The sequence below is a fragment of the Pelecanus crispus genome, chromosome 9 (genome assembly GCF_030463565.1).
Source record: "Pelecanus crispus isolate bPelCri1 chromosome 9, bPelCri1.pri, whole genome shotgun sequence".
In the NCBI taxonomy this organism is placed as follows: domain Eukaryota; kingdom Metazoa; phylum Chordata; class Aves; order Pelecaniformes; family Pelecanidae; genus Pelecanus; species Pelecanus crispus.
The window spans coordinates 10,095,188-10,167,276 of NC_134651.1; positions in this window are offsets into that span (position 1 = coordinate 10,095,188).

Here is a 72,089-nt window from a genome sequence, read left to right on the forward strand (position 1 = left end):
CTGAAAACCAAAGTCACCTAGTTTATGGAACTTAGTTATGTCTTTCTTTTCTTTTTTTGGAAAATGCACAATATGCATTTCACAAATTATATAAATTCATTAATAAAAAGAATTTTCCTTAATCTCTTCTAATCTCTTAGAGTCCTATGAAATATCAGTTCAATTCCTTCAGTTGCCTATCTGTTTGTAAAGAGACTTCACTGGGCCTGATAATGTCAGAGTATTTATATCTTAACGTGTCTCGAAATGATAATTTGTTTTCTTATGAGTCACTTCAATGGGTCACTTAGTCCATCTCCAGGGAATAAACATTTTCAGCTGCCAGTGAGGTCAGCGGAAGCTGAGGCAGTCCAGTGTTAGTAGCCATGCCCTCCTGGACCGAGCCTGTTGGCACCTTCAGCTTAATAGTGATTCTGAGCGGCTTGGCAATTTGGAACCAAATCCCACTTTCACATTCAACACCTTAACGATATATAAAAGAGCTTCAAGTACATACCTGAGGGCATAAGCTGGCTCTGTGTCATTGATGCATATAGCTTATTCACAGAACCTATTTGAAAATTTTCATAATCAGTATCAGAAAGTTTGGATAAGTGTATACTCTGCAGTATCTTTACCACACAAATTTTCTGTTGCAAGCTGCCATGCTCAAGTATGCATTTCTTTTATGAATGAAGGTCTTTTGTGCATCAAGATTAAAATCCTCTGCCTCTCTGCTATGAAGGGGGGGAAAAAAATCTCTTTGAGAGTGCAGTTCATGTAAACCATTTCTTTAAAAACAGAGCCCTTAAATAGCTCCAAGTACATTTCTGTGTATGACACATAAATGTCCACTAATTGCATGAAGGGAGAACTGAGATTCCAATAGCAAATTCTGTAAAAAGTAGATATACAAAGAAAAGTGGAAGCATCTGTTTAATATATACGACATTAGAATTTAATTTTACCTCTGTGATGCTTTTGTGTAGCTGCAGTGTTACAGAGGAGCACATAAGCATAGTAGTGCAGTGTCAGCAGGTGCATGCCACCAAATTACTGCTTTTAATTTGCATATTCATCTGCTAAGAAGCATGTCATTATCATATCAAAGGGATACTAAGCAACATCTAGCTTCGAGAGATGTGGCATAGTTTCAATACGAGCAATTAATGCAAGATGAGGACTCTCTTTTTGTCATGTCTCCTAGGGCTAGCTGTAATCGGGCTTATTATTGGATACCAATAAGACTGAGGTACCAGTTGGCAGAGAATGAGAGAAGTACAGAAAAACAGAGCTGTGTGAGGCGTCTTAACTATACACTTGATAGCAAACCAATTCTTTGGTCACTTTTTAAAAACAAAAGCTGCTACTATCTGCTGAATAAGTCTGATCAAAGATAAACATTATACGTAGCATATCTTTAAAGTGAGACTAAAGAGACAAAGTTAAACCAAAATAGGCAGTATTTTCCATTAAAGGAATAAGTAAAGCTGACTTGTGAAATGTAGAATCAGGGCTCTTAGAATTCTGTGCTCTTAGAGAAACAGATTTATAAGCCTTTATTTCAAAGATCCTTGTTGCAATAGGTCACTACTCTGTGAGACAAAGGAGGTAGATGCAGATCATACATTCAAGAAGGATGGCAGGTCTCATGTCACTGTTTTGTGTGAGGCATTGTGCTTTGTCAGCTCTCCCAAATAATAGCAGGAAAGTAGATGGAGTCTTAAGTGTTGAACAAATTAGTATTCAAAAATAGTTTCCTATGGGTAAAGATCACCTTCTCTGGTGGACTGCTTTGAGAAAATATGCTAGGAAAAAAAAAATAGATTACTCTTAAGGGAATGAAGAGATGTAGCTAAGGATGTCTTGGGTCATTCTAGGGCCTGCTGTGTTCAGCATGCTGTGTCCAAATATGTAGGGAGAAATAGAGAAGCAAGGCAAGCATACAAGGACATTTCTGTCAGCGTATCCTCTGAGCTTCCACCGTTTTGCAGGGTCCTCCTAAGGCTGAGTTGACACCTGTGTTCAGCAGCTGTGGGTAAACTTTGAGAAACAGTTTATATTCTGGCAAATGGGTCTTAAAATGTGGTTGATGGAAGATTCCTTAGAGTGGAAGAGTTCTCTGACAAGTATTTCAGAGGGACAACTGTAGCCATGAACCTGGTAATAACATATCTGATTTTGTTCAAGAACATTTCAGCCATCATTTATCTCTTGTAGTTCAGCTCTTTTGAGGAACCTAAGCTCCACAGTTGTCAAAATGCGGTCAGTGCTCATCTCCACCATCTGAGAATCTGATCCATAAATGCAGAGAGTTTGAGTTTTAGTTTTGCCTGTGTACGAAGAAACCTGAACTGCACTGACCAACTTCACTTTTTCAAGGAGAGGGAATTTTTTCCCCTTTCTGTCAGTGGGCTATCATCTTCTGATACGTACCAGTTGTATAAGAAGTCCTCCTTTGCATCTTTTGGTACTTTTAACTCCATGTTTGCCACTGAGATTAATTTGCATGGATTATTTCCAATAATTTCAATAAAACTGGCATTTTACCCTCTTTAGGCACTATTGAATTGGATTCATGGCAGTTGCTGCCCCAGTCTCATGATAATAATCAGTTGTTAGTGGCAGTTAGTCATTATATTGTGAGAATGAGAAAGCAGCTGTAATGTTTAAATATCATGATTATAAGGTTAGTAGTAGTCTTTCATGATTTGTGCAATTATGTATAGGTACAATGACATGTGCTTCATGTCAGCAATATGAATACAGATAAACAAAAAGATGTGCCACGTACAGGATATAGTGGCTTTTGTTAGCTTTTCTAAACAACTTTCATTGTATTTCATAGCATAGCAGGTGTTAATAGTCATCATTTTACAAAATATCTTGGTACACTTAGAAGATAACTTCATAGTCCTTACTATCTTATTGGATTAACTGGATAATCTTAACATTGGTGTTTCCCTACATTTTGAACACTTGGGAATTGGCTGTTAGAAAAGTTTTCCCATCTGTCATATCCATAGTGGTGATTGTTGCATGATGATTCACATAATGGTTGACAATAGGAAATTAAAGGAACTTAGAATTTGTATTAAAAACCTCTGTGAGATTTTGTGTACTGTTTAAGTGTGTTTCAAGGGTTTCAAAATCTCATAGGCAAAGCTGGAACAAAAGGTTCTAAAACACTTCCAGTGTATTCGGGTTTTTATCATTATAACATTTACTGTTATGGTGGGGGAAAATAGAAACTAAAGATTTAGGTATTTTGAAATAATCATAATAATTCATCCTGAAATGACGCAAGCAAAAAGAAAATCCAGAGGCAATTTAGTGGTCTCTACTTCACTAGAGTTCACCAAGAACAATACCTCTTGCTTTCTTTTTACAAAAGAATGTGAGGGATCTCTGGGGAAAAAAGCCAAACCAAATAAAATCTCATTTTTCCCAAGCTATCTTATCCAACCACAGCTGTGGTATAAGGCCAAGCTAAAGGAAAATTCAAAGGGTCTGTTCATCTTCTAAGAGATAGACAGCTTCCAACAGAGAAATAACCTTGCAAAAATTTTTAAAGAATGAGAAGTTGCCATTGCCATCAGTCATGGCTTTGAAATAAATATTGATGCTTCATACTGAGGAGTGGAAGAGGCATTTGAAGTTATTTCACTGTGCATTTTTTCCAAAGCAAAGTTGTGTTTTGTTATAAATCCTGATTGTCTAATTTTTTCAGCAAATGACGAAAAAGCTTTTTAAAACTAAAAATAATGTTGCCCTCATGAAAATATACGGGCTTCTCACCAAGGGCTAAACTTTTTTCAAGCTTTTAGAGATGCGAATCATATACTATAGTCTTAATCTAGCTGTTTTCATTCCAGCAAAACTTTTTGTAATAGAAGGAAATTGCATTGATGGGAAAAACACATAATTTGTTTTTTCTTGTTAAAATTTGCAGTCACAATTGTCATTTTGGAGAAGGACAGCTTAATAATATACTGGATTGTTACTCTTCAGTCTTTACAGTTAAGGATTTATAAAGTGAAGTTGAATACTTAATTTTCCTTGCAGCCTCAGTTTCCTCATCGGTAAAATGAAGTTATTATATTCTCCGTTTATGTGAAGTGTTATGAGCTGTTACTGTTTAGTATAATAATAAATCACATAAATTTGAGAAGTTGCTACACTTTTATTGACATAACCTATGTGGAAATTAGGCAGCTGTAACTGATATTTTGGTCTTCAAGTGTTGACTCAAGAATGGACTCTACATTTTGTGAAATTACCCTTTTTGGTAGCACTGAAAGAAGGATATTAAAGTAGTTAGGAAAAAATACTTTTTTGAGAGATTATTGCTTATTTACTTTCTTGGGGTTTAATGCAGTAGAAACCAGTATGTCGAAAATTTTTACAAGGAAAAATGGAGATAGTGAAGAAGAATGAAAATATTGGGGTGTTTCCTTGATCTATTACGGTATATAATTTTTAATTCTGCTTATAATTTGGCATACTCTTGTCTATGACATTAAACCTCACTTTATAGCACAGGTAAATAACTCTGTATACTCAAAAACTCTCAAAGTATTTCATTAAATGGACCTAAAATGTATTACTTTATACTTAGAAGATATTCACTATATAAAGGTAAAAAAAAAATATTCAGTGTTACAGAGCAAAACAAGACAACCTCTTTCAGTCTCCTCCATTAAGGTGTGTTTGCATACATACTTTCAGTCTCGCCTCTCAGGTCACTCTTACTGGATGTAAAGAAACTGGTTTAGTTTAGATAAACTATTAATTAGGTGATACATCAGTAACATTTTCAAGTTTTTCAGTTGGATGTTTATCTTGTTATTTCTAATGTCACTGTTGCAAACAATATTACACATTAATTTCTTCCCTGAAATTAAATGGAGCATTGATATGGCTCATGCTTTTGGCAGCATTTCTCTTGAAGACTGAAAGCATGGTGCAAAATATATGTTTAATTTTAGTATAGTGTGTTTTTACTGAAACCTAAGTATAATATCAAAGTACAGTTAAAGACAGCCAGCTGTAGTGCAGGCTGTATCATGGTGTCATCCATCCTGTTTGCTGAGGAAGAGTAACAGATTATGAAATTTATCCTATGAATTGTAACAGATTATTTGTGCGCATTTTTTCTGGTGCATACTGTGATAGAAGGACTAAACTGAAGTAGCTAAACTCATTTTTCCAATGACACTTTAGACTTGGGGGTTGAAAGAGGAGAGCCCTGTCTTAAAAGGTCGGAGCCCTAACTGCTGCAATAGCCCCTGAGGATATACAGTAAAAGTTAAGCTAGCTCTGTTACTGCAGCAAATGTTCACTGGTTGTGGAGCATTTTCCCTGCAATCCTAGATCAATGTAGCTCTCTGGTGTCAGTAACGGGGTCTTATTGTTTAGGCTTATGGCTGGCTAGAGCCAGCCCATGCTTATATGCAGCCTTCTGCTCTCTTAGGGTCCAGTCCTGCCTGGCAGTGAGTACCCTCAGCTCCCTTTGACGATTTCAGTGGGAGCTGGAGGACCTCGCAGGAGGGTGCTTGATGCCTTGCAAGACCAGACACTGATAATTGAATCAGGCAAGATAGTGGTACAAGAAAATTGTTTTCTTTCCAATTTTACTCTGCTGAAGTCGGAGAAACTTTCCACAGCATGTTCATAAGTGCCCAGGGCCAGATCCTACAAGGTGGTACTGAATATTTGTGGTTCCACTTTGCTTCAGTAGCAAGTGAGGGCCCTCGGCCTGTCACTGGATTGGACCTTTTTTTATTGTACTTCATTATTTCTTACCCTGAGCAAAACTGATATTTCTCTCCAAATCTATTGAAGCAAGTATTGTTTCTTGCAGAGATCACAGATCATCTTCAGATGATGAGAACTGAACAGAAATGACACTACAGACTATGTAGTATTAGGTATTATTATTCATAAATAACATTTAACATGCATTTAAAAAGAAGCAGAATTTAAGCAAATTATAGCCCCAAATTTTTTGCAGATTTATTTAAAATAGATGGATGGTAAATGCTTTGAAATAATAATTTGCTGGTTAAAATGAAAAGGTTGATGTAAGAGTGAATTAAAACACATAATTTTAAACATGATCTTTCTAACACAAATAGAATTACTATAAATAGACGGTGGTTATATTGTTGAGTAATGCATTCAGTTATGCTAGACTAATAACTCCTCAGCTATGTATTCATCTACATTGTTTTAGTGTCAGTAAATGTTCTAATTGGCTCAGCTGTAGCTTGTGGACATAACACAATGGCTGACTATGAAAAGTACATTTTAACTTACCCGTTTTCATTTAATGTTTGGATTTTTATCCTCTATACCAGTGCTTCTAATAACTTTTTTTTTTTCATGTAACATATTATCTTTGCTAATTCTGAATGGTCAAAGCATCTGATTTTTCAGTGTCAAATGTTTTTGCATAGTCTTTCATGTATGAACTTGTCAGTTAACAACTGAGAACTTGGAGATGATGAATAAAGTTTCGTATTTTCAGTCATCTCCCTTACTGTCTTTTCTCTCTAACCAAGACTCTGCAGGTGAGACTGCATATTTTACTTCACTCCACCAATACAGGGCTCTTTTTCCTCAAGAATTAACATTTTCCTGCCAGCTGGGTCCTGCTTTCAAAAGAGATGTGAAGCCATTCTGGAACTTGAGACATGAGTGATTCCAAGGAGAAGAAACCAGAAACTGCCTCTGCTGTGATCATTACAAATCACTCATGAATGAATGCTCTGAGATACTTAACCCCTATATGACTTCATCAGTTGTTCAAGCATTAATTCTACCAGAGCACTGATGACTTTATTCACAGTTTGAGGAGAGCATATTGAAGCCCTTAGCTGAAGTGATTTAGTCAAGGCTGTATACGAGACCATGCCAGACTAGCATTAGATCCCATGACTTCCTGATTCTTACACTTAGAACTTTATAGTACTAGAAAAAAGGACTACTGACTGAACAGGCATGTGGAAGACTTGCAGCTCTCTAGGAGAGTTAGGTGAATATAATGTAATACTGACCATTTTGAGTTAATCCTGAATGCAATAGTTATATGACAAGATCTTTTTCCCTGCTGACACCATAAATGCTAGCAAAGACGTTGGCACTAGTTTTAATTTCTCTGCTGGCACCAGGTGTGGTACGTCTTGTAAAGAAAAGTCAGTCCCAGCTTGAAAGCATATTGCTATGTTTTTCCTAGGAGGGCCAGGACTGCCTGCTTCCTCATATAAACTGGAGAGTGTGAAGACTTCTGGGGACTTTTTTTTTTTCTTTTTTTGAAAATGTGGTAAACTGAATGGAAAGACTCAATAAAAGGAGCAATAAAAAATGAAGATCAGGTTGTTCTGTATAGAGAAAATTACAAGAGTGAAAGGAGTGAATCATAGTTATCATTATATGTGAACTGGGAAAATTATTTTAGGTATTGATTTATATGATTTGAGCCAATGATAACTTATTGGCTTTTGCAGCAATAGACAATCTCCTCCTTCCTCCCTCCCTCCCTCCCTTTCCAAACTCCAAAACAATGCCATCAATACTGGAGCATAGAGGCAATGGAGGAATGTTAGCTAAAGTTCTTCTAAGTGAGCCAGCAGAACAGACTGATGAGGCAGCCCTCATCTTTTAGCAGTCTGCCATATGTGGCTTAGTATTAAGATATCCCCAGATAATTCAGAGGTCATATTATCTACTCATATGATCCTAAGTTTCATGATTAACTATGAACTCTGAATATCTGCAATCCTTCCTCCATATCACTTTTGTGGTGAAAATGTGATCTGGTCCCCAGCTGATAATGTTTATCAGGATTTTTTTATGCTATCATAAGCTGAAGTTGCTTACATTTTCTTTGTGAAAGTGGACCCACTCGTTCTTTTGTGAGTGGGTCCCACACTCTTCTCCCTCCTTACTTAACAAACAAGTGGTCCGTTCCCACAGAAAATTAAAATAAAAACCCAAACCAAAAAATCCCAACCCTCTTGCATGCATTATCCACATAATTGTAACAGTGATTTATATGACAAAAACACAAGAGTTTCTAAACTTCATGGAGTCTGTTGGAAACTTGATTTTCTTTTTTTTTTTTTTTTTTTTAAATGGAGGATCCTCAGATATTATGGTGATTAGAGACAATACAAAATCCAAATACAGGTAAATAGGTAGTGGAAGGAAGGAAAAAAAGAAAAACAAAAAAAACCCCTCATATTGAAAACAAACAAAACCAAAAAAGATTAAAATGCATGCCCTCATCACTAGGCAGCCATTGTATTTTCTTCACAGCCCTTATTTCACCTTTCTCACTTTTCTTCCATCCAAGATACAATTTTATTTATAGCATAAGATACTTGATATTCAGATAGAAGTCTATCATATTTTTGGGTGCTGAAAAGAAATAACAGTACTAATGCTATAAAACTGATCAGTGCTGCTATGATGTGCAGCTGCTATTTACACATCTGAAGGAACCAGCTCTGTGGTGGATTACCTTAGCAATACCCTACCTCACCTTTAAAATGCTGTCCATATCTACGTATAGTTTCTTTGTCACCACCTTAAAACAAACCTTCCTGAAATAGTCAAGAAACTACCATCATTAGGTTCAATAAGGGAAAATACCATTATAAATATTTTTATAGCATTAATAATTATATAAAACCACCTGCTAGCATTTACATGAATTAATTTATCTGCATCTAGTCAACAGAGAATCACATCATCATAAGCAATTCCCTTTGTTGGGGTCTTCATAACTTTTTGAAAGATAAGCTGAACTATTCTAGGCACAGAATAGCATGCTGTTATCACTGTATAATGCTTCTGTAGGTGGTGTTCCTCTGATTTTACGTTTTACACTATACCAAGGGCTTTTCACTGTTGAAACTATCTTTGAGTTATTCCCATCCTTGGCTTTGAGTCCAAGTAGATTCCAGCTGGCAGTATTTGTGTTTCCTGTCTATTTGACTTGGGGTTATTGTTGAGATTACTGAAAGGAGAAACTTGAGTTCGTTCTACTGCAGTATGTAGCGGAGTTGAAAGTAAAGTCATAAACATAGTAGATGGTAGCGTCACGTACTTGCTACTATTTGGATTAAATTGGTACTTTGGAATTGGGCACTAGTGTCTGGAAATACTTTTTTTCAGCACTTGTGAAACCATAGCTTGCTTTCTGAATATTTTCTTTCATTGACAGGCAGAGAATATGAGCTACTTGGCCTTTTAGCAAAATGTGTTTCTTCCAGTATTAAGAGCTTTGGGATATATTTAGTTATTTTCTCTAATCACTTGGAATAGAATCCCATGCAAATTTCTTACAGTGTTGATGTGGCAAAGATCTGGGGCAAAAGTGGTTAACTTCTGCGTAATGAAAGCATATGGAAAAGTCACTGAACGTATGTGTATGGATGAGTAGACTCTGAAACTCCATGGACTGGAGTTCATTTGCGTTCCCTGCGGATCAGAAGTAAAGATCTACAGTCCGTCTGCCAGCGAACAAATACATTTCTTATTTTGTACTGACGTACTGTTTCTCTGATAATAGGCCTCTTAATAGCATGAATTTGTAAATCAAAACTACAGTAAATATATCAACTGTACAATACTTTCCATGTCTAAATAAACAGGGTTTTTTCACTTTCACTTTTATCTTCAGGATGTCAAGCAAGAGATTAGAAGGCAATTTTCAAACTGAAGGGGGGGAGGGGAACCATGATGTTATTCTGTAGAAGTTATTTGATTGCTCTTCATAGTCTTTTCATTACAATTGGCATTTAGAAACTCAACCACACATGCCGCTCCACACCTTTCTACATGATACTGTTTCTTCCTGTTCTCCTTATCTGTAACTGTGATGATGCACAGCTTTCTCCTATTTCTTTCTTGTGGGTTTGTGCAGTTTCTTGATGTTTGTGACAGGCCACGATAGGGGAAGCTTTTATCACTGTGGGGTTTGGAGGCCTCAGTAAATTGAAAATTGCAAATGAAATCCACTGGGCTTGAATTCATCAGCTATTATGTCAGATGACCTTTGGCAGCTGCTGATAAAAATGAGAGAATGTTAGCTCTGATCCAATTTTCAGCACTAACCATTCCTTTTCAAATCCATTCACAGTCAGGCAGCAGACACATGGGAAGTGAAAATGATAGGGTTTCAAGAGAGCTGCATTGTGTTGCAGATTAAGATTTTCTCCCCCTATTTCTAGAGGTCGGCCCCCAGGCCCCTGTCTGGTATCTACCTATTGTCCAATCAGTTTCAATATCTGCTTCAGAGGACATGTTAGCCATCCTTACAGATAAGTGCTTACAGGAGAAAATGTTGGACTTAATAGTTTTGCTTAGGAGGCATCAAGGGTCACAGTGTACCAATATTGACTGGCACATGTTAGTTTAATCTGACATTCTTAGGAATGTGACACTAGATTCTTTCGGAGTTGTTGATCTCTCTGAGATTTTTGTTCCCAGGTATAGGTTTTATAAATTTTATTTTCCTACAACTGCTTATATTCGTGAGCCACTGACATTCATAAAAAAAGTCTGCCATAGCTGGGCCCAGGTGGCCCTTACCTTATATGCCTATCTTACGGGTTGCATAAATTATGAAACCAGAGCTACATGTCAGTACGATGCTTTTTCTTGTTGGAGAAAACTGGTAAGATGCAGCCATTTTGTCCACGCTTTCGAACCATGCATAGTGGAAAATTAAACAATTAAGCTTTCAAAACAAAATTAAAGTAATAAATATATTTTTTAACTGGGATAGACATGAATTTTGCCTTCAAAGACCTTGGAGTATGTGTAGCCCCTCCCTCTGCCTTTGGCTTCCTGAAGAATGAGTGCACTCAGCACTTCCAGAAGTTGCTCATGAGCTCAAGGGCTGAACCCTACTTCAGAATGACCTGTTAAATGAACATAATGTTAATGTATGTGTCCCATTCCCTATCAGCTTTTTTTCTACCTAATTTAGTAATGGAAAAGAATGAAACTCTGGATTCTGTAACCTTGGAAAAATAATGTACATCATTACAATTTCAAAGTTTTAGAATATTACCTTCTACTGCTTAGTTCTACAGTTTTTACAGAGGCATAGCTCCTATTGAATTCTGTTTTTAGAAGGCAATAATGATATGTAGATTGGACTTGTTTGGACAAGAATTCAAAAATCAGATTCCTTGACTGATCACACTGTCATTCTTCAAAACATTGCTATTAGGTCTTCATTGGAAAAGATATTCCTAATATTCTTACCAAAATGTTTCAAAAGCACAGTGCCATCTTAAAATTATGTACATTTTATATTTAACATTTTTGCTGATTCCTTTAGCTGGAATGTGAATAAATATTCAGTGGCTCAGCTTAATAAATAAATGGATTAAGCTTAATTTAATATGATAGGGAAAAACATTCCTAAGAAACTTGATATTAATATTGCTAAAATCTAAGTGCTAATTTTTAAAATAACTCCTATTGTACTAATTTTTCTAAAGGTATAAAATAATGGGAAAATATACTTGCTTCTGTGTAACTATTAGTGGTCTGAACATTGACGAATGAGGAACAAACCCACTGTTTTAAAGATTAAACTGGAATATGCACATGCATTGATTGCATGGTCTTCAATAAATTAAGGCTAAAACTGATGTTAATATAATTACATTTTATTTATTTCTCTATATAACAGAAAATAATTTCAGTTAGTTATGAGTTTAGCTGTACCCTTTTATCATGGGCAAAATTTACAGTTGACTTAGAAAGTAATCACCTATTTTGCACTAGTACGTTGTCATATTTTACAAATCATCATCTTAAGATATGCAAATTGCATAAGAATTACTATTATCCTTAGATCTGTTCATAACTGAATATTTAGGAAATCTGCAGATCCAAACTTTTCTCCTCTTTATGTCTGTACAGATAGAGGAATAAAAAAGTCCTGTCTCAGTTTTCTTCTCCATTCACATGTATTTCTGACCTCTGCAACGGTATGACTAAACCTTTTGTAGTTTTCCCATGACAAATAAGGAATTTTCATGAAATGTTAACAAAGCTGAAGCATCTATCGGTGCTTGTTTAAAATCGTGATGTTGATTCAAGCTATATTAGAATAAGATTTTTAAAAAAATAAAATTCCTATGGAAGCAGCCTTTTATCAAGCCAGCAAGCAAAACTGGGTGGAGCTTGCTATGAAAGAAAATGCAAGGACCAGGCTAGTTAGTGGGCTGGAGAGTGCTTTAATTTCATTGGTGTTTGTGGCTTTCCCCAGGAGCTCTACGATTGGGTCTATTCACGCTGTCCCAGGAGATGGACTTTTCTTCTAGGAGTCCTAGAGTATAAGGAGCTGCTGCTGCTGCTGCTGCTGTTCATTCATTTGTTTGCTTTTAAGCATCATTATAGATTTCCTGTGACCACCTTCTTTTATGGGGAAAAAATGGAATTTGGGTAGCGGAAAATACTCAGCATAGGTGAGATTTGGCTAACTTCTTATGTATCCTTCAGCTGAACCTTGTTCCTCACATTTTTGCTTTGGTCTTTAATAAGTCAATGAATATTGCAATTGAAAACAGTTACCTGGATTTACAGCGAGAAAAAACAACTTCCTGTTATGCTCACAAAGCATATATTGGCTAAACTTGATTTAAACATAACTATGTCTACTATTCAAAACAAATGCTAAATTATGAAAGATATTAAACAACATTCTAACAAAATTTAGTATGATTCTTTGGAATTTATTCCAGAAAACAGAGAATGCAATAATGAAAGCAGTTCTTTTTTTATGAGGGTTTTTGAATCTTACTTTTCAATCTATGTTTTTTATTAAACATTCCAAGACATCTTAAAGTATTTAATATTTTATTAAATTATATGACATTTGAATTGCTGTGTTCTACTGCTTAGAAGAGAATGCTATTTTCTACCAAATTTTTACAGCTTTTATTCTGACTGTTAGGCAAATTATACTTAAACAGTATTAAAGGAACTTTCCTTTAAATCCTTTAAACCTGTTCCAGTAGTATGTTTAAACGTGGTGTTAATGATTATGACACCCTTAAGAGAGTTTCTACGAAAGTGAAAACAGTTCACAGCAAGCATCTGGTGAAACGCAGTCCAAAATATGTCTGTAACCTGTTATGTTTCTGAAATACCAAGAATACTTTGGAGGGCTTGCCTGGAGTGACAGAACAAATGGATTTCTCTTTGAATAAGCAATGGTTTCTGTGCAGAAGTTGTCCAAGGGCTGTCTAACACTTCCCTATCTATCATCTCCCTGCCCAGAGAAGTGCAAGGGCTGGCCCAGGGACCACCTTCTCTGTTATGTCCAGCTTCTTTGTGTCTTCTCTTAGCCTCCTTGTGTACCTGTACAACTAGTGGACCCAGTTTGGCTCCTAATGTTTGCAAAGCTTTTTAAGTCTCAGTGCTGAAAAGTTATATCCATCAAAGCATGCATTAGAATTTGTTTAACTTCCTGTGTTTGACATATATTAGTGATTTTTTTTAACAAATATTTAGTAATTACCTAAGTCTATTTATAATATAAGCAACGGTAGTTTGCTGATTTCTTTGGCATGTGTCCCTTTTATAGTGTGATTGTAAATGAAGTTAAAACCTGAAGCTGAACACGTATTAGGGAAACTATTTAAATTCTCCATTCTTATTCTTACTTTATTATACAACAAAGTTTTTAGGACTCCTTGGTCAAAATGAAGACCAAGTTCCCCAGTGCTACTTACTCAAGAAATGTGTGATGAGAAAGAATAGAACATTTGTCTTGCTCAGCTTACAGTTTAGTTAAGCAGAAACAGTAAGGAGTGGCAAAGAGTGGGGTTGGTGGAGAGGAGAAACAGGCATGTAAATGTGCAGGAACACATATAACCATTTTTTTTAACATTTCTGTATATATAAGCATTGTCATTCTAAGAAAGTGCTGTGGTTAGGAGAATAGGTGAAGAACGTGCTTTAAAATAGGAAAAGCCTGTATTTTTGCTGGATCTATCTTACTGATGTATTAAAAGACCTTTTTGATTTGCAATTTGATTTTGTCTTGTATGTCATCTCCTAAACATAAACACCAACTGTATGGCAGTTGAGTACTATTTTGTTTTGTTTTTCTCAGCTTCCGTTGATTCATGTATTGCTTTTCATAAAAATATTGTTTCTTAAAAATGGTAGCATAATCAATATTTGTTATGGTTAAGATAGTTTTTCAAAGTGTTAGTCATTCTCCCAGATGACTTTTTCCTGCAGTGTCCAACATGACTCATTTCTGGAAAACCCATTTTATAAACAATGCTTTTCTCATTCTGGTATTGAAAAGATAAAGTTGCATGAAGAATTATAAAAAAATAAATAAATTATCATTTGGGGAGGATTTATCATATGGAGGTTGATGTTTGTTTCCTTAGGCTGTTTACTGCTTAGGAGAAGAACTCTAGATGTGGGGATGAAAATCCAGAATAACTTCATTGAAGTCAGTGGTATTATTCCAGCGCATGCTGGTGTAACTAAGATTAGATTTTGGTCACTTACTGATTCCTGTATTTTTCACAATGTGACATATGCAGTTGCCATTTTAGTAATCATGCATACATTCACCAGGAATTTTACCAGTTCCATGTCATGTAAGCAGTCTGCTGTATTATTTCTTGCTCTAGTGTGTTTAACTGCTGACTCCATCGATGAGCGTTTCATATGTTTGTTCATGTCTTTTTTTGAATGATGCATCAATGATGACACTTACACTGAAGTTTGGAGAGCAATTAATGTTGCTGCTGTTAAAGAAAATGTATTTGCATCTCTTTAATGAAGACATCTGGGGGAAATGCTGATCCTTCTGTTTAAAAAAATCTTTCTTTGAATGTTCAACTTCGAAGGGTTATACACGACATTCCTGTACGTGCAGATGGAAAATATACAGAAAAAGACTAAAACATGCCAAAATCTTATTTTGTCTTGGGAGTGACCAGTCATTCAAAGAGACTTTGTCTCTTTACTTGAGTTAGTCAGGAGTCCTTAAATTGGACATTAATGTATGCAGAACCATCTTTTTTTATGGAAAAATCACAAAAGGGAAAAAATGCAGTTAACTTCCTAAATATTTATTCCTTTGTAGAAAGAATATTACTCTTAAGATAGAAACTAGTAGATTGTTTAAGAAGTCTAAGATGCTCAGAAGTTCAGCAGAGAAAGTAGGCAGCCATCTGACAAATATGATAGCTTGGCAAATTTTCTGCCCCAATGATATTCCCTTGGCTGCCTGTCCATAGTGTCATCATGTGTTCCTGAAATATTTACTTTCTGTGGGGTTTGGGTATATCTACCCATTCAGATTTTCGGAGATGCAAAAGGTGCATATGTACTTGAAAAAGTTGCTATTGACAATGAAGTGGACCAGCATGCTCCCACCACCCAAAGGTTTCAGCCCATAAGGAGTATCAGTAAGGTCTTGAGAACGGGCAAGCATGTACCAAAGCTGCTGTATCTTCTTCCTAATTCCTCCCTGCACAGTTCTGCGCCACAGGCACACGTAACATAGTGCAGTTCTATATGATTTTGCAAACTAAAAAACATAGTTTTCAGCATGCTGTCTTGCTGAAATTATCAAAATTGTTGGATGATCTATAATTATAATTTTCTATCTTCATCAGGTGAATTGCAAATTTTTTTCTTTTAGAGGATGCAGATGCTTTGCAAATGACTTCTGAAAAGGAATTGTACAAAGGAATCAAGTTAATATCATAGAGGTCTTATGTGTACGTGATGCTGATATGCTGGTAAATTTACATGGTTAGCAGTGTAGGAAGAAGCGCGAAAAGCCAAGATGTCCCAGAATACAGTTCAACAATCAGTAATTTTTATTTCTGTTTCAAAGTAGTAAAGACAGTGACCTGAACAAAAGAGAATGAGAGCTATGCTCGTGTTCTGATTTTATGCTGGTTGTCCTTGCCCTGTTGTGCTAGAAATAGCTATGGAAAGCAAGTAAGATTTCTAACAGATTTCTAAGATTTGTGACACCAGCCGCCTTCTCTGCCAAATGTTTTTCTTCACATTGGGGAATGAATGGAAGGAGAGCGGTTTGCAAATACTGTAGATTTGGGTCAAGATCATCTGCAGTTGACTGTAATTTTTTTGGTTAATTCTTTGTTGCTCTTGCATGATTTACAAGATAAGAAAGGATTTGCTTTTGAATTCAATATTTTTGCTTCATACACACATTCGTTTACACCTGGAATTTGATAATGTATGTTCTTCAGATCAGTGAATAATCTGCAATTCTCTTATGAAATTTGCTACTCTAAAAATTTTGGTGAACCATTGCAAAACAAAAGGATATCTGTCTTGAAGCTTATCTATGATTAATTCATAGGCTGAACAGCATGAGTTACATTGATATCGAGTTGTAATCCCAAATTCATTTTGGTTAAATTGAGTGAAATAGTTCATCAATGGCTGCTTTCCTGGTGAAATTTGCTTAGGTTTTTTTTATCTTATGCTGCTTTAAAGAATGGATGAGCATTACTTGCTAAGTCATATTTGCAACATATTAAGTGAAGAGGAATAACAAGGTTTGTAATTGACAGAGGAATGAGTAATTTCTCATCTCCTGGTCTCAGGCCTGATTAATATGCTATACTATTGTCTTTTGATAGTTTCTATTTCTATTTTTATTTCTTTTTTTAACCATTTTTCAAATTACTAATTGTTCCAAAGCACAGTAAATTAACGCTAATTGATCCCTTCACTTGGATTTTATATCCAACCTTCATTTTAAAGAATAAACTTAGGTTTCGGCATATAAAACTGGGAATGGATCCAATTTCATAAAATTACATGAAAACATAGTATTGAAGGATACAAAATCACCTTAAAAATTTGTTAACAAATTCAGCATAAATTTTGAGAATTGTATTGGCTCTCTTTTTGGTTCAATACAGTGATAATGCAGTTTTCAGATAGCTAGCAATTGCTTGTAGGAAAATGTTTATTTTAAGATATTTTCATTGTTAGATTTTTTTACTCACTGGAATTTTTTCTGTGTGTTATTATTATTTATCAGAAGAGAGCTCTACAAGGTCTCATTCTGCTATAGTCAAATGTTGTAAAAATGCATGGTGAGCCTGGCAGCTGGGAGCGTTGATGCCACACAGTGTCTCTCCATCAGTGGCATCTGGATGTGAGATTGGCCTCCTTCCTAGGCTGTTGGCTGACTGTACTGCTGCCTATTCAGATGTATGTGTACTAAAGCATAACAAATTTATACAATTTTTGCATAAAGCTTTCAAGCTATTACTTCTATTTTTTTAGGTTGCAGACTGCTACACTGAAGATTAGTCAGAAAAACAAAAGTGTTATACCTATCAAACTATTATTCACAAACTATATTTTAATCTCCATGCGTTTTTTATAAATGGATCACTCAGGACTTCCATATTTCTGGTGCGGGAATAAATTAAAACGGGCAGTGGAATGACACATGTGTAAAAAAAATTAGAGATAATGTTTTCTTAAAGTGTAGACTGGAGGTTATTCCCACCTTCTTTTCATTATTAAGGGACAAATATTAGAGGTATTTAAACTGTTATTCAAGTGGTGGCGCTTGTGGAGCTAGTACTTGTATTGTTTTCTCTCTAAGTTCCTCCACTGTCTTCATTTCAACTGTACAAGAATTACTAGGAAGTTCATGGAAAGTTGTTTCATTCCAAGATGCTATCAGGTGACCTAAATGCCATCCATTTATGAAGCCCTTTCCCACAGTTGTCTGCATGTGAAAGAAGAGCTCATGCAACAGTTTATGCTTAAAAGCAGGTTTGTAATCAATCAGGACCAAGAAATTAAAACTTTCTTTTCTGATACTGTTAGAAAACATTGAAATGGAAAAAAAAATCCAGATGGTTGATATAGAGGTACAGCTGTGTGTCCAGTAGGAGAAGCAACTGGCCAGTTCCGTGTGTTCAGGGTTTTCCATTAAACTTCCAAATGACTGGAATTTTTCATTCTGTAGGCAAGGATATATATTGTCATTTCTCTCCTGGAACTGATATAAGCAGTAATTTCTTTGCCTTTTTTCCTTCCCATGTCTTCTGATATGCTACACAATATAGGTCAATCTCTGCACATACAATATATTTAATTACATTTATATCCAGAAGTTGTTCTGAGGAAAATATTGAGCTTTATTTTTCTAACAGACCAATCTTAATGCATAGCATATTGTTAAGATCATGATGTTCTTTGAGATGAGAAGGTTGTAGCTGAATATATTGAAACCTCTTCAGTAGAATGACAGTTTTTAATTTCTAATTGGTGGACTGGGAGGTGCTTTCATGTGGACAGAGTGAAGTATTATGCATATCTGACTAACTACTTTATCTGGCCCATTAAAGGACTTGTTAGAAGAAGACAGTGACATTACCTCATGTTTAGGGTTTGAGAATGGCATTGCATTGGTGGCAAAAATCTGCGTTTACTGGTTTTTCTGAGTCTGCGTTCATGTCTTTTCACTTGCTCTGTGTAGGCTTTCTAATACGTGTCTTTTTGCGTAAGAATATATATTTTACCTAATCAGCACACCTGTAACCATGCATGAGGATAAAAAAATGTGGTTTATGCTATCCAAAGACTATCTTGATATAGCTCTAGTTGTATCTGGGAATTGATTAGATCCTACTGTGCTGAACATAGAGCAATCCCATAAATGGATAACATTCATACCCCATTATTGTATATTACAGGAATTTTGTAAGTTTAAATTAATGAGATCTAAATTGTCCTTCAGGAGAAATCCATGCATCTTTGGTGGTGGAACGAAAGAAATACTGATTTCCCATAGCAGTCAGGTATAAGTCATAACCACTGACATAAGAAATAAAACTGAGTTGACTCTTACAATTACAGGCTTTGAAAATGTATCTATATAAACATATATATATGTATATTTATACAATATTCATGGTTTTTATCTATGTAGGCTTAAATATGTATATATTTAAGTTCCTTGAAAGAATATTTGGGGGTGTTGCTATGAGCTGGACATGGAACAAACTATTTGTGATTATTCTAAATTTGTCTGCAGTTTTGAACTCTGCTAGGTCATCTTGTCAAAACACAATTTTGAGCTCTGAAATAAATGAACAGAAGAGCAACAAACCTACTGGATTAAAACACTCTTCCAGTGTTGTCAGATAATTACCAAAAAGAAAGTGCCTACACTGGAAATATCAATAACTGTAATGTGCGAGATTTGTTAAAACACGCAAACTCGCTCTCCACTGACTGTCACTAATATTTATTCGTCCAGTGACTGTTAATCACACCAAGTTTACAGTCCCGTATAGCACCTGTCACAGGTGTTGATCATTAATCAGCTATTACAGCAGTTTATTCTGCTGCTGACAACTTGCAATTTTCTACTGATTCAGCTAGTTTGTCAGGTGGGAATTATGGCATAGCACATGTGACAAAACACATCACACATTTCTCTCTCTCCCTCTCTCCTCTCTCTCTCCCCCCTTCTTTTTTTTTTTCTTTTTTTTTTTTTTTTTTCCATTTTCAGGCTTCTCTCTCTTCCTCTCTCTCCCCCTTTTTAGACAAACAATATCTGGGAACTCAGAAGTAATAAGGCGGAATGTATAATTAATTACCCAGCTTGCTCTAATTAGGGATGAATAAGTTGTGTCCCTCTCATCATCACAAATGTGGTGATGGGTAATACCAGTTTATGCTGTATTAACTGCAAATATGCAATCCTTCTGAGAGCACTTTTGTTGATGAATTTGATGAATGTGACAATAATTAGCAGAGACAGATGAGAGCTAAATTACTACTGACAATGTAATGCTATCCCGCTCGAGGGTCTGAGAACGTGGCAGGCTAACATGGCAGGGACCGGGACCTCGTTTCTAATTAATAGTCGTCTTTTTTTTTTTTTTTTTTTTTGCCAGTGGGGAAAAAAAAAGGAGGAACGGTAATTGTTTTCGTCAAAGGCTGCAGGGAGTTATCAGGGTAATAAAGTTAATTAGCAGAACAAACATCCTTTCACTGCCTTACCAGATTGAGGAAAAGAGGGTAATTCAAACTGCAGAAAGATATGACTAGATGAGATGATAAGGAGAAAAATTTTACACAGGAGGCTAACAGAGAAGAATCAATTTTTTTTCTTCATTTCTTTTGGCTTAGTCCATGGAAAGGAATTATACATTCTCTTCTTTCAGCTCATAAAGTTGCTTATGTATAAAACTTTATTGTTATGATTTCTGCAATGGATGGGAAATGAAGTTAAGGAAGATCATATTACATTGTTCATTTTTTTCAGAGCCTTCCAAATAGCAATTGTTTTGCTACATTATGTGAAATTTCCTTTTTATTAAAGTGACTTTTCCTAATATCCACTGCACTGTATTGGTCTCATAATGTTCTTCAAAAAGAAACCTGTTTTTACTTCGTCTCCAGGTCTTCAATGGACTCATTGAGTGTGGCCATTGTACTAGGTTCTGAAGTAGCTAGCTCCGAGTTTGAATTAGTTGATGGATTTCTTTGAGCAGATTTCTTTTACTATCCTCTAGTGTAAGTATGAAAAGAAAGTCCTTGTTCCTGCCAGCGTTAATGCATGTGACTAGCTTTATGCATGAGTAGTCCTATTACATTTGCTGCCATTCAGTTACTTGTACACACAGGCAGGGCCAAGGTCCAAAAGGAGAGACTCTTTCAAAAGTAGTAAAGTTGAGGTTTTTAGGTTACTCTAGATGGCAGTTCTTATTCTCATATATTTTCAGTGATGTTACCATTTCTCTTGCAAGGTTTTGGCCTACCTCCATGATATGGCTGGCATCATACTGTACTATGTTAGTACAAACTATTAATGCATATTGGGCTTCCAGCAGGTTTTGTACACCCGGAGGGATCTATAGAAGCAAAAATGTGTTCACATGATAAGGTATTGGAAAAATTAGTGCAAAATACCAAATTAGTGTGCATCAGCAGGTCTGAGATGTCTGACCACGTTACATGCTCTTGCTGTCCATGGTAAATATGAGGTCACTCAAGGCAGTCTGCTGTCCAGGGAGACATAAGCAATCTACCTTGCATTTACTGCAAAATAAAAGTGACAGTGTAAGTAGTGACTAAAGACTAGGTAATATCTTGTAAGTTTACACCCCAGGTTGCCCAAGGGTATAATGTGCTTCTGTCTGTACCTTCGGTTATAGCTATTGCATTGTCCTCTAAAACCATTGTGAAATAACTTCTGACAGAGATGCTTAGTGTCCTCCTGGCATGTGTGGTGGACTGCACTGTGGGAGGTTTGTGCAAAGACTCTCTGGGTCACAGTAAGCTGCAAGGCTCTTTCTTCCAAAGAGAAGGAGATTCTGGTCTGATATTTGGGTACATGTGATAGCCACAGCATATGCAATGCAATGAGAGCACTCTATATTTCTACTGCCAAGCAGCCTCCTCCTTCAACACAAACAGAATGACCCAGAGATTGGGACTAGGAAAACTCTTGGTGAAATTTAGTTATTTCTTGGAGTTTTCCTGTGTGACTGTATCCAAATTCCTTAGGTTGACCTTCTGAACCCCATGTAAGACTACTGAACTTAACATCAGTAAAGCTGGACTTTCAGCCTTTGTCTTTGTGGTTCTCACTCCCCTTTAATAGGTAATAATATGCCCTGAGTTTACCTACCTCTACTGAATAGAATGTAAATACACAAAGATTGTGAGGCTCTCAATAGTGGAATCATGTCACATAACTACTTACAGTAGACAAGGACATAATCCTAAGAAAGTTTCTCATGAACTTTTTTCATAACTGAAGAAGACTCAACTTCTGTTATCACTTAATGTCTCTTCTATGCCACTTAATGTCTCTTCTATGCCACTTTCTGTCTCTCAGGCTGACCTGAGCCAACCTTTTCTTAACCATTTCAGTCAGTGATTTCTTTGCCCTCTTCCCCTCTGTGCTCATGTCTCTCCTATTTTAACTCCCCTCTTCCTTTTTCTTTATTCTGGCACCTATCAGGTGGCAACTTGTGCTATGTCAACAGTGCTGGCAAATGCAATTATTGTTGTTGGAACTGCAAATCAATTTCATTTGTAATCATGTTGGTGACACTTTTTCTATATTTGTTAACAGACTTGTAAAGGAGAGATAAAATATAGAACAGAGATTAGATAATGTTTTTTTCATGGTTTGTTAAGCATGTGCTGGCTACTGCAAAGGGCTGCATATTTTAATAGGTGCAGAACTGGATACTGAGACTCCAGCAGAGTGGGTGAGGCAGTTAGTATGGAGCTGCTCAGGATCAGATGCTTTTCCACAGTCCTGTTCTTCGTTAACAGTCTGTGCAAGCAAAACTCCCTACCAGGAAGTGAAAGAAGCAAACTATGAACAAAGTATAACCAAACTGTTAAGAAAGAACTATGCGTTGTCTCCTTTAATAACTCTTCACTGTAAATGTTATTAGTTTATTAATGTAAAGGACTACAGAGTGGTGTATTCCATATGTTTGCTTTCTGTCTTCAAACTCTAAATTATCAGTGGAGAAAAACATAAAACTCCAGTGGCCATAGTATTTTACAGTCCCACAATTTAGGGCTGACACTAACATTATCTAAGTAATTTTAAATGTCCTCTTTGCAGAAGACTTTCTGCTTCTGTCAGAGAGCTCTGTTACTGCATGATCAATGCTAAAGGCGTTACTGAGTGTAGAACAAAAATACTGTAGTGAGGAGTGTGTTCACTTCATTTTTAGCTTCTTACTCAGTGGAGCTTCCTAGCCACGTAAGCACTTGACCTGAAGTCTTTCCTCTCTGTGCATACCCAATTTTAAGATCATCCAGCTGTTCTGCCTGTCTTTGAAACCCTCCACAGCATTGCTCTACACCACGCTGAAGCCTTCTGCCCATGTGCTGAGTCCTGCATGACTGTGCCTTGCCCTTTTTACCTGGTGTTGCCCAGTCACATCCAGTGGCTTCCCCATCCATTTTCCTCTTTGCCCAGTTACCAGCTTCTCATATGCAGAGTGCAGCTTCTTCTCTCCCAGTCTCTATACATGAAATATTTTTTCCTGATATTATGTGACAAGTCCCTTCCTCCTCTGCCCTTATGCTTCTTCCTCTGAAGATTAAACAGAAGAAATAAGGTTTTAATATAACATGATTATCAAAATAGTCAGCCACCATCTCAAACACTCTTAGGATACATTGTCTCTGCCTTTTCAATACTGCCATGTTTTTCTGTTATAATGACCTGGAGAAAGGGACTGTGTGCTTTTCTTTTTGAAAAGTGCCCAGAGAGCGCCGCTGTGTGTGCTAGCACGTCAGGAATAACTGAGAGAATATTTTAGCTCAGTAAGACTAATGTTTTCTTGTGGAATTTTTCATTTGAGAGTGGGAAACTGCCCTGTTATTTCATTCTTGTTTTTCCTCTCTGGCTACCACACTTGACACTAAGTCTGATTTTCTACCTGAAAAGGGATAGAAGAAGCCATCCTGCCTAAATAAGCTTGATGTTATGGGGTTCATTGGTTAGTATTTATATGCCTCGTGCCTGTACCTTTTTCACCTGGCTCATGAAGGGAGTATCTCATCATGCTTATTGATTCAGGGGTGCTTTGCAGCCATGGATGAACTGAGTTTATGTTTTCAAAAACAGGTGTATGTTTAAAATGTGAGGAAGTCAGAAGTCCTTCTAAATGTAACAATCCATGGTTTCTCAAAAGAGTCTTTAATTGGAAAAGAGGCTTTAAAAATTGGCTGAACATACTTTAATTATGAATCTTACTTTTATTAGTACTCTTGGAAGTATATTTACCATTGCTGAAATCCTGTTCTGTTGATTTTTGACTGTTTACTCCAGTGAATAGGATTTGTCCACAGTGCATGGAAGCTTGCTGTTAATCTTAACTCAGATGCACATAAGAATATAGTTAAACAAACAAAAAGAGCTCAAATTAAAATTATCATTAATGCTGAAATTATTTAAATGTTCTTTTGTGCAACTGAGGTCCTGTAGTGCTGTCTAATGAAATTACAGCCTAAAATCATTAAAAACTGCATGCAAACAAATATTTGTACACAAGGTGGTGATGTTAGCAACGAGCTTCTTTTTATTAACAACTCACAATGAATAACAACGTATTGTTTTTTCTCTGAGGTATCTTAAGCTAACTTTGGGTACTTGTATAAGGACAGATCTGAAATATCAACAAGAGAACTGTGAATTGGTCTCAAGTTATCAGTTAAAAATGTCTAGCAGGTAGAGGGATGTGATTCTGCTGCTCTGCTCTGCTCTGGTGAGACCTCACCTGGAGTACTGCATCCAGCTCTGGAGCCCTCAGCACAGGAAAGACATGGACTTGTTGGAGCAGGTCCAGAGGAGGGCCACAAAAATGATCGGAGGTGTGGAACACTTCTCCTATGGGGAAAGGCTGAGAGAGTTGTGGTTGTTCAGCCTGGAGAAGAGAAAGCTCCACGGAGATGTTATTGCAGCCTTTCAGTACTTAAAGGGGGCTTATAAGAAAGATGGGGACAAACTCTTTAGCAGTGTCTGTTGAGATAGGACAAGGGATAATGGTTTTAAACTGAAAGAGGGTAGATTTAGGCTAGATATAAGGAAGAAATTTTTTACAATGAGGGTGGTGAAACACTGGAACAGGTTGCCCAGATAAGTGGTAGATGCCCATCCCTGGAAACATTCAAGGTCAGGTTGGATGGGGCTCTGAGCAAGAGCTCAGAGTTGACTTCTAGTAGAAGATGTCCCTGCTCATTGCGGGGTGGTTGGACTAGATGACCTTTAAAGGTCCCTTCCAACCCAACCTATTCTATGATTCTGTGAAAAATAACTGTGGAGCTTAAAAAGTCTTCATCTCTTTCACAGTTTCTCATTTTCTTATGACATAATTGCACCGTAAGAATCATATAAAACTTCAAATATAATGATGGTAAAAGCAACATATATCAGAAAAGGTAGGTAATGCAACCTTTTATTAAAGGTATCTTTCATATTTTAAATATTGCTCATTCTACAACTAACTGGTTTAAAAATAGCAGCAGTTAGGACTGGCTGGGAAGAAAGGAAAGTCTTTTTAAACTGACATAGAACAAGGATAGAGCTAAAACCAAGGAAAGGGGTAATAAATAATGACAACAGATGTTTGTAAACCTTTTGCTCCTGTGTTCACTGTTTCCATGTGTTTTCTTGTCTTGATGTGCTGTCAGCCTCCTCTCACCTGGGACTAGTGATATCTTATCAAAGCCTAAGCAGTTCCTCTTCACAACAGGCAGATAATAGTGCCTTTCAATTTATCATACTAGAAGTCTAAAAGAACCATGGGAACGATTGGTCAGGTGACAGTTTGATGGACAGTTTGACAGCCCTTAAAGCATCATGGGAAATGGTTGTCACCTGATTTTTCAGAGCAACTGGGGAGATAACCTTCAGCATGACAGGAAAAACAAAAATCTGAATATTTGTGTAGGGTTTGCTAACAGCCGTAATGCTCACTTAAGTGATAATGGGGATGAATTTAGATTACTTGAAATGGAGTTATCTGAGCTGGGATCTGTTTAGCCTGTAAATGTTTTTGACATCTCTAACTGCTTTTCAGCACTTTTACTCTGAATGTGTAATTCTTCAAACAGAGGTAATGTAAGGAGTGCAGATAGATTATTTGTTTTGTATTTTGTCAAACTCTCCACGCAACATGTGTATTGTCTGCTGAATGAAATCAGAAAAACAAAACTCCTAAAAAATTTTGCTTCCTGCTTTGTACGTTGTTTTTCTGACTACCCAAAAAAAGCCAGTCCTTACTCACTGTGAAATGAATCTCTCTTCCTGGCACTATTTTAGTGTAAACCAGACAGATGTTTGCATCTGAAATCACCCTCACAATGGCCACTGCTGTGGACTCCTGCTGAGATTAACAAACAGGTCAAATATTGACCTGACAAAGACAATATCCTACTTTTAGGTCAAGACTGAGGCTATTGAAAAGGAAATATGTAAACACTGCCACCCTGGTTTTACTGCTATGTATAAATGCAAGATGCAGTTTTCAAAGTAATGTAGTTCTGGTACTTCTCGCAAACACTGAAAATAAAAAAACTTGAAAAATAAGATCACAACCATAGGTTTTGAAGGAGAAAGTGGATGGCAAAAATGGTTAAGCGTTTGTTTTCATCTCCAAAACCTGGATATATGTTGCATCTCTGATACATTAAATCAATGTAGAGGTCTCACCATTGTCCTCCAAGAGGAACAGAGGAGGTTGATGTGATGGGTGAACTCCACTTGGGAAAAACCTATAATGTGATTCAACTGATCAGTACGATCAGGAGGATATGCTTTGGAAACCATTCCTATAATTATTTTAAAACTACAGGGCTAGTTTGAGCAAGTTATGGAAGTTTCTCATCTTTTTTTAAATCATATTTTATTGCACATTACAGACTGTTTCTGTCTGATTCTCCCCCATCGATCTAACCAAGATGCCATTACATTCCTTCACTATTCTCTTTGTATTAATGATGTCCACACTGCCTTCAACCATGTTTGCAGTCTTCCACTTACCTTCTATCAGTAAGTCTTTGGTTTCAAGGTCCTGATCAACTGAGCTCTTCTTGCAGCTTTTTTCTCTTTTTGTTTTCTGTTCCCTCATCTCCGTTTTCTCCGTTGCATGAATAAATGACAAATACAACCCCTTCTGACTGCAGAGCTTTGTTCTATGTGACTTTTGGCTGGTACCCTGCCATCTTTCCACTTTCGAGTCCCTCTTTTAAAACATGATTGAACACTTTCTAGTGAAGTTTGTAAAGCACATATTTCTTCTACAAGAAGTCATAATAGCAATACTATTATTCACCCTCTCTCCCCTGCTGAGGGGCACACTATATGGACGTATATTTATGATCACTGACTGACACAGAATAACACATAAATTAAGAAAAGAAGAGGGTTTTTTCAGCATCAAATACATATTCTCTTCTTCTTGTCTTTCCAGAGGCAAATTTTAATATATTGTCAAAAGTTTTAACAAGCTGCAGACACTGTTGGAGTTCGGCCATTAGAAATTTCAAGATTTCATTCAGAACATATTTAGTATTTATAATGCTATGTAGAATCTATTCGTAGTTAAATTATAAATAAAAATGATGTTGTCCAGATAATTTAATATATTTCCTATTATAACTATAAACTATAACTAGGATTTTTCAGTAAAATGTATATATTTCATAATCTGAAGCCAGCTTATTATTGGGATTACAGTTTAAAATAATAGTTTAGGATGTGACTGTATGCAAGCATGCATAATATGACTACACACACATCCCACTCTACGCTGACTAAATATCAGTATAGCAAGGTACAAGATAATTGCATGCTGGTTGTGCCTGTGGATGTCCACAGTACTCAATGATACACTGGCTTTGGGCAGGCCACGGCAGATGGTGTGTTTGGATGTGGGTTTTTCCAGATGAAGGTAGAGAAATCTCTCTTTAGGCTTTCACAGCTTGCCATGTAAATACTATTGTTCTGGTCAGCTCTGATTTATATCCAAGGCTATGGTAAGATAAAAAAGGGCCCTTACCCTTCTGTCACAAACTCCTCTTTGTTGAACTTTCTTTTGTCAGATAGCTCATACTCTAACTCATCCTTTTTCAATACTGTGTTTAGTTTCAGAACTCAGTACTGTTTTACTCAAAATATGCTTTAATTGCAAAGTTAGTATTTCCTGAGTAAAAATTGCAGATTTACTATTTACTTCAGATTTTGTATTTTAAAGATTTAATATCATTTTTGCATATCGGTACTGAAAGAATCATCTAAGTTGGGCTTTTCTACATTGCTTTTTTTAAATAATAGCAAAATCCCCTACTGTAAATGAGTTTAACAAAATATCTCTGAGTGTATCCACAGCTTTTACAGAATACAAGTTGCAACTGAAGGTTTTTCCCTCTGCATTTTTGCAAACAAAGTGGTTGTCAGAGAACCTAATCAGTATTTGAGCTGACAAACAACCAAACAAAAAAGGTATTTAGCAGGGCCTCTGATTTCCCTAATGACAGAATATACCCATCAAGGAAACTCAGTAGCAGCTGCTCCATTGTGTTAAAGATTTGAAGATGTCTTCGTGTTGCAAAAGTTTGGAGGGTTTTCTTTACTTTCACCAGAGAATATGTAAAGAGGCATTTTTATTTCTTTTTGATGGGGGAAGAGAGAAATCAGCTGATTAGCCAACTTAGTACTGCTTTCTGTGACTGTATGTACCAAGTTCTTCAGTTTCAAAACTACATCCTGTGTGGCAATTGTGACCAGATAATTGCTGTTAAGAAACACAACTTGCTCACTGGGCTGTCACGTAACATCCATCTGGAAAAACTCCAATGCGCACCTTTCAGGAAAGAGGAGAACTCTCATCTGGTTATGAGTGACAGTTTATTTCTTGTACTTTTTGCTCACATCCCCTTTGAATATGAATTATTTTATTGTGTCTGCTTTTATAATTTAAGTCCATAACATCTGTTGCCATAATGTGATGAGGCTTCCAGGTAGTTCTAATGAAATACATATAATATTTACATGGTTGGGTGAACATTTAGATCTGTTTTCCTCTTGAGGTGGAAAATTGATCTTGTGTTGAACAAGATAGATATTGATAAGAACACCGATATTGAGCTCAACTGAAATCAATGTTCTCTCATAACTGATTACAGAATTCTGTGAGTAGCAGCTAAAGGAATTCAGTAATAAAAATGTGAAGACTTGAATCATCTGGGTAAAGAGAAAGAGTAGAGAGAAATGGTGAATTGTAAAATCAAAGTGAATTACTTGAATGAGAGAGAGAAAGCAGGATAAGCCAAAAGTAGTCAATAAAACTGAGACAGGGGAAACAAGAAGTGGTCAAGGAGAATGAAAGAGCAGATTAGAATGGCTTCAATGAAGAACAGCTGTGTTGGAAGTAATAAGAATAAAAATTCCCAGGCAAAATCTGGAAGTTTGACTGGGGCAGAGAAGCATGCTTGTCTGTCATAGCCTTCATCCTGGAATTTTACAATGGTTTAGTTATATTGACTTCATGACTTCCATGTATTATGGAGATATGGACAGAGACTCCAGAGGTCCATTTATGCCTCTCTCAAATTTGTAGTATATCTCATATCCAAAAGAATCAGTCTTCAGAGAAGTCTGGGAAAATGATGCCTGCAATGGCAGCAGCAGTTTAGTCAGAAAATGAAAGACTGAAAGGGGTTTCTGTGTTACCTCGTGTCACAAGTAACAATTTTCAGAATGTGAAATGTGTAATATGTTGGCAGAATTAGATATGCTTATATTCAATGGGTGGCAGTGGCTTGCTATATTCTGAACTTGCTCTGGAATCAGAGGGTGGATTCTTAGTTATAATCTGCGCAGCCAGGATGTCTTCAGTATTGGTTGCACTTATGAATATTTGGAGGAGAAACAGGAGAGCTGTTCACCAAATGAAGCACTTGACCACTTAGTCATAAGTGTTGATGATTCCTTTAACAGTTTTACCAGTCAAGAAGAGTGTAAGTAGGATTCATGCATCTTGGATGTGTATTGTTTAGAATATTTGGCACTTTGTGAGTGTACTGAGCTTTAGAAAGAAGTAGCAGCATTTGTTTGCTAGCATAGGATGCATCCTCACAAGAGGAGCTTTGTGAGTGTACGTATCTACCTGTTCTTTTTTGAAGTACTTCACTGCTGCTTTTCAGTGTTTGGTGTTTCACTGGTAACCTGTAGGCACTTAGCTCTATGATGAAGCATTGTCTACCACAGGCAGCTCAAAGGACTTGAATTCATAGTTTCAGTAAGAGTTGAGTTATGAAACAATGAGGCATAGGCATGTCAAAGCAGATGACTTCCTCGCCGTTTCAGTCTTTGTTTCCTATTGTTGCTGTCAATGCTTCTGCTTCTCTCTCTTCACCTGGCATACATTATGAGAAAGTAATGTATACATATGTATATATTTTATATAAATAGATATACAAGCCCCCTAAATGCTTATAAATTCTTTAGGATTTATTCTAGGGGTCCGCAGGATTGGATTGAGTTCACAGGTCTGCTTCAGTGATAGAAAATTCAGAGTGGTCTTAATGAGGTGGTCATTTCCCTAAAGCAGTGGCTACATTGTAAAGTCCTGTTTGTTTACATCTACTCAGGAAGTTAGGGTCAAAATTTAAATGAATCTACAGGTTCACCCATATCTGCTTTGTCAAATCTCAGGAAAATTATTGAAGTAATGCATTTGGGGAGTTTTACAGCTTTTGCCTTATCAACATGCCCATCAGTAAGAAAGTGTCAGTGAGTTCATTTATGAACTCATTCTTGTGCCCTGAAGTGGACACAAAATCTATATTAACTTGTTGCTAGAATGCTGAATTTAAATTAATTTGTCTTAATTGAGATACCTTTTTTGGATTTGATATTTAAAGAGAGGATTAATTCATAGCCATCTCTTACCTTATCTTGCCTGATTAATGATAGGCCCAGCAGTTTGGGGAAATGAAATGAATGGGCACAGGGGTCACTGTCATTAGCTGCATCATTTCATGTGATGCAAATTCAGGCAGGTACATCACGCAGCTAATACCGCATATAGTTCATTTAGCGAAGGCTCTCACACTAATCAGTTTTAATTTTAGTTCAAAAGGCTCATATTGCTGTCTTCAAGGCAGTGTCTTAGGTACCAGTCGTGCAGTAGACAGCAGGTGTGGTAGCTACTTTCTTTTGTGTCTTCTTGATTCTTTAGAGAGTTCTTGCAGATTTGAGGTTTGGTAGGGAAACAGGCATATTGATCACAGATGTTCCGAAGGGACAAAAGGTTATCCAGTTAGCCAAATACTGTTATGAGCTGCAACTGTGCAACCTCGTTGCAGCTATAACTGGAACTGATATGCAGGAAGGTGATTTAGTTCTTGAAGTGGGAGTGGGAGTTCTAGAAGCACAGAAATATATGGATGACAATAAAGTGATGTTAAATATATTGAATTCAGAAACTGACTATGCAAATTTCAACTGTGAATCTGTAAACACTTCAGTGACCCACCTACATTTTATTGTTTATTTTCTATTCATTTTCATATTTAGGGGCATTTCTCACTTGCTTGGCCTCTAATACTTAGTATCAGATTTTCTTGCCAAAAAAACCCAAAAAACCAAACATAATACCTGTCTTTCACCACCTTGGTGATGAAGAGGAATCCCAGAACCAGTGCAAAGCACTGCCAGAGCATGAAAAATACCCTTCTGCAGAGGTGAAAATTAGGCTCTGACACGGTTCTGGCACAAGCAGAAACTTTCAAACAATGTTGCTGTTATTATTTTGCTTATGAGGAGAAGCCTTTCCTATAAGAATAAATTGCTTATCAGACATTTAATTAAGACTTTAGTGCTTTACAAGGTAGAAATCTTCTCTACGTAGCAGAGATGGGAGCTGAAAAATGAAGTGACTTAATCAGTGCCCTGTAGTGAGTCTTCAGCAGTTCTTGGACTTGCATGCAGGAATCCTGCTTTCCAGTCTCATCTGCTTAATATCTTGCTTCTCATACTGACTGTAGCCGTAACAGTTCCACCAGCATTATCCTTGGCTTGCACCTGTTTTTCAAGGATCAGTTGTGGATGTTTCATTAGTATGTTCACATTTTATTAGCTTTCACTGCAAATGGCCCATACAAGTATTTTAATGTTCTCTTTCCTTGACTAAATAGTTTAACGCTACACCAAATTTATTAATATTATTATTATTTTGCTAATGCACTATATTGCGTATTTGATAGTAAGCAGTTTCACATCTGTGGCTGAATGATAGAAGCTAAAGCTGATATGGATTTTCTATTTTCCATCACTCCGTATCATTTGTAAACTCTTTAGTTCGGTAAAAGATCTGCTTTAAATAAATAAATGTATCCTGACTAATCCTCTTTGAATAAGTGGAAAGCATTTAATCCCATGATTCTGTAAATCCAGGGTAACTGTCAAATTGTGTGTTCATTTTTCTGTATTATCTAAATCGGTTTGTATCAGATCTTTCATTGACAACAACAGTTTGTTATTTGGATTAAACACCTCTCATGCTCTATAACCTTTCATTTAAGAGTCATTTGCATCCCTTTTTTTGGCTGCTACTTCAATCATCCGTATTTTAACAGTTCTTTAGGAATATTTGCTGCTAAATATTCACACTGTGTTTAAAATTGCTTTTTTTTTTTTTTGTCCAAATTGCTAACACTTCTTCAAGATCTGAAATTCAAACTATTTTTGTTTGTGTCACCAAGAGGCTGAATTCATTTATCAGTTTTCAATTTAAGAAAATAAAAATAGATGATTCATGAACTTCATTTCAAAATTTTTAAAAGTGGTTCATTAATTGAACAGCAGCTGGGGGGAAAAACTAATCAGCTCATTTCAACTGGAATAGCTCATTATCATTTTGTCTGATGAAATCTTTGGAGGCTGGTTTCATGGGAAATGGGTCCCCCATACAGTTGCCCCTCAACTGCCTGGAAAAAGGTCAATTGCCCCCCATACAGTAATTAAAACTCATATTAGGACATGCACTTCCATTTTTTAATTGCTAAGGATAGAAACCCTCTTGTCGCTTTTCAACATGAAGGAAATGTTTGGGTTCTTTCAGTTCTTCAGAATAGTTTCTAATGGCTCAGACTGAGCAATACTGATTTCTAAAACCAGAGTAAGTATGAGGTGCGTTGTTCAAGTAGTTGAAACACTTCTTTCTGCTGGTAAATCTCTTAATTTTGGCCACAGGGATGTAAAGGATTGCATCTCAATTTTAGCTTGCAGTATCCAGAGTCGGGCAAGACTTTAGTTTGGGAATCAAGAAGGTTTTGGAAATGGTGCATATAATTCAGGGCCATATGCTACCTCTTGAACTTTGCAGTCTTAATACAATCACTGTAGGAAAGACCTCATTTTTAAATATGTTTCCCAATAAAATAACAGAGACTCATAAATGAAAGGAAAGGTTGGAGAGTTAAGATGCCTGGATTCAGTTCCCGTGTGTTGTTTGACCTGGGACAAACTTATTTTGCCTCATTTTGAGACTGTTAAAATGAAACTTTACTACAACCAGTGCTATGTTAAAGTTAGGGCCATTATTTTTTGAAAAGTGCTTTGAAACGGCTACATGAGATGTATGAGATGTGTATAACCATAGTAGCCATAATCTTAGTATTAGGATTTTAATGATTTACCAGTGATCAACATTGCAGTAGAGTAATAAAACTCTGTAACTTTTAGAAAATAGTCTCCAACTGTTCTTTAATGTTAAAATATCCAAACATACTTTTTTATATTTCTACTAAATGAAGAAAAAAAAAATTTTTTTTTACATTATCTTGGAGACTAAATAAATTTATAAAGTAAGATATAACAAGTTATTGATTGTATGGTTTCTCAAGTCTGTCATGTATCTATGCAGTTTTTCTCTTTCAAACCGTGCACACCAGCATAACATAATTTAGCTCATGGATAACTAATAAAAAATAAAAAAAACCCAACACTACTTAGCCGAATAGTTGTTTTTATGAATTAAACTTATTGTACATCTGCTGTGACGTAATTGATGAAAGGTCTTCTACAAATTTTGTAATTAAAAATTGCAAGCACTGAAATTACTGGAAAGTACTGAAAAATAAATGTTTTGTTTGAGCTTCCACACTGGCACACATTTTCAATAAAGAAAGTAAGGCTGACTGTAAATCTGAATTCTAGTTAAGATTGTTTAAATCCAGTTAAGATATGAAAATATTTTTCTAAACTTTTTTCTCATTAAATGTTGGATTTCTTCAAAAAGAAAATCTGCATTTAGATTAAATAATTTTTTGCGAGTGATTAACTTTCTCTGGGAAAATTTATATAAAAGCAATTCCTTTCTGATCTTACTTTTCACACTGTGGGGGGAAATAGCTGCTTTAATAATCATACTGTGTATTTGTTTTTTTGTTTATAAAAGTTGCTGGTACTGCCAGCACAGGGTGAAAAACTTGAAAAAGTACTTTCTGCTTCTCAAAATTTTAATTTCACTTAATAACAACACGTTTTTCACAACAACATTTCTTTTTATTTGTGTTTTAAATTCTGAACCGATAGAGTTCAGTGGCTTATATTTTCTAGTTTCTCTCTGCCACCATGAGGGCAAAAATTTTCTTTTCCAGGACAAGTTGCTAACTTAACCTTACCTAGGAGCTGAAAAGTGGACAGTACTTAATGTGCTTCATAAATACATGCTAAAACCCTGAGATATGTTAGTAGCTTGATTAGATCAAAATCTCTGGTGAAGGTTATTGGCCTGGTTTCCAGCTGGTTTCTCAGCACTCGAGAGGAAAATCAAAGCTCTTCAGTCTTCGTTTGGAAGCATCACATAGGAAGAATGAGACCGTTTGTCCTGCGCAAATAATAAACATTAACTCAGCCCCAAACCCAAGCAGTACATACTATTTACATTTAAGATACCATCTTCTGTGTAGTAAATATCGGCTGAAGAATGATTATGGAGCACAGCATTTGGAAACTATTTAAGTCTGTCCCTTTATGTACACATGTGGTAAGTTTGCCTGATATAAGGTGGTCTTTAGCCTCTTCTGCTGCTTAGCCAGACTTACTGGATAGTGCAGGCATTTTCACAGACGTTTTAGTAATGAATCATCTGCTACGATTTTGTAAATATCTTAGTAAAATCTTGTCCTACAAACAAGTAACTTTGAGCTTTATGTATTCACTATAGGAAGAAAACTGTTATTTAACAGTGGGAAGATGAACTGGAGCTCAGGGATATTGCACAATAAATCATTAAATTTGTAGTACATGGTTCTCAAAATAAATTGTAAGGTATACTATGAGTTTAAGTAATTTGTTGCCATTGATATACAGTTTCATTGTTGCACTGCTTTGCAGCAAAGTACCTTTTTCACCTTCTTCTATAAACTCTGTAATTTGATTCTGCCCTTGTATCAGCAGCTCTAGAGGTATGTCTGTTTTCTTTAATTGTGCTCTTCAAAAGATGGCTTTGTGCTTTGAGCTTTTTCTAATAATTGTATTTTATATTAATGTTGGCGATATGAAAAACAAGCTTGAAAAGAATAGAATATAAGCAAATAAGAGTTTTTCAGTGACTTTCTTGGCATAATATGTCAGGGAGTTTAGTATGAACTTAGTTCTGCCCTTACAATTACCTCAATCATGGGTAATTCCTGACTGGGAGAGCCATGTTATAATTAGTTTCATACTTTGATACAAGTGAGTTTTACGGGCATGACTACCAAACAGTGAAAAGAACATATTTCAAAATCTTCAAGAAAGAATCATACCCAATGCTAGTGTTTGTGCAAATAAAAGCCATTGGAACTGATCTCTTTTTTTACACAGAGGAATGTGGCTAACCTCATTAATTTTTTTTTATTGCAGATTCAGTGAAAATTAGAAGCTGTATTCAAACACTGTGCTTTTCCCTATGTATTGCATTCCTTAAATATAAATTTTTCAGAATTTCAGAACATACTTAGTACAGGGATTATATATTTTGTACTATTGCCTTGGAAGCCCATAGTGACAAACTGGTAATGGTCACATGAAAGAATAGAGTGGTTTAAAATGTTCTGCTTATTCACTAAACATGTATGAATTCTGTAAAGATTTCTGTAAAGACTATAAACTTCAATGAAGACTATTTATTTTTGTTACCAATGGTTTAATACACCTCTCTCCTTTTAAATGCATGCCAAATTTTCCGTGCAAGGTATCTGTAATGTCTGCGTATAAAAAGCACAACCTCTTTTGCTTCAAATGCCATCATGAAATCCCTTCAACAATGAGTGTCTCTATTTCAAATAAGAGGTGTTCATTTAAATGCTACTGAGGTGACAGACACCTGAAGAGAAGCATATGATGAAATGATGCAAGTGTGCACAAAATCTGTGTTCTCGTGGAATTTCAGAGCAGTGTAGAGACAGAACTTTTTTCTTTCTAAATTTCTGTAATATTCTAGTTTTGCTTTCACATGGTTGTATTTTTCAATAAGCCAGTTTCAGCATTGCATTTGTCAGGAGCATCAGAGGAATCGGTGTGGCTGATGCTTGCGGGTTCAACTTTGCGTTACTGGCTCCCATTACCGGGGACTGTCCCTAAATGCGGCTCTGCAGCAGTCTGGCAGACCCCCAGCCGTGGCCCTTCCTAGTGCCACCGCAGTCACACTCTGCCTGCGAAACACCCGCAATCTGGATCTACCGAGTACAAATGGCAGATGTGGACTAGTGACTAAGACAGTGCAGTGTGATGGCTTGATTAGGTGCTCCATTGGATAAAATGGCCTGGAAGGAAATGGCCATTTTGTCCCAGGGAAGACATTCAGAAAAGACCCCTGGGCTTAAGTTATATCCGTATTTTTCATTTGTTTGCTTTGGTGGGGATTTGTGTGAATGATAACTTCTTCCCCTTCTTCTAAGCTAGTAGCTCTGTGCGGTCCCTGGTTGCTGTGGGGCCGTGGGCAGCAGGCAGTGCAGGGGCAGTGTGGAACACGCCGCGGGGGCCTCCCCGAGGCCTTGGTTGGATTCCCCAAGGAAACAATGCAATATATAGGATTTCACAGCTGCAAAAGACACAATACCCAACTACTATGCGCTCCTGGTCTAAGCAGTTAACTACGAATTTTAAGGATGCTTACATGCCCAAACGCTCTCCATATTTAAGTGTTTCTTTCATTTTTATCTGCAGCCTTTGGTGGCCAAATCCATACCATAAAACCATCAGGAGGAAAATGCGCATTTTGAACTGAATTGGCACTTTTGTGAAAATGTTCTATTGATGATAGACAGGCAAGGTATGCTCTGTATATCAGCTCCTGGTAGCTTCACCAAGCACTGAGTTGAATTAATGTCTCTCTTGTCAGTTTGCTTTCCCACATTAAATCAGAAACCATGCTTTTTTAATTAAGATTTTTCAGATTCAATCCTTAGATTTTGTATGGATGAAATTTTGCCAAAGCAGAGGAGGAATGGAAACTTCTATGTTTTAAATAAAAATTCAGTGGGCATAATTTTGATGACAAATGAATGCCCCACATTCTCTTCAAGAATCTGAAAGTTAAACACATTGTAAGTAAAAGAAAAAATGTAATTTATAATTGTTATTCAGTCTGGGGGGAAAAAGAACAGCAAGATTTGGAGTTAAAGAAAAAATTAAATTTTAACCAAGTACAACAGTCATGAAAAATGGATATTTTATGCAGAAAAAACCCTCATGCTCTTAGGTTTAGTTGGGAATTAAATTTCGCTAGATATTTATGTGGGTTTTTTTCTTGGGATACACTTCTTTCATTGTGTTATTTTAAGTGACGTTAAAAGGATCTAGGCTTCTATATTGAAATAAAATTCATAATTAATAATCTAAATCAATATTTTGTTTTAAATTCTGAGAATTAGAGGTTGATAGTCGCCTTTAATGAATTAGAGTCCTTTGAGGATGGAGCTTGTCATTAACACACATCATCAGCTGATGCATTTTAATAATACATAGAGTTGGAAGAGAGAGGAAGTGTAAGCTACTGAAGCTTGCAAAACCAATCCCCTAAAGCTTTCATGTTTTATTTGAGCATATGTTTTGGAAGTGGTGGTGTTGACACTGGTGGCACTAATCTCCTCTTTATCTTGTTTTGATTAAAAGGATATTTGAATATTATTTTTGGCAAACTTTTATCTAGCCTCAAAGGGGTTCCCTTGTAGCAGCTACAGAGAAATGGCTATAATAAACACATTGTATGATACACTTAGATCACACATTATAGCCACTGCTGGTGTACTCCAAGCATGCAAAATACTCCCCCCAAGAAACCAAATGAGCTTGTGTTCAGTGCCAAACATGTTAAAATATAAAATTATGCTCTATCTTTTTGTTTGTTTGTTTTGCGAACCAAGCTGTGTGAATTACTTCAGCTGTGTAAAGGAAACTGTACATTAGATTATTTAATAATTCAGTAATATATATGCTTAGCAGACAAAAGGTTACAGCAGTTTTATGACAGACTGATATTTTTTGTAAAAGAACACATCGCCTTTTCTTTACATCATTTTTACCAGCTGTCAGATGGCTGGGTTAATGGTCTATCAAACCTTACTTTTTTGTACCTTAAGTGGTATTAACAGTTATAAAACTTAATTTTCAAAATACACAACAAAAATACTCTTTATCATTTTGCTTTATAGAATATGCATATATAACTGTCCCACAGATAGTGTGCACTGTGTAGATGTGTGCATTCTTAGTTACTGCAGGACAACTTACAGGGAAATGGTCCATCCATTTGATAAAATATCACATTTAGGGAAGAAACCTGTGTTCTGCTGTCCTTTTGCTATTTTTTCCACTCTAAAGCAAAGGGCAAAGAGTCCTCAATAGACCTCTTCTCTATGTATTTGTGTATGATGAAGCCTCTGATTTCTTAGGTGCTGGATTGAGCCTCAGGTCTCTATTTGAGCATTCTGCAATGTTAGCATATTACTTCTCTTCTTCATCCCTATGGAATGTGTTTATAACTAATATTGACTGGTTTTAGAGCTTGATTTTTTCAGACCCCATGCTGCTTATTTTGGTTCTTAAGTATGGATTAAAGTGTCAAATTTTAGGTTTTAAATTGTGTATAACTTTCAATTGAGAGCAGTGGGATTCACAGTTGCTCAGTAAAATCAGATGACTTTTTTATGCACTTAATTTCAGACAAGCTATTTTAATTATCCAGAGCAGAAACACATCCCTGCCTAAAGCCTGCAGTATGGATTTGTTAATACTGGGTCTTATTGCTCAAGGAAAGAATAGAATCACATGGGTAATATAGTGGAATTATTGGTTGCAATTTATTTTACTTTCCATCCTCCCAACATTGTGCTTGTGTGATTTTTCAAATAATTTGTATTTCAGCAGAAATACTTACTAATTCTTATTTCTTCTTCCAAAGCTGCAAGTGACTCTGTCCTGTTAGTCATCTGTTTTTTCACAGATGGCACCTTCTTTCTGTTCTTTAACTTCTCAGGACTCACAGAGGGTGATGTTGTGTTTCCACTGGCTGATTCTTCTCTGTGTTTGGCACCTCTTCAAAACCCTTCTTTTTGAGAAATTCAGAGTTCGTGTGATCTTGTCGGAATCCTCCAATTCTCTCCCCCATCCCATCGGGGTAGGGGGAGTGAGTGAGTGGCTGCGTGGTGCTTAGTTGCTGGCTGGGGCTAAACCACGACATCCTTCTTGGTTTTGTTCTTTTTGAAAAGTTATGTCTTGGAACTGACTGCTGGACACATTCAGGTATTCAGGCCGCATATGTTGCCGTGCTTCTCTGTGTGTTACACAATGGTAATGCTGCTTCTCTTTGTGGAATGTTTCTTCCAACTCGGAACTCCCCTGATTTTGTCCTTGCTGCTCTGTTTCACGGATTACTTCCACAGGCAAAATGTTCAATTGTTCTGGTTCCCTACATTGTTCTGTCTTGTTTGACTTCGGGACAGTGTTTAGTCTAGTCTACCCTTGATTGGTTTGGTGTGGACTTGGTAGTGTAGGTTAATGGTTGGACTGGATGATCTTAAAGGTCTTTTCCAACCTAAATGATTCTATGATTCTATATGTTGTCGTAGTTATGCTCCTCCTCAACATGTTTGTCCTCAGACTCAAAGATCACATGAGCTTGCTTTTGAGTTTCAGAGGTTAGGAGGAAAGTGCTCAGGTTTTCTGCTTCTATACATTTATATTCCTCCTCCTTTGGTACATCAGAGAAATCTTGTTCCTCATTAAAAAGTGCATTTTGAGACTCTGAAAACATGTCTTGTTCTTGCTTGTTGGTGTTTTTTTAATAGGTTACTCCCAAAACCAAAACACGAAAGTGTTCAGGTCAGCTTCAGTGTTTGGACTGTTGCTGTTCAGTCCTTGGTACCTCATGGTCTCCTTTGTAGAGTGCAGTGTCAGCACTCGCATCCTTCTGTCTTTTCTGGTGGTATTTTTGTAATAGATTGCATTCAAAAATGAAGTGTGTAGGGTTGTTGGTCCCAAAGACTATTGTTCTTCTATATGGGGGGTAATGGCAGATTCCGAACTCATGTTCAGAAAGAATTTTGAATGGGTGTCAGTTGTAAATATTTTTGTCCCCTTCTCTAACCCATGTCTCAACATCTTAGCTGTCAATGCCTTTGAATAATACACTGAACTCATATCCTCTCACTGTCTAAGCAGTCCTTGACTTCATCATCTGTGTAGCAAAGACTATGACAGTATTTAAGATCCTGCATTAAGTCATGAGACCCAACAGGAACTATTGTGTTAAATAGCAACAACACTACCTTCCCTGGAAGCAGCAAAACCAGTAGGTTGTTAAATTTTCAAACAAGCTGCAGAGTCCTGAAGACATTCCCTCTCTTCTGTATTGACAGTAGTCACTGGTAAGTCCTTGCTACGCACACTGTCCTTGTTCATACTCTGAAACACAGCACAGGGAAGCAGCAGAGTAAACACACTTGATTTGATGGAGATGGTGACACAGTGAAGAGAGTTTAAGGGTATAATAATTTTCAAGCACTTTAGTATGATTAAAAATTAGTTCATATTAAAATAAGAGCTATGACTACTGTCTGAACTTCATAGGGTTTCTAGGAGATTATACTGAAAATCTTCCCATTAGCCTGTATTGTATTGGTTGAGTTGATGCCTATAAAATATTCAAAAATCATATTGATGAGTGTTAGTAAAGGGGTTTGTTTAGATTGATAGAATCTTTTATAATAATGTTTATAACAAAATCCTTAGCATTTGCAGAGAGCAATGCCTTGGCTTCTCAAAGATTCTTTTGGGTTTAGATCCTTTATGGAAAGCTCTGTTGTTGTTTAGTTATCCATTTGACATTAAATAGTTTGCTGGTATACTTCTAGGAGCAGTCATTGTACAAGTTACTTATCTACTCCACAAAGACACACTTAAAATATTTGCTATTCCTGCAGCACTTCTCTTCACAAGCAGTTGCTGTCTTGGAAATGACCAGACCCTTGAATTGTCCAAATGAACATCAACCTATATTTTGGCCTAATAAGGCTTTTTTTTTTCTTTTAATTTAACACCCAAACATTATGTATTTAGTTTATATACACAGATTAGGTATTTTATAGGACATGTATATGTTTTATATCAATCATGGAACCCAATGAAGCATCCTGAAAGAAAACAGAAGTGATAGATGGTTTTCTAACTTCTATTCAAAACTCCTGTTATATTGTGGAGTACTTACTATGAATGCTTGGCAACAAAAAGGCAGAGATCCTATATTATACAAATACTTAAAAGCCTGCACCCAGAGACAAGAGAATGAAGCAAGAGGTGGTTTTATATATGTAGTCCCTGCTGTCTCCTTCACCTCTCCTGGGAAGTAGTTATGACATAATAGGATTTGAAGGTTATTCTTCAAATTTCCTTTCACCTTCAAGTGAGTAACCCGTATCATGCATCGCAGAAAGCTGTCATCTTGGCATCTAGTGATGCAAAGATGGCTTGAAATAAGTCTTTCTGTCACAAAGAATTGGAAATCAGACTTGCAAAAGTTAAAACTTAATTCTACTCTTTTTTTTCTTGTTTAAATTTTCAAACTATCATTGAGGTTAGGTAAAAGCTGAACTTAAATACATGTGCATAACAGCACATAATAGCACATAACAGCTTTGAAAGCCTCCGAAGTTTTCTTCTGTGAAAATCAGTTGTATCTTTCCTTTCTTGCATCATTAAACAGTTTTATTGCTGGGAAGCAAGAATGCTATAATATTTCAAAGGTATTAACATTTAATCTTATATTTTAAATTAATAAATATTACAAATAAATATTTGGGAGTTTTGTCCTCTAAATGACTACCAGAGCCTTTTTTCAGCCTCTGAAAAGACAATTGGTCTAGGAAATATTCCTGTTAGAAATATTCAAGAATAAATTTATATGTGGGCAAAGATGTTTCCTAGAAAGAATTATTAATCTGAGAAAGTGTATTTTAAGATAGTTGTAGCTGATTTTAGTTACAGTTCTTCCCAGCACAAATTTGTCTTACAGTTGTGGTTAATTGTTTCAAATGCAATTTTAAATCAAATAAAGATGACCCTCACTGTATTTTCTTTTTATTCTCTGTTGTCCCTTTTCAAATCATATTTATATACGTTATTAGCAGCAGTCCTCCTTTCATCTAGTTAGCACAGCAGTACACTAACTCTGTAATTTACTGATTTAATACCAGCTATTTCTCACTGGCTATTGGTACATGGGCATAGAATTCTTTGAAAAAGTAACAACAGTGAAAGAGATGAACAATATGAATTTACATCAATAATTTCCTTACTAGTACTCTAATAGTTGTCATAAAACAACTGAGATGCATTAACTTCTGTATTTTCTTATACCTTTCTTTCCCCCTAATAATAAGGGGTTGTTTACTCTCCAAAGTCTTTTCAGTAATAGGTAATTGCAGACCATGGTTAGTCTTCTTTTAGGTAGGCTTTAGTCTTCTGTGGAGGGTAGGTTTTTCAGATCAAGTCTCTTCTGATTCGTTTTTGCCCATCTCTTTTGGATACTAGTACAGGGTAGAGATATCTAGAAGTAATCTTGCTGCTAGATTCAGACGGGAAAAAATAACTGAAAAGAATGTTTGAAAAGCGCTTGCTCTCCTGTTTAGTTCTGGCGTGACTGATGTCTGATACTGAGAAGAGTAAAGTATCCTCCATTATGGACCCACCTCTTTGGGAAGGATCAGTCCAAGGTAGTATAACATAAATTACAAAAAAAACTCCTTTCCTGACTAAATTAGTGAAGAGGACTCAAAGACTAGATGGTTCTGATGTTTGCTTATAACTAAAACACAGGAAAGCTTATATTTAAAAGCTAGTGGTACTGGTGACCTGAAGTGCCAAAAGCTCATATTGCTTATCAGCCTGCAGAAAGTAATGCAAGTTTTAAAGGACATGATTTGAACTGGAGAGGATCTGCTAGTGCTTAGGCTTTTATAGCATTACCAAATCTTTTGGCCACACCAAAACAGAGTTAGATGTCTCCTTTAGTGTTTAGTTAAATAATAAGAAATAAGAAGTCTGTTTTTGTTTTTATTTTAAAGTACTCTCCAAGAAGGAACAAAACCCAATAAATCATCTTCTGTCTTTCTCAGCAGTATATTTAATGCTCTGAAAACTGCCCTTAATTGTACAGCAATCAAAAGTTTTCACTGTGTTTCCATGCAGGAACTAAAAATTCTGATAAAAGTAAAAGGGGTTTGGTTTTAGATAGAATTGCATCTCTTTTCCATCCCAATGTCACTAAAACCAGCTATAGGAATGAAGCCAAATTCTTATTAATACACTTCAACTATTGCAAAAATACAAGGATAAATTTATTTTCTTTTTGTAGTGACAAACGCATTTCCCTCCTAATTTTGTGGGAGTGTTTTTCTCCCTACAAGGAATAAATTGCACATTCTGGAAATAAGTTAGTCATTCTGAAGTTCAGAATTCATGAAGCTGTTCCAGCAGAGAATGGATACAGAATTGCAGCAAAATCTCAAGGTCACTGGGAATATTCTTTGGGGTATTCTTATGTGGCTTATCTGTGCTCACATGCCTAATTTTTTTTTTCAGTGCAAAGAATAGCCACTTGCAGAGAATGGAAGCCTTAGCCCGGCCCTGTGCCATCCCTTATTCAAGTTCTTTTATACTCCTCTTTTTAAAGAAGCTGTCAAGTTCTTTTCTGAAGCTGACAGGAAAGGCCAAATCTGCAGTACAGGAAGAGAGGCAAAAAAGAAACTTTTTGTGTTGATGTTTTACTAAGTGAGCTAAGGAGAATTTTAGAATCATGTAATTTACTCTGGAGGCATTTACTGTACATAGCTATAGTGATGGTAATTTCTTTCATTGTGGAAGTGAAAAGATAACCATCAATCAGTTGTCAATTGGTCAATTGCAGAAGTGATGAAAAGAAACTGGTAGGAACAATCACTTCTGTGGCTACCTAGACTATTTGGGGTTTTGAGGAAAATATGGGAACTGGAGTTTGTAGAAATGGAGTGAGGTTGGAACATAAAAAATAATCTGTGCAGGGGTAAATGGATCCCCTACAAATACTGTTTGGGGTTTTTTTGTGTGTGGAGTATAAATGCTGTAAAAATAGACAAAGCAGAGTTTGCGCTGAGGGACCTTTGAACCGAGCGTGTTGAGAACTGGAGATGCGACGTGGTGCAAGTATATAGACTGTTTAAATGGAGGCTTGAAAATGGAAGATTTTTTTGTAAAAAATGAGCAAACAATTATTTCACATATTGTTATATGCCCAGCAGTAACTGCAGTTATAACTTTATGTGTGAAGGAAAATATGGTTTGCGTCGTTTCAGAACAAGGGAGACATTACTATGTTTAAGTTGCAAAGTGTTGTAAGAAGTCATATGAGACCAGGTATAGTACCGTTTTTAAATACATAATGTGGAAGTTGTTTTTAAAATGACCCTCGTGGCACAAGACGATGTGAACGCTGTGCATTTAACAGTTATTTAAGTCGTGCAAAAGGCACGTATTTCATTATATATGCATAGTGCAGTGGGGGGGTAAGCTTAGGACAGAAGTAGGAAAAAGATTAAATTCATTTATTTATGAAAAGAGTTCAAACATTATCGATATGGGGTGGTTTATGCTGCGGTGTTTTGTTTTGGGTTTTCTTCCCCCCTTCTGTGGTAGGTAATAAAAAGGATTACAGGCCCTCCAGAAGGATGAGATATCATCAGTTTGTAATCCAGCCCATGGTTTCCTAGATACCGTATTGTCTATTCTGTTCCGCTATGTGAAAAATGTTGAATATCAACAATGGGTTTCAGTGCTGTATTGTTGAGTTTTGTATGAACTAATCTAGCTTCACTAAAAAAAAAAAAAAAAAAAAAAAAAAACTACAGCTTTGGACAAAAGTCTATAGCCAGTGCATTCGTAACTCCCCATGCACAAGAGCTGACTGTGGCTCTGGGAAGACATTTTACTCATTTGATTTCTTTCTTCTTGTAGTCTTCTTGTCCAGTTCTCAGGTGCTTACCACCTATTAGAATTTCACCTGTACGGGTCCTGTGTTTGAGAAAGTCCCAGGACTTGTCAGCTGTATAGGCCTCATAAAAGACAGCTCTGTTCAGGGTTTGAAAGGTAAGCTTTTGCCTACGTCCTCTGCTGTCTGTGCTTTAAGATGCTAACTTTATTGGCCTAGTTCTGAAACTTTGCAGCTTATCACTCATTTGGAGCTTTTGTAGAGGGCGAGCGAGGGGAGCAGGTTTCAGCTTAACAGCGAAAATAACCATTCTTGGAGTGAGAGGTGGTGGGGTTAGAGAGGGGATGGATTTGAATGAAATGTGCCTTTCCTCTTACAGAAACTGAGTTGTAACTAACTAGTGAAAGTAAGGAGTGTATTACCTGCACAATGAGGTGTTTTGAGAGCAGGTATTCTGCAAATAAGTCTGCTCCAAAGATAGGGTAAGAGTAAAAGGGAAAGTGTTTGACCTGTGGGCATGATATTTCCAGGACATGGGTAGCACAGACAATCCTGTGGTTTTGAACTGCCTTGCCATAAGCACTAGATTGTTTTCTTTTTCTTTCTTTCTTTTTTCTTTGCTTTCCTCATTCTTTTTTACTTTTGTCTCAGAACCGTCTTAATGTTTTGTGGAAATGCTATTGGGGGTGCTGTTTGCTTGAAATAAAGTGGGCGGAGAACAATTGAGGGTAAATAAGATTCGGGATCAGAAAGATTCTGTCATTAGTCCAATTTCTGAAAGAATTTGTGGGGTTTTCCTCTTCAATTAAGTTTTTCTGAGAATTATTAAAGCAATTCAATGATAAGCAAAAGGCCCTACAACAATAACAATGTACATATGTATAAGCCGCGGTGACCTAGGCTAGATGCACAGTAAATATTTATGAATTTAAAAGTGTATTGTTAAGTGCTTAACTTTAATATATGCATTTTATATTAAAATACTTCTACCTTTTTAATTACAAATTATTTTCTATATATATCCATTTCTATTTGGATCTTTTCAGTACATAAGGTTGTGAATTATTTTAATTCCCTGGAAAAGTAACTTTATAGGCAAATACTTTCACGCTTACTGTAAATGTGGGAGGTTGTTTTTTATGGAGTAACAGCATTTCACTACTGCTTTATTTATTTTAATGTAAGTAATATACTGATATTGCAATTAGAGACCAACTTCCAAAAATCCTCCTAGCATTTTCTTGTCTCTGCGGAAGATTTTTGCAGAAGATATGCCAGCTTTCAAAATCTTCTCTTTACCCTGCTAAAGTGTGAATGTTTTTCCCATCCCCCTTTTAACCTAGGAATTAGAAGAAAGTACAGATGATGCTTGCTTAACCCTGCATTTAGTGCCAAGCAGTGATGTGCTCCCTATGAAACCATTTCTGACCCTCTGCTTGCAGTGGTGAGCCTGAATTTTTCCCCTTCCTTGCCCATCATTGTCGGTCAATTATGGGATGGAACTGAACCAGAAAATCTGGTACAGTCTGGCAATTAGTACAAAGGGTTTCCAGTCTAGTGTGAAGACAGAGATGCAAGAGCCCCAGCAGCTAGAGAAATAGTTTTGATTGGCCATGGACATTGCCTTTTAGTGCTGCTTGGTTACTTCCTAAAGATACTGGCTCTTCTACCCTACAGGTCTTCTCCTTAAAGTACTGCATTACGGGCCTACTTTTTATAAGTCTTTTGGGAAGTGGGGGGGGTCTTCTTTTTTTAGCTCTAGCTTCTCCCATTTGCAGACTGTCATTTTAACCCATCAAACAGACACATTTTGACTTGTACAACAAAGAACCAAGTTATCAACATTCACAGAAACTGACATTTTTAATTCAGGCTTCATTATGTCTTCGGTTTATGACAGTGAGCTACAAAGACATTTAAATTTTTTTTTTCTTTTTTTCATTTTAAATTCAGCATTGGGATGTTTATCTTTCTTTTAATGCTCATATTTCCCTTTCTACCTTTATTCTTTACTAATATATAATTAGCATTATCAAAACCATCAGCTATTATCCACCATGACTTTTGACCTTTGTTTTTATCTATCTAGCATATTCCAAAATAAATTGCAATACAAATTCTATTTATATTACATCGTTATAGTAAAATGTAATTAGTTAAGCTCACTAATACATTCATCATAAAAATCATCTCTTTTGATATTAAAAAGATTTAATGAATGATTACATGTATATAAACTTGTTAAATATCTGGCATTGTAAGATAAGCCAAAACCAGCACAGAAACAAAAATTGTAATTCAAAAATAACATACAGAAGTCAGGGCTTTTCATACATAACCAACATTTTCAAGAGTTATCGCTGAGTCTGTAGCTGATATTTCCTGCTATCCTAAGAGAGACCAAAAATATGGAATAAGTTTGACTGAAGTCTAGAAGAAGATCTAGTTATGCCAAATAAAAATTTTAGACTATTATTTCCAGGAAAGCTGGTAACTTTGCTGAATATATGAACACAGTACTCAGTCAAATCTTGTTCAAAACTAAAATGCAGTATAATTAGATAGCACTGCAAGCAGTTGCCAAAGTAATAGGAACATTGGGCATTCAACCATAACCACAGTGTTTTGTTTGTGAGCGTTTTTGTTTTCATACGAGTCAGCAGTTTCTGGTTTATGCTTGGATAACTGTGTATTTGGGATGTTGTCTTTTGTAGTTGTTTAAAATTAAATGTGCGATCTAATCTTCATATGCATACGTGAAATATTACAAATACACATTCAGAGTTTATATTGTCATTTTTTTCTTCATTCTGTCTGTCTCTGTACAGTGGTACTGTGGGAATCCCTGAAGGTGGCTTTAGGCAAATGGTAGCAGAACATTCCATTCAGCAGTTAAATACTCTTTGGCTCTATTAATGGCAAGAAGTATAGGAACGGGGGCTGTAAATGTGATGACAAGATTAGCACATTGCCCACTTCAATCGGGTACCTCTTGTTTTTGTATTTATCACTCATCTTTCCCAGTTGACTGATGGCTGTCACTCAATAGCTTGCTTTGGTTAGAAAGAGAAAGAGCTTTCTTTAAAGATGTCAGCAGTGCTGTTGAATTCCCTAATAGGTCATTTGCACTGGAAGTCTACATAGAGCAACAATTTAGTAGCTTCTGTTGTAGATCTTTTGATAGCGTACATGGGAAATGATGCGATAGTGTTGTTTATTACACCAGGAAGATGATAGCGTAGTGTAGGTCAAAATCTAATCTGGTTACCCAGAAACACATTGCCCAAGGATGCACTGATGAGGCTTTAGATAGGAATTATGTAGAATAATTATCCATATATTAATATCTCCCAATTTCTTGCGACACAAGAAAACAAAATGGTAACTTGCATTCAAGTGCAGCGGAAAAGAAAATTATAACTAATTGTGTCTTGGCCTAAAGAATTGGTTTTAAAAGGCACAAGAGCAATTGAAATTTTTCACCATTTGCAGTTTAACAGATAGCCAGTAATGGCACTGAACAATACACACTCCAAATGCACTTTAGTTGGATTTTTTCCATTGTTTTTAGTTCTGTTTGTCTTCAGTGACCAAGAAAATTTGACATTGAACAGGGACTACCCAATCTTAATTTGTAACTCTTCAGTCATGATATTATGGCCTTCGGGGTTAAGTACTTACACAAACATGGTTGGGCTATGACAGTGAATTACTGGGTCAGGTTGTTTAATTGTGAAGTTATTTTCAAGGAGATAAAGATCTGTTCCTAGCTTTCATCACGTTTCTACGATAGAATAATTTTAGTTCTATACAAGTGTTCTCCTCTTTCCCTCCAAATGTGTTTCCAAACACTGCTATGCCTATTAAATATTTACCTATAATTAAAGTTTCAAAGTGCCATTTTTCATACAAGAAAACTGGGGCATAGAAAGGCTGAGTGTCAATGTTACATCTTGGTGTGAGTTACTGCTTTGGCAGTATGTTTGGAATATATTTGAGATCTCCTTTCTCAATGTATTGCAACAGCTTTTTTCAGTGGTGACTAGTTCATAACTGCTTCCTGGATTTCATGCTCTTTTTAAATTGTCCTTCACCTGTTAATAACTGCCACCTCCACAAAATGGATTTTGGACAAACTCGTCAGCTGCAGGATCTGTTCTTATTACCATCAATATTGCAGTTCTCTGATTTCAGTGGGATGATAAAGTGGTGGAGTCACCATCCCTGGAGGCATTTAAAAGACGTGTAGATGTGGTGCTTAGGGACATGGTTTAGTGGTGGACTTGGCAGTGTTACATTAATGGTTGGACTCAATGATCTTAAAGGTCTTTTCCAACCTAAATGATTCTATGATCAGACCTTAATGCTTAACCCTCACAACAGTTCGGTTCTTGAGCCCCGCTGTTGACAGTCTGTCACCCTACTGAAGAAGTTTGGCTCAGTTGTTGGTTTCATTGCTGTTCTAGAAAATCAGGCAGCATGTTAGTAGAGCTCAGCTGGGAGGTCACTCTGTGCCATAAATGAAATAATGGAAATAACATATAAGTACTATATTTCATATATATGTGTAATAACATCTATAACATCAGGAAACATCTATTCTTGGCTCCTCATTTTCTATTATCCTGTTTTCCGAGCTTATGAGATCTCTGCTGGGGGGGGAACCACACCCAAACAACAAACCCACCACCATCATGAAGATCGGGAGTGTGTAGCTGTGGTGCAAATTGGCTCGTGTCAGCTTTGTATGCACCCAGGAGCAGATCTCAGCCCTCACACACTGAGGACCTTCAGTGAAAGCATAGGAGCTTGTCTCCTCAGAGAATGAAGCACTCAATGAGCTGGTCTCCAGTTTGTCAGCCACGCTCTTTGTGCATACTGCTTTTGTCCTTACTCTATGGTTAAATGTATCTGGCAACTGACTACTGGGTCTGTTGATTTGGGAAATGAGTTGAGCTAAATGTACTAGTAGAAAACCACAGAGGTTTTGTGATATGGGAGAGAATGAGAGGTCAAGTCCATTGCCTGAGCCATGATCTACCAGCTTTCCTGCTCCTGGAAATGTTTCCTTTGCATGACAGGTCCTCCTCAGCCCTTCTACTCATGCCTGTTCCTCGGGTTGGGAAAAGCAGCTGAAAACCTCACCCTGTAAGAGTTTTTTAGGCACATATCACAGTTTTACACTCCAGTTCCCATTGACTTTCAATTTAATTATCACTTAGATGAAATTCAATAGGAATATAGTTCCCAATTCCTTTATGCCATTGAGAACCTCCTGTCCTGAGTTTTACAGAAGGCTATAGAACAAGTAAGCATTGGCTGTTAGTGGGATGTGACAAGCATTAAGAAATAAGAGATTGGATCAATGTATTTCATGGGACTTTATACAAATCTAAGCAATTGGCATTTCATATAAAATGGCTGGTTTCATATAAAGGAAAAGGGCAAAATTACTAGTAAAGACATGGTGATAGTTTCTCAAAGAACAGGTACGAAAGGCACAAGCAGAAACTATACCGTTGCAGGGGATGACAGGCTGTGTACTGAGACACATATTTAGTTAACACATGAGCCTTAAACAAAGACTCAAAAAAGAATTTTACAGGAATCAGATTATTAATGACAAGCCTAAAGGACTATCATGAGCATACAGAGATAGAATTCAAGTAATCAAGACACAGAAATGAGATGTGACCAGCAAGATGCATGAAACTGCACTGTATCAGCATTCAAAGCAATAAGGAAACCAAGGTATAGGCTTGCTAGTCAGCAGAAGGAGATGGTCATTGACAAATGAGGCTGAAAATGAAGAGGTAGCTAATACCTGCAATATATAATATTGTACTTTAAAAAAAACTCAGCTGTGAGGAGGTGGCTAGCACAAATAATATAAACTATAAGAGGATCTGGATGATTTGCAATTTTTTGTAAGTCATCTTCTGATATCTTACATGCTGCATGGATCCTCAGCTAATCCACTGATCACAGGCTGAGAAACAGTAAGTGACATGACCACCCAAAGTCCCTTGCAGGCTTTTTTTTCTACGATTCATTGGCATTGTTACAAGGACATGAATTCTAGAGGTGGCCTCTCCCTCACTTCCGTTTCACCCCTTCCTAGAATAATACTTAAATTTTTCATTTACCCTCTGTGTCTCTTAGTTGTATAGCCGATTGTTATTTCTTTCTGTACTTGTAATTATCTTTTCAGTTCAGTCCTATGGATTTTCCCTCTTCCAAATTGTTTAATTCTTCAGCTTACTCAGTATAATATTCCTTGCTGTCATCCAGCCCCTATTCATTGGAAATTTTCTCATGCCAGTTTGTGAACTGAGGACATAGCTAAAAAGTGGTGCTGGTTTGTGTTATGTTGGCACTGACTAGACGAAAGATAAAGTAACCCTTGGCTTCTGTGAGGTTCTGTGTATCTGTAAACAGAAATATGTTGATGAAGACTGAGGAGAGATTTCATTCCTGATCCATGTGGCTATTCTGCCAGATACCTCAAAGGCAAACACAGATACTTCAGCAAAACACCACCTTTTATATTTTCATTTTGTCCTTTGTACTTTTTTTTTTTTTAATGGAAAAACAATCGCTGAGGTGCTAGTAATTTCTCATTATTAAAATGCCATTTTCAAACAGTCATTTCTGTAACTTTTTGGCTAAAAATGTTGAAGAAGTTGTTTTTAAAAAGTCAGAAACACTGTGCTAGAATTAAAAAAAAAAATTCAGTTCCAAACTTTCCAAAGCACTTTAAAATTTCCTTTGTCTGTCTTTGGAAGAATATTTGTCAACTACTTCTGCCAGGAGAAGTGTTAACTTCTGTGTGTTAGAGCCCTAATTAGATTAAGTTAGAGCCGTACTTTGCATGTTCTCCCAAGCTAATTCCCATGATCACCATGCTTTAAAACCTTTATTAGGGGTTTTGTTAAAGATGCATCACTTTACTGTTGTTATTCATCTGACAAGAAGAGTGGATTCAAATGTACCCTTCTTTCAAAGCTGTGTTTGTCACTGACCTCAGATGTTGAACTGAGAAGAGAATTAGTTTCTAAGCACTGCACTGTGTGTGCCATGCCAAGAAAACTGGAGAGTTCTGATTGGCATCCTTCTAAGAGAGGTGATTTGAAAACCTTATTTTCTTGTACGTTACATCCAAGTATTCTTACAGAGCCAAAAATACTTGGGTGTTGTTAAAAAACATAGAGATTCAAAACTGGTTATTGTCTCTCTAGCAAGTTGTCAAGATGAAATGAAGGAGACAGCATTGTGGAGAAAGAGTCTTGGGATCTCAGTTTGAAAGAGGAGGTTATGCCTAGATGTGTAGAAACTTCCTTCTTTGATTCATGACGGAAGTGGAGAGTGACCAGTGCGGTGGCAGTCTGTTGATGACACCAGGTTTTTCAGGACAATGAAAGATGAGGACACTTAGCAGGACTGGCTGAAGGATCTTATGAAACTCAGTGAGTAGTCCTTAAAATATCCCATGAAATTCAGTTTAGATAAAAATGATGCATCTGGGATTAATCAAAACTTCACAAATAAAATGATGGGCTTTCAGCTGTCTTACCACCAAGGAATGAGATCTTGGGGTTGTAAAAGACAGGTCCATGAAAGAACCTGCTTAGTGGTTAGTGGTGTTCAATGAATGTTAGGAATAAATAGGAAAGGGGTAGAAGATAAGTACAGAATACTTATGCCAGTGTATAAATCCATGGTGCACCCACATCTTGCATATTGCCTGCCCCTACCTTTTCAAAAGGTTCAAAAAAGGGCAACAAGGATAATCACAGGAACAGAGACATTTCCATTAAAAAGAAACTAAGCAAAGTAGACTCTTTGTATGCCTGGAAAAGGAGACTGTTGGGAGAGATGATAAAGGTTTCTAGTCTAAAGCGTCATAAAGAGGGTCCATACACGTGGTTTGTGCACAGTCTTTGCCAGGACAAGAAATTAAGGCAGATGACAGATATGGCAGCTGGAAAAGAAACAAAAGAAGATCTTTAGACATAACATAATTAAGCAGCCACAGGATACTGCCAGAGTTTGAAGTTTATATGGTTTCAAGGGAAGCTTGAAAAAGTTCCCAGAAGAGAAATCCATAGAGGTTAAAAATACACATGAATCTTATCTGGCTCAGGTAGTCTTCGAGACTCAGATAGGTGGAAGCTGGAAGAGTACTTGGGGGAAGTGTTATTACATGCCTGTTCTGATCTTCTCTAGGCACTTGCTTCTGGCTACTGATTGAGACAGTGCTTGGCTAGATGGACATTTGGTCTCACCCAGTACAGCCATTTTATATTCTTTTATATTTATATTCTTTTATATTTATATTCATTTTATATTCTTTTGATACCATTCATTTATGTCCTGAGCTCACACTTCCTCTTCATATCTAAATGACAGACAGATCAGAAATGGCAGAAGTAGCCTGGGCAAATAGTTTGAATACTGGAATCTCTATATTCTTTTTGCATATATCTTCCTCTTCAGCTAAGCTAAGAAAGGCTCTGTGCACTTAGTTGGCAATCAGAGGGAAATACTGACAATCAGAGGCATGTTTGTAAAGCTCCCAAGTTCAGATTAATATGATTTTTAAAAACATGGGGAAATCCATGAAAAATTTATCAGTATATAATAGCTGAACAATCTCTCCAGGAGACTTTAATTTCTGCTTCTAATCTTTTCATCTCAATCTGCTGGGTCAGCTTTACACTTCTCCTTGTGTGCACAATGGGGAATAACGTTTAGCTGATGACAGAAGTGCAGGGTGGGGATTAAGTACCCCCCAAGCTCTCTGTATTTTAGTAATGGTATTGAAAGTTCCCCACTCCCTGATTTTTCTTCCCTCCTACTCTTCCAATACATTAACTCCTAAATCTGAAAATCAAGACGTAACTTCACTGGGCAGGGAAAATACACGCTGCAAGTCTTCCTAAATACCCCTTTAGAAAAGGCTTAAGTTTGATTATTGTAATTGATTATCTTAAGCTCCTGAGTGTCAGAATTCTGCATTACACTCAGGATGTAGTTTGATGAGAAGCTGGATTTGGCAGCAGTCTTAGGTGTCCTCACCTCACCGCTCCCACCCACCCACTCGTTTCTGGCCTGTGCTTCAGGTTTCCCCCCCGCACCCTAGACAGAGGTTCAACATTAAGTTAATCTAAATATTCACTGCTGTTAAAAGCACTGGTTACACCATGAGCTTTATCTCTGTCTTCCCTTCTCCCTGTGACAACACAAGTGCCATGGGACTGTGTGGTTAGAGTAAACCAGTAAGTTCCTTACAAGGGTTAGTTTTCAGCCCCATCAGCTCCTTGATATAACCAGGCACTACTGCCAGAACATGACAGCTGGAAGGAACATGTGGTTTGGGGATGGGAAGGTGACCTTTTGTTAGGTGGTAACTCAGAGTTGGAAAAGTTTAAGCCTACCATGAAGTTACACCTCCTGTGGTGTATGGCTTTTAAGGCCGCATGGTAAGCCAGAGTCTTGAGTCAATTGTAGGTAACAAGTAACTTAACAAAAAATCTCCAAAAGAAGTTGAAAAACAACTTACACAAGGAGTAAAAAGTAATAATAGCCTTTTTTTTCAAGCACATCAGGAGCATGATTACTGTCAGAAAATCTGTAAGATGCTCAAGGCATGAAAGGAGCATTCAAAAAAAAGATAAAGCCATAGTAGAAAAGCCGTGATTTTTTTGCACCTGTGCTTACCATGGGGGAGGTTGGAGAGATTCCCATCTCAGAATCTTAATTTATGGAAAGCATTTTAGGATTTGTTTCAAATTGAAGTGTCCATAAATAGTTCTTAGAATAAATGGACAAAACAAGCTACAACAACTCATCAGGAACAGAGACATTCATTTGGAAATTCTAAAGAAAGTCAGGAGAGAAACAGGTGATTGTGGTGTAGAGCTTCTCAGCTCAAATCATTTTGAGCCAGAGGACTGAAATCTGACTCATGCAGCAACAGATTTTACAAAGGGATTCAGGCAGATCCAGAAAACTTCAGTCCAGTAAATCTGACATCTGTGCTGGCGAAATTAGTAGAAGCTATAACAAATAATAGAATCAGTGTAATCTGAATAATTATGACATGTTGTGAAGAATTGACATAAGTTTTAAAAGAGAAGTCCTGGCTTAAAAATATATGGAAATTCTCTGGAGGAATTTACAAGTAGGAGAACACAGGAAACCCAGCTGATATCACCTGCTTGGCTGTTCAAAAGATGTTTAACAAGGTTCATCCCCAAAAGCCTTTAGGAAAATAAAATGTGCTGGAATAGAAAGGAAGATCCTCACATCAGTAAATAACTGGTTGACAGTAGAAAGCAAAATATAGGAATGGATGGTCAGTTTTCACAGTGGAGGTAGGTGATCACTGAAAATCCCATGGAGATCTGTGCTTTTCAATATATTTATAAGTAATCTGAAAAATAAAAAGGCAAATAATGAGGGAACAAAATTTGCTGGTGCTACCAAGTTGCTCAGGGAAGTTAAGAGAAGGATCAGCTATGGTGTATTGAGAAAGATCTTACAATGCCGGCAATAATGGGCAAAAAAATGACATGAAATTCAGTGCAAACAAATGCACACAGGAAAAAGAACTCTATCTTTACATATAAAGTGATGGGCTGGGAACTAACCATCACTTCTCAGAAATGAGATCTTGAATTTAAATGGATAGTTCTGCAAACTGTCATGTCAAGAACAGTCAAACCAAAATTTTAAGAATAGAGGACAAAAAAAAAGCCATCATTACAATGCTATATAAATCCACAGTACACCTGCATCTTGAATACTCTGTGCAGTACCAGCCTCCTCAACTTAGAAAGAACAGAATAAAATCAGAAAAGGTTGAAAGACAGGTGGCAAGGACAGCCACCATGACAGAATGGCTTCAAGTAATATGACTAGGACCCAGCAAGCTGGAAAGCATATGACCAGTGCTGGGGCACGTTGACATATCTCTAAATCTTGACCAGTTCAAAAGCTTCTTTCACAGCATCACGACAGAAACAGATATACCAGCACAAGTGAGGAGATGGTGGACTTCCAGTATGAAAATGGGAATGAGAAGTCCTAAAACAAGTGCCTTGCTGAGCTACATCATCAGAAAGTTAGAGGAACAAACAGGATGTTAATACTTAAGAAACTACATGCATAGAAGTATTCACAAGGCACTGAATTTGTCTGGTTTTGTCTTGTTAGAACCTTTAGGCTTTCTCTGCAATCAATGGAGAGGCAAAGTCTTGTCATTCAGGCCATGAAGAGCACATAAATTAGGATCCTCTTCTGAGCTGGGCTCCAAAGGACGCTCTCTGTCTCCATTAATTAGAAAGGTAGCACAAGGAGACTGGCCAGCTGAGGAGATGAAACTGGGCACCTAACACTGGGTGACACAGATACCGTGATAGGTCCAAGCGGCTGTACTGCTACTATGGTTGGGTATATGGAAAGCAGCTGCTATCGTGTTATGATTCTTGTTAATGGATTGGTGTGGAGGATAGAAAGCTCCAAATCCTGTCTAGAGGCTCTTCTCATGGCATATTTACATCACTGTGACCAGGGGTTGAAGATTTGGTCCCAGGAGAATAGCACTGTAAAACTAGGCAGTTGTGTTCAGAATCAACATTGGAATCAAACCACCAGGTACCTCTATCCTGTACTAGATTGTAGATAATTTGTCTCTTCTTTTAAAAGAGCGTGTCTGCAACTCAGCATATATTCCATTCTTTAGGGATTGCTCTTACCAACAGCATTATAAACTACTGACATACTCCAGGTATGACACATTCAGTTTTATTTTCTCTCTGAGCACTGTGGCAGAAAACAACCCATTATAAGATCCGTGGAGGCTATCTGGAGTTAAAGGTGTGACAGCAATGTCTCAAACTGTGTTTCATTTTGAAGCATTCACAAAAACAGTGTGAGTTCACTAACTTCTTTTACCCATAGTTTTAAGATGTGTATTTTTCAAAGGAGAATCAATTTTTCTAAGTTTTTCTAACTGAAACAGGAAGCCTTTAGTATGTATTGTGGGAACACTCTCCCTAAATCTCCAAATATACTGATGCAGGTGAGCAACTTAGTTTTGAAATAAATTGCGTTTATTTTTGAGTAATATTTGCCTGCTTTCTTTTTTTTTAAGATCGCATCCCTTCAGTTGTTTCAGTTTGTTCCCTCTCACCATTTTATTTTTGGTAGTTTTTCACTCCTTTTCCCTTTAGTCCTTTTGCTACTCCACAAACCACAATCCTTCCTATGGAGAAAATGAGGGTGAAGGAAGTTTGAGATCAAGGCAGACTTTTGAACCATGAAATTTGAGTGCTTAATTTAGTGCAGACAATTTTGTCTGTCTCTAGTAGCTATACCCTTTTTATATTGCTTATAGTTCTGAGGATATTTCTGAATTGGGAGCATAAATACTATTTAAAATTACACTAGAAAGGCCAAAAAGATGCAAATCTCAGTGCCTCGAGGCATGCATTAGTTGCCAGCAAGACTTGGGCTGATTCTTCCTTTCTGCAGCAATACAAATAGAATGTAATAATCCTTCATGGTCAGTATTGGTATAGAAACGTCATCAGTCTTTGGTTTTTGGTCATTATTTGGAGGCTTCTGGCCTTTTTTTAGAATCCTCAAATGGTAGTGAAAAACATTGGATTTATAGAACTTAATCTATGTTTTTAATATAGCTATAGTGAAATTATTAGTATTGTAAAGCTGCTTCTGTGGTTTTACTTCTCACACATAAGCTTTCCATTTAGACTTGCTTTGCAGGATAGGTCCATTTTTTTTAAAGTTTTCACTACTGACAACAACTTATTGAAGATTGTACATGGTTTATGTTAGCTTTTGTAATGACCTAGGAAGCAGCTTTGAGACAATAAATTAGCCATTAACTGATTTACTGAAAGAACAAATAACTTCAAGAGGTTTTGTTAGCAGATTTTAGGAGATATTTTTTTTTCTGTCTAATGTTTCACACCTTTGCAGTAACTTGCTCATTTTTTGTATCTGAAGGAGAAGGGCATGCTCTAATGAAGGAAGATCTCTCTTGGCCATGCATTAGCATCTGTGATGGCTTATTTGAGTATCAAAGAATTTTATTTATAATCCTCTGAATTATAATTAAAACAGGTACTGAAACAATTTAAAGTAGCTGAAAATTATTATGTAAAATGCATGTGTGGTGTCTTTTTAATAAACAACAACAAAAATCAAATTAAGCAATTGGCTCAGGGCACTTGAATTTTCTTTAAAAAAAGTTGAGTTAGTCTTAACTTATTGATTTTGAAGACACTATAATAAAGAATTACTGGAGGAAATATTGCTTTTACTGTTTTCAGATAATGCTTAATGTTGTTGCAAATTATAAAATTTAATTAGCTATATAAATGCCAGAGGAACAAATAATGTGCTATTGTCTTGATATCTTTCCAGAAATTAGTCTTTTAAAACAAATTTGCCATATTAATCATCTAAAAATATTTTTGATCACTGAATTAATAGTTTGCAGCCTGTTTTCAGGTATTCATTGCCATAGGTGATTGCCTCTTAATTACTACATGGGCGCTTTCTATTCACTCTTATTAATTCATGTTTTCTGGCACAGTCCCAAAAGGCAGCCTTGCCCTATATCTTCTAATTACTTCTATAATTGAATTTGCCCACTTTTTCTAACCTATTTTTTAAACTGACTGTGTTTGTTCATGGTTTATTGTGTCTTTTTTGTGTCAGTTCTCTGCAAGCAGAATGTACATTGATTCTTTCCTCGTTTCTCATTAATTTTCAAGAGCTTTGCTGCATGTCTGTTTTTTCAGCCTGTCAGACCTATTGCTAGACCAAAAAAAGATTCTTACTATTAAAGGTTAGGTAAAATAGACTGAAGTTAATTAATTCATTAGTAACTCTGAGCCAATTACTGAAGCCTTCTCTTATTTATATACTTGTTAACAAGACAGAGATGAGAAAGGCCTATTATAGGCACATGTCCTTCAGAAGTTGGGCAAACCCTCTGGAGCATATGCGTTTACTTCCACCAAAGAAAAAGAATTGATTCCAAAATGAAGACTTGAAGATCTAGCTGGCAAATACTTCATAACCTGATGGACCTTCTTGTGGCCATCCAAACATTATTTTGGATTCTATCTTTTGATCACAAGGAATACATTTTAATGATCAGCCTTACAAAGTGCACATATAATGTTTGACTATAAATATATTGACTTACCAATTTCCCTAGAATTATTTCTTGGCATGTTTGGAAATAGTTGAACAGAGAGGAATTACCCATGCATATCTCTGCAATTAAGACATGAGTTGCTGGTTGTGACTTCACACAATTTTCTTGTATTGATAAATGCAAGGAGATATGTAGCTGGAAAAAAAATGAATTTTTGGCAAATACTCTGCATGTTATGAACCTTACATGAGACCTGAAGTCATTCAGAAGCTACAGTCTTATAAATAAAATAGGGAAGGTATCTAGTGGGTCACTGATCAAGGTCAGATGTTTATATTAATGACATCAAAGCTTATTTTAAGCATTGTATTCAGTACCAGACCTTATATTTCTTGAGGCTAAAGCATCACAAAACACCTTTCTTTCTCACTGAATTCATAAGAATGCAACTCAGCTTGCAGTGTCGATACAAGAATGTTGTTTTAAAAGGGTTACTGATACTTTATTGGGGAAAAAAATCAAGCAAATGTTGGGGGTTTGTTTCTGATAACTCAACAACTTGACCAGAGATCATTAGAATTAGAAAGCCTTTATAGCAATTCTTTGTCAAGTGTCTTGCAAACCTGGGCTGATATCTAGATTTAGAGGGAAATGATGCTACGATTGAGGAATATTATATAAGCACTTTAAGAAAAGAGACAAAGCATGTATTTAGAAATGTCTTCCACTTAGTCCTTATAGAATATGAATCCAAATAAATTTAAACAGGAATAAAAAAAGTGTTGGAACCACTGGGGACCAGAAAGCTTGGCCTAGCCCAGTCAATTACATTTTGAAGAAAAATTGGTCCATAGATCTAGATTTAAAATCATACAAGAAGGGCATTTACTAAATTACCTGGAAGTCCTACCCCTGTGCTAGAAGTAACTTAGAATAAAATCTTCAGCTACTACTGTAGGAATGATTCTCTGCTCCACAATTATTTCAAACTTGAGAGACAATAGGAAGAAAAGAAATAAACTAATGCATCATCTGACAATGTGCTCCTCACCTGCGCCTGGTCGCTGGCGTAAGGTCTGGATACAATCACCATGCTGTGCCGAAATGTCTCTGCATACCTCCTGCAATACACACGGCTTTCTCACTCCCCCTTGCATGGCGCACAGCTCACTGCAGAACTGGGGTCTTTATTATTCAGTCTTGGTCATTCATTCTCTTCCCAAAATTAGTTAGGAAATAACTGGCTGATTGGAACTGATAATATCTCGATCAGATCATTATTATTTCTGGTATGAAATAAATAAGTAATTAATTATGGGAGTGCTCAGGCTGCTCTGTAGTTAAAATAGCTTTGAGATTTGCACTTAAAACAGATATTCACTCCTTCATTGTGTGTGAATTATATGATATGGGCTTGCCAAATTTATGTTGTTTATTTGTGGAATGGAAAGTTACTGGTTTTGAGAACTTTTCAAGTACATTTTTTTGATTTATTTTAGTTATTGGCAGTTATCCTTAAGACTGTGTGTGAGTGAGAGATTCCAGATATTAGAATCCTTTCAGTAGAAACAGAGCAAACAGGTTTTTGAAAATTTTATGAGAAGAGTGGTACAGTTAGACAGTTCAGAATTGCAATGAAATTAAATAAAAGAGGTTCCCTTAACACTTCATTTTTCTACTAATGAACTGTTATCAGAATGAGTCCTATTTTATGTAATAGTATTGAAATAATTTTTTCCACTATGAAATGTATGTTATGAGGATGGGATCACTTATCTGCCCCCCATGTTAACATTTTTTGCAGTTTTGGCAGAACTGAGGGTTTGCATTAGCTCCATATGGACAGACCCTCTAATAAAGTCAGTAAGGTTTTAAGCAAATGAGATACATTTCTGTGTCACAGTTGTGTTATCAGAACCAGGGTAACTTAGACATGTTGAAATTCAAGCTGTCCATCGAAGTATGTTATGGGCTTTTTGATAGTGTGCATTGACAGTGACAATATTATCAAACCAAAATAACTGAGAGTTTGTGGTGGTTACTCTATGGAGAGCAACTGTGGACAGGACAGTAACACTGTTTTCTTTTTTTACAAGACAATGCAACATAACTCTAAAATTATAAGAGCAGCAGTAAAAAAAGTGAAGGGTTTGCTGTCTGAAAAGTTCCTAGTTTATCATGTTTTTGTAGTTCTTGCATGTTTTATAAATTTATTTCCATCCTTTACTTACATACATGTTACACTGTTAGACTCTACTTCTGTCATATACACTGAATTGAAAGATTCACTGTTAGCTATTTCCTTTCATAGTTATTCTTACTCTTCTTTACTCAGAGTACCCTCTAGCATGTCTTGGAAATGTTCCTCTGCCTGCCATTCTTATCTCACTTCATGTGAATGCATTTCGGCTTCTGCACAAGCCACTGTAGCGCTTTTTACTTAATTCCATATCGTTTCAGTAACTTCATGTAGTCATCAAGGAACTTGTAAAGAATGTATTGACTTCTAGGAACATGCTTGTTTCTTGTGGCATTTCCTTTAATTCATTATTGGTTCTACTTCGTAGAACATCCTGTGATCACAGCAAGTGAATAAGCTGAATTGAAGTTGTAAATCATAATCATCATTTACGTGCAAGGAGGCAGGGATGCTGAGATTTCGTGACTTTCTGTATGAAACAAGGGAGGGGTGTGGCAGAGCCAGCAACACAGCACCTATTGCCTGTTTCATAGTCCTGGGCTTTCATTGTTGGCCTGTCTTTTCAGTCCTTTATAGTACACACTGTGATGATTAGACAACTAATATGGACATGTTAAAACATATGTATATAGTTAGAGTGAGTAGAACCTTATATTTGTCAGTGGATTTGAAAAACCTGTTATAGAGGAAACATTTTAAAATATTTTCTGTTACTTTTCATGAAATTAGAGCTTAAGTAACATCGTTTAATATCTTGGATATTAGAACTTCTTCCTGTATATCAGAGACTTACCTGAAAATGAGTCATTTGATGGGGTAAAACACTGAAAGTATGTCAGCAACGTTGATCAACAACATTCCTGCTTTCTTGACCGTGTGCTGTTTGTTGACTTTCAGACTAACAGTATTTAATTGGAATAAATAGACAATATAAAATAAAACTGTGACATGTTAGAGGGAAGCAGGACAAAATTGTGTTCAAAGATTTCCTTGATAAACACAGACACTTTGCACGAGGCTCAGATACAAGGTAGGAAATTCAGCATCCAGTGCTGGACTTAGGCCAGAGCAGGGTGATTGGACACTTAGGGTTGTGTGCTGAAGTTGACCTTTCTTTCTGGATCTTGAAGGAAGAAGACAATTAGATCTCCCCTCCTTCAGCACTAGAAACGCAGCATTCGAGAAACTTATTTCCTAGTTTCACCTACCACGGCAGCAAGCTTGAACATCAAGTCTTGCAAAAAAGGGAACAGTTTCTGTATTAAAATGTATTCGATAAGCTGTTTCTTAACTGATACTTCATTATCTTCCTGAATAAGCTGCAAATGTTTTAAGAAATATATTTTTCTCTTTCTTTAATCCTGGAAGAGGAGGAGAGGTTAATGAATGGTTTTCTTTTACTTCCAGTCTTAGTGCTAGCTCCTAGATTCCAGAGTTTCAAACAAGGCAAGAACCTACATGAAATCTATGGACCTTTTAAAGCCTAAGACCATTCCTGGTCTTTCAGGTCAGTTTGTAAGAACAGATAAGATATTCATTAATAATAAAGAAAGAAAAGATATAATTGCAAGTAGAAATTAATATTATTTTTAACACAAAGTTTTAGTCAAAAACATCAGCCCGGTAGTGCTGACATGCACATGCACATGCACTTCAGGGGGACAGGATCAGTCCTTGTGTTCGTAGCATCTGTTTCAGGATGCCTAGAAGTGTAATTGTGGTCCTTATGGGTATCCAAACTGCTAACACGAAACAAATATGAGTAGTTATTATCTGCATGTTGGCATTATGTATTTTACATCTACAGTAAGTGCCACCACTCAAATGCCAAACCTGTGCTTAACATTGTGCCAATTGGCCTCCTCGCTGATAAACCTTGACAGTACATTGTTCTCTTGTCAAGGGGCATTATCCTAGCAATTCAGCAAAAATTTTTCTTCATTTGGACAGTGCATCTTTCAGACATTCCCTTCTTCTATTGATTTGTTTTCTCCTGTCCCTTTCTCCTTCTTTTGTTTTCTTATCATAGCTTCAGGTTATTAAGTGCAAAGTATTGATGGGAATGGATGGTTTTGGTCGATGGAGAGCTAATGCATCCCTAATCCCACCATTGTTATAGAGTTATGCTTTACTCTGTTTCCTGATGGGGGGAAAGGTGCAAAGCTCTTGATCCTAGTTTTATTTGTCACAAACCCATCCATCAATCAAGCACAAGCATGTCTGAATGCTGAATGACATGTGGGTCTCAGCTGAAAAAATTCGATAACACTGTATTGTCAGGTTGCTCACTCTTTTTTTTTTGATAAGAAATACATTTGACTGAAATAGATAAGCATGCAACTACTAAAGACTTGAAGAGAGAGAGTGACATACATGGCACCAAAGGTTGTCGATCTTTGGTATTAATGATACTTATGAGTAAATAAAATAGAAAAAAAAAGCTCTAGACATGCAACATGCTTAAATCCTGTAGGTTTTTTTATTAAGTTGGGGTTTCAAGTTTTTAATCTGGACATATATTATAGCTTGCCACCTAGGTCCAAATGCTGATAGAATCTATGACTGAATTTATATTTTTAAAAAATTATGTTGGTTAATATAGCAGATATTGATGAATAGAATTCTATTTTAATATATGTTGAGAAATCTGCCCATTATTTCTGAATAAACATGAAAATATATAGATAGATGCATATGTAAGTATTACCCTTTAAGGATTTGAAAACTTTTTAAATATATAGTTATATACATATAAATAAATATATAATTATGGTACATACACACAGATATTTTATGCTGCGCAGGTATGTATGCATGTCATTTCAAAAATGTCCTTTTAAATTGTAATTGTATTCTCAAATATGTTTTTGGTATCCCTTTATACAAGTTACTATGTGATGTGCATTAATACATTGTTGAAAGCTTATCCCCTTATATACAATTTTCTATTCATACTCACTTAAGATAATTGCATTTAGGAACTACTAAAATGTTGCAATATTCCGTCTGTACACTGTAAGTTTGGGAAAAGTAATCAACAGATCAGAACAATTTAGAAAATCCTTTTTATTTTCTTGCCATAGAAGTATACATTTTAGAATGGAGAACTACATTAAATGACCTAAAAAATCCATCAACAAAGGTAACAAAAAGACAACCCAAATCAGAGGCTCTAAGATAAACATGATGTAGCCCCAAGTACTAGCACATTCTATGAGTAAGCCATTTTTTCTCCGCTCTGTGACTAGGGGCTACAAAACTGCAAAAATCAATGTGGGAGTGCTTTAGATTTGTTGGGTAAATTACATGTGCTTGGCTGCTCTATTGTATCTGGCCCATATTCTATAGCAGATACTTTTAGATGGAACTGTCACATAATACACATACTCAATATTGATTTTTATGGATTTAACAGAGCTTGAACTGAACTCCATGGTAAGCAAGGAAAAACTTAAGAAGTGCAGCTTCTCAAAAATGGGATGAACATGTAAATATAGAAATACTATTGAATGTTTGTGTCTGGGAATCTCCTGGCCCAGTTTTAATTTGGTATGGGCAAAATCAGCACTAAGTAATCAAAAACTCCTGGCATTAAATATTTGTTGCTTTACCTTCAAACTGTTATTTTAATGGTGATTTGATGATATTTATTTTGAGATTTTTTTTTTTTTTTAATTTGTACCAAAAGCAAGTGAACATGGAGAGTTATAAAAATGTTTAAAAGGCATTCTGGGTATTATCTGAATACCAGATGATGCCAGATGAAATCCTAAACATCTGCTAGCACCAAAAAGCACTTTGGGGCCTCTGTATGTATCGTGAACAAATTATTTTAGATCAGTTGCAGTGCATGCAGTAAAGACCATGACTTTCAGATGCAGGACACTTAAGTCTACATTTAGATATGTGAATAGGTGGTCTCATTTCAAGTTGCATATAAATTCTTACTAAAAAAAAGACATTAATTCAAATGTCTAAATATGAAACATGGAAAATTTGGCTGCCTTTGAAAATCTCCATGTTAGTTATCAAATATGAGGTAATCAAGTGTAAGTACTTTGCTAGACCAACTCACAAGCTACTGTGACATAACTGATAACACTCCCTAATAAACCTGAAGGCAGCTAATAATTTCTCAGGGAAAAGCAGAGATATTTGTAACTTTAAAAAGCAAAGTAAGACTGCAAATGTTAGTTTGCCTTCATCATATTTGTGAACAGCGTATTACTAATGATATGCGTTCAAAGTAATCACATTTTTAAATACTGGTCTCCAGAGTCATTCATGATCAGGCAATAGTTCCTGTAGCCCATAAAGAAACACAGTTATAATTACTTTAAAAATTGATCCTTCTGGCTTCACATCCATCCAGCCACCAGTGCCACTGAAACCCTGCCTGCACTTCTAAAGTCATGACCCAGCCTGCACTTAACCAGCATTGCTTGTAACACAGTTACAGGAAAAAGCATGCAGTGTATGGGTCCGGTAGTGAAGGACTTCTGGTCACTTCTGCAATGAGGGATGCCGAAAATGTATTTAAAGAAAGGCGAAAAAACAGGTCTTAAATTTCAGGGAAATGCTTTCACATAACCAGCACTGCTCCTTGTTCCTCACCTCCACCCTGACCTACTGGCACATGATCCACATGGAGCTAAAGCTGCAAGATGGCTGAGACACTTCAGCTAGTCTGCCTACTTATGGCTTTGAATGCATGGAGGATAGGCAGCATGCGGTCCTTGGGTTTTAGGCACCCTTACAAACATCCAGCTTGAGCTGTCTGCAATTCGGAATCCTACTTTTAAAGTTTATAAATCTCTTCATGGTTTTGCTGTATTTAAAAATTGCAGGACGTGTCCTCAGCTGGTGTTAATTGACATAGTTCCAATAATGTTCTTGTTAGGACAGCAGTTTCCACTAATGAATATCCAGCATTGTATCTCTGCTAGCATTCAGATGTGGTAATCGGACCAGCCAGCCTCTAAGAGTAAAGCAGAGCCTTGTCAGGGGGCCTCCACTTTAAAACTTTGCCTCTTGGTCTGTCAATGCTTGATTTTCTTATTCTAAGGGCATTTTGATAACCCCTCTGTGTTTGGGTCTTCATGGTCTGAAGGTCTGACTAAATAATGAGGGTACTTTCTCTTTTATCTTTAGAGGGAGGATTTCCTTATTACTGCCAATAATATGGGTCAGATTTTCAAAGGTGTTTTAACTTCACCTCCATGTTTGTACTGCATAAACACTTGCAATTTCTTTTGTATCCAGTCCCTTCTACAGATGAGCATTTACCATTATTTTGCTATGCAAGTGATGCTTGCGCGTGTATTCTTCTGTCTTGTTTCTACAGATAAAGATACACAGGCGCAAGTGAATGTCATGCTTTTATATGGCATTTTGCAATGCTAAGTATTAAGTGGACAGGACAGTAACACTATCTTCATTCTCAACATATATGATGGGCTGGTTTTGTACATTGAGGAGAAAAAAAAAAAAAAAGATTGTGAATTCAACCTTTTCCCTTTTCGTTTTATTTTGTACTCTGTCTTATGTGACAAGAGGCCATGAAGGATCTGTGATCATATGTGAAATTCCCAGTAAATGAAACGCCTCTCTATATCCTAACACTATCTGCTATACTACCTAGTGGTACTGATCCCTCATTTTTATGAAACACAAATTAGTCATGTGAAAAGGAACTTTAACTTTCATAAAACCAGTGTGGCTCTGTTCCTTAGGCAATAAAACAAAGGCTTACAGAAACAGTGGTTACTTACTTTCTTTTGAAAGAAAAATGCATGCAAATACAATGTCATCAACGAAAAGTGCACTTTATGTTCCAGAGTTCAATTCTACTTATGTAGTCTTAGCCATTTAACACCATGACTTCTGAGCACTGCCTGTCTGAGGACTGGATGCCAGTGAAGGAAAAGCTCTTTTGTACCTTGGTAGCAGCTGTGCGGTGTTTTCAGTTTACTCTTAGGTGCTACAATAGAGTCCCTGATAGTATGCTTAGATGCAAATCAGCTGCTGAGGTGAACGACAGTAACGTTGTTGACATCCAATATATATTAGAAGTCAGCACAAGTGTCATGTTGGTCTATGTCTAGTGGACGTCCAGGACCACTCAAGAGGTTAAGGACGTTGTTCATCAACTGGGAATGCAACTTGAGAAATGTAAAGCCGACGGAATTAGAAAGAAAGGGCAAAACACCATATGATTTGTCTGTTTAAGTGCCATATGGCATCTCTTTAAAATGTATAGTACTAGGGAAAAAAAGAGATTAGTGCAAAATGTAAGAGCTGCTTCACAGGGCCCTAAGGACCAGCAGTTCAAAATCCTAGAGTATCCAGACAGCCTCGCCTGCATCTTAAATAATTGACATAAATGATGTCAAGCTACAGAAAATGATGCATGCAGTACTTCTTGTTAGCTTGACACATGTCCCAGCGTGGAATGATCAGCACAGCGCTGCTGCATGAATGCTACATACGTATGTTGTGCTGCACAGTTATAGCCATTGTACAACTGCACGATTCTGCTGAGTTAGCAGGAGTGTTAATCCTCAACTGTAGTCTACAGCTGAGGTGACAAGTTGTAGTATCTCTCTAGTGGCTTGCTACAAAGAGAGGTTACTGAGATCAATTACTGTTTTCTTAAACTGCCTCAAACTAAATTTTAGCTATTATAGGTGTGTGTTATTACTTTACATGTTCATGCTAGTTTGGTGGGATTTTATTTGTAATGAGAGTAATTGCTGGTCTGTACACCTGCAGCTCTGTCACATCCTGTGTCGTTGCTGCTCTCCAGGCAGACACCAGTCACCTGCAGTTGGATTCTGCTCACTCGATCTCGCGTGTCATGGGGGCACAGGGCAGGGTCCTTGCTCTGGGTCTCTCAAGGGTAGCAGGATTTCTTCTGATTAATCCCATGTCTGACACCTGGCTTGTGAATTGGGATAGCATAGCTAAGGCAGTTTCTAACTCTCAGTTTCTGAGACAAATTCTTCTTCAATTTTCATTTCCTCTTTATATCCTAATTTGAGACTATGTCAGTACAGCAAGGAAACATAGGTTTGACATTTTGCAAATTTATATACATTTGCTTTATTCTTAAGACACAGGAAAGCCACTGCCAGTCCACATTTCAGGGCTGTAGTGGTCCCAGATCTGGTTTGAGCAAAATAAATAAATAATATATATTATTATATATTCATCTATATATACACTCAAATATATCTTTCATATGTTGGTTTTCATCTGAACCAGCTGAACTGATTCAACTAAACTTGCAGCCACAGGAACGCAAAACAACAAAAAGTATGTTCTGGTATTAAAGTATATTTCCAAACCAATAATTCTAAGAAAAGGAATTTAGGAGAAGACTTTTGCTTAATTTACACACCTCAGTTTAATTATTTTTTAAGAACAGCAGGAAAATCATTGACTGGTCTGGATTTTTCAAACATCTCTGAAATATTACATTATGAATTTTCTTGCAGTACCAAAAGAGTTATTTCTTCATTTAGCACATGCAAAATTTTAAAGCTCCATTTATTAAATATGAAAATATATATATATTTGAGAAGCTACAAATTATTCCCCAAAAAAAACGCAAAATACCAATGAAAAAAATGGAAATAGTTGTTCTTAGCTGGTTTTGGACCTGATTCTGTGTCCTTTATTTTTGTTAATTTGCCAACGATGCCTATGAAGGAAAAGAACTCAAAAGGGGATCTTTGAATTGGTCCCTACAGCTGTAAAACTTCAGATATGAGATAAAAACTCAAGGAGTGCTCTATAGCATTGAGAAGAGATGAAATTGGTTCCATCAACCTAAAGCCCCTGAAAGCTAATCTTTTTCCACTCTTTATGCTCATGTAAGTCCCACTAATGTCAATGAGAGCAACTTGCACTCTCAAAGCAAAAATCCACCCAAAAGCAGCAATTCATAATGAAAAGGAGAAAAAAGAAAAAAAGAGAAAAAAAGGCCAGGAACAAAAAATTTCCATCTTGAATTAAAAACCCCTCAACTTCACCACATATGTTTGATTCAAACAATATTTTGTTGGCTGTAAATTGTTTGCAGTTGGAATGCTATATTTTTAGAGGAAATAATCCAGAAAAGCATTCCACCAAACTCATGATAATTTGATTGCACAGTCCATATTTGGAGCATATTAGCATATTCACTTGTGTGTACAAATATATAAACTGTCATCTCCCAAGCAGTGAGAAGAAAATTGACAGAGGAGGTTCAGATGGGGGAGAAGGGAAAGAGTTGCCAATAAGGCCGAAGGCTTGCCAAAATCCTGTAAGTGAAGGAAACGAAACAAAACGCAGAGAATAGACAAGGAGAATGAGTGGCTAATTACTGTACATCCCACTCAGCTAAAAATGAAACATACAGGCACGAGACATCAGAGAGGCACATATTGCATAGGCACATCCTGACAGCAATGACAAAACAGTGTAATCACAAACAGAAAACTAGGAACCTTTTCCTCTTTGTTGGCAGTGTCGGTTGAATGTATTCTAGCAGAGAGGCTGTTACTCCCCTGTCACTGCCGGTCCCTTTTCTTTCCTGTGCGGAAAGAAGTGGCTCTGGGAGAAGCGAGACTCCGGATCTGGCAGCTTTCTTGTGCCTGCAGCCTGCAGGGTCCAATTTATTTCCCATCAGTGCCAGTGCTTTCCCTCGCTCTTCCTCGACTCGGGTGGCAGGTATGTTGTGTGCTCACACTGGGATGTGTGTAGGTCAAGTCTCGATACAAATTACTGGTTAGAAATTTGGGATGGCTGAGAGAGCCCTACTTTCAGCGTGATTTCCTGTGTCATTGTGAACAGGTGGCCCCTCTTGGTACTGACATTTGTTATGATTTTAAGATGTAGCCATTGTTTTTGTAAATCATTTGAGACCCCTGCATAAAAGGCACAATATGTGGTCAAAGGTTTATGATTTTTTCCAAGATTTAGCTGATAATCACCATACATTCCTGTAAATTACCAGACTGATACATTGCTTTGTGTTGCAGTGAATATGAAGTGGTTTAGTAGCTGGCCACTTTATTATTTTAATATAATTAAACCAAATATAGCCAAATTAAAGTATTCTGAAAGATATGACTGTAACTCAAAGCTGAGGAATCTGAACACTGCAGGAAATTACTGAAGCACTTTTATACGTGTTCATCTCCCTCCGGCAGGCACCTGGCTCGTACTTAGCGATGTGCACAAACTGGAGTAGTCTCTATATATGGGACTTTATTCTCACATTTGGCTGTATAGTGCTTATGGTCTTATGAACTGGCCATATAGCCCAAACAATTCATGGGTGAGTTCAAAGCAGGGTAGATTTGATGAAGAAAGGAAAGGAATAGCGTTGTATTTCCCAACAAACTCAAAAGGAGTGCATGTTGCCAACTGAAACGGAAAGGGATTACAGCTGGAAGCAATTAACTAGATGGTTAAATATGTACTGGCTGGTGAGATTTGCAAAACTCATTGCAAACTGCTCCAGTCTCTCTCTGGACCTCAGCCTCTCAGCTCTAAGCGGGCCAGCTCCTTGGTTTGCGGTAGATACGGAAGGGCACAGTAGTTCTATGAGGATCCAGATGCAGCCCCACACAAGTTGATCCTGGCAGCAGTTAGTTTGCATTAGCAGAGCAAATGCACCAAGCCAGTGAAGGTACTTCATCAGGGACCTCTGCCTTCTGTTTAAACGCCCTGAGGGTGATGTGAGTGAAGCAAGAAACACTGCCTTAGCAAAGAGATGTTTTAGCAGTCCTCCTTTTTACAGAACACTAGTTAGAAATTGAATAAAGACAGACCTCTCCATACGTGACCTCTTTCCCTCGGTGAGTCCGTTGCCTTCCTAGTTTCATTCGCATGGGATGAAAACCAGGCCCCCGCTTCTGAGGCTCGCTCACTCCCAAGGAGACCCGTGCAGCGTGCTCAGGGAGCAGCCCTCGTCTCCCATCTCCATCAGGGCTCTGTGCAGAAGGCTCATTGCGTTGCAGTGTGGTTTTCAGGAAGCAATCCAGTTTGATGGCCCTCCACTACTGGACAGCTTCCCCAGTTATTTTGCTGAGGTGCCCAGTTCCTGTCTGGGGCACAGTAACTGGTTTGTACATTAATGGTAAATGGCAGTTCTAACACGAAGTGAGGGGTTCTGTAATGTGGACAGATAACATAATCCAGAGAGTTGTGAGCCCCTGCCACTATTTCACCTATTTATGATTTCACCTATTTATGAGTATGAGTTTTTATGATTCGTAATTTGTGCATAATGCTTATTTATTTCATTAGTAAACCATGCATGTGTCTACATGAGATGAGTTGTTCTTGGGAATATTTTGGGGTGTTATATTAAAAAAAATAAACCACATTATTTCTGCTTAAGGACACTGTGACTTACACTTAAGGAAGTTGTACTCTGCAGCTATGAAGTGACTGCAAAATGTTCTTAATTTAATATAGGGTATTTTTCAACACTGGTTTGAGCTCAGAATTCTGTAGCGCGTCTAGATTGAGAAACCAGTTACAGTGCTGAATTGTGTCTGGAATTATGATGGAGGTACCATCTTTCCATCTCTCTTATGGAGAAGGGTATGTGATTGCAGTGAGTAGCATAGCTGTTAGACTGCACTGAATGAAT